This window comes from Trachypithecus francoisi, unplaced genomic scaffold (assembly GCF_009764315.1).
Source record: "Trachypithecus francoisi isolate TF-2019V2 unplaced genomic scaffold, Tfra_2.0 Lachesis_group12, whole genome shotgun sequence".
Classification (NCBI taxonomy): Eukaryota; Metazoa; Chordata; class Mammalia; order Primates; family Cercopithecidae; genus Trachypithecus; species Trachypithecus francoisi.
Genome location: NW_022681457.1, coordinates 117,805,189 through 117,876,690, shown reverse-complemented (window position 1 = coordinate 117,876,690; position 71,502 = coordinate 117,805,189). Strand labels below are relative to the sequence as shown.

General features: G+C 46.2%; 1 long non-coding RNA gene and 1 pseudogene across 2 annotated transcripts; both read left to right on the top strand.

The window, feature by feature from the left end:
• Positions 1-10,867: 10,867 nt before the first annotated feature.
• LOC117093961 lies at positions 10,868-15,947 on the top strand. Of its 2 annotated transcripts, none has more exons than XR_004441309.1 (2): positions 10,868-11,013; positions 15,645-15,947. It is a non-coding gene; the product is annotated as an uncharacterized LOC117093961 (long non-coding RNA). The 2 variants fall into 2 exon arrangements; XR_004441310.1 differs by lacking the exon at positions 10,868-11,013 and adding an exon at positions 13,597-13,754.
• Positions 15,948-38,017: 22,070 nt separating this feature from the next.
• Positions 38,018-38,137, top strand: LOC117094113 (annotated as a pseudogene).
• The last annotated feature ends 33,365 nt before the right edge of the window (positions 38,138-71,502 follow it).

Here is a 71,502-nt window from a genome sequence, read left to right as displayed (position 1 = left end):
GTGGAGATGGTGTTGTTGCTTGGCTGGGTGGGCTGGGAAAGGAAATCTGGGGTTCTTACCTATTCTTTCTAAAGACTATCATCAACACTGCTGCTCAGCCTCCGATTCCTGACCACTCCTGGGTCCTGCAGCACAAACCAGCTCACTTTCCAGGCGGCACGGGCCCCTCCATTTTACATCTTCCACAATTTCACTGATGTCTTTTGTCTGATATCATCTTTTCTTCCATTCCTTTTGTCCATAGCATTTATAAATGTTTCTTTTTTTAAAATTTTATTGAGATTTCTGGAGGGAACCAATGTAAGCTTCGGCATGTGTTTTCATCAGGAATAATGAAAGTCCCTTTGTACAACATAATATTATGCCACTTGTCCATTTGTACAACTTATATTTCATTTCCAAATTTCCACCATTTAGAAATTTATTTCTGGGCCAGGCGTGGTGGCTCACACCTGTAATCCCAGCACTTTGGGAGGCCAAGGTGGGTGGATCACCTGAGGTCAGGAGTTTGTGACCAGTCTGGCCAACATGGCGGAACCCCATCTCTAATAAAAATACAAAAATTATTCAGGCATGTTGGCAGGTGCCTGTAATTCCAGCTACTTGAGAGGCTGAGGCAGGAGAATTGCTTGAACCTGGGAGGCAGAGGCTGCAGCGAGCCGAGATTGCGCCACTGCACTCCAGCCAGAGACAAAGTGAGAACTTGTCTCAAAAAAACAAAAACAAAAACAAACGAAAAACTAAATTTATTTTCTCATTAGACTGTAAACACCTTGAGAAAAGTGGTTGAAATATTTCTATTTCTAGCAGCATTGTGTGCCTAGCATACAATCAGTTCTTTGGGCATGTTCCTGAAGGAATGTATTTAATGTACATGGATACCCCTCATCCACCGTTTCACCCTCTGAGGTTTCAGTTATCCATGATCAACTGCAGTTCGAAAACATTAAATGGGCTAAGCATGGTGGCTCATGTCTGTAATTCCAGCACTTTGGAAAGTTGAAGTAAATGGATCCCTTGAGTCCAAGAGTTCAAGACTAACATGGCAAAACCTTGTCTCTGCAAAAAATACAAAAATTAGCCAGGTGTGGTGGCATGCACTTGTAGTCTCAGCTGCTTGGGAAGCTTAGGTGGGAGGATGGCTTATGCCCAGGAGGTGGAGGCTGCAGTGATCTCTGATGGTACCACTGCACTCCAGCCTGGGTAATGGAGTGAGACCTTGTCTTAAAAAACACAAAAGAAAAGAAATATGTATTAAATGGGAAATTCTAGAAATAATCCATGAGTTTTAAGCTGTGCACCATTCTGGGCAGCGCGATGAGATCTCTTGCTGTAAGCTTGATCCTGTCTGCAACGTGAATCCTCCCTTTGTCCGGCGCATCCAGGCTCTTCCTGCTGGTTAGTCACTTAGCCATCTTGGTTGTCAGAGCTACTGTCATGGTGTCACCGTGCCTGTGTTCAAGAAACCCTTATAGTACTTAACATTGGCCCCAACTTGCAAGAGTAGTGATGCTGGCACATTGTTATAATTGTCCTATTCATTATTATAGATTGTTAATTTCTTACTGTGCCTAATATATAAATTAAGCTTTATCATAGGCATGTAGTCTGTAGGAAAAAACACTATACATAGGGATGGGCACTATCTGAGGTTTCAGGCATCCTCTGGGGATCTTGGAACATATCCCCGTGGATAAGAGGGGACTACTTTATGCTAAAACTGGGAGGAGAGAAAGAACTGGAAACAAAAAAAAATGATGGAACTGGAGAAGCCAGGAGATGTTTTCATTCACTGATAGGCAGAGGAACAGAGTTCAGCTTTGAGTACCAAGGACCCCCCAGGAGCAGAACATTGCCAAGGAAAGCCCTAAGTCCCTCTTCCTGAACTGGAGTAGATCAGCCTTCTCCTCAGCATCACTGATCTCGGGAAGCACATGGCTCTGCCATTTGGTAAGCTTCCTGTCTTAGTCCATTTGGGCTACCATAACCAAAGACTATAGATTGGGTGCCTTCAACAACAAACATTTACTTCTCACAGTTCTGGAGGCTGGACAACTCCAAGACCATGGCGCCGGCAGATGTGGTGTCTGGTGAGGGCTGGCTGCTTGGTTTACGCCTATCTTTTCACTGTTTCCTCATATGGCAGAAGGGCTGAGGGGCCTCTTCAGGGCCCCTTTTATTTATTTATTTTTTAATTTGTATTTTTAGTGACTGGGTCTTGCTCTGTCACACAGGCTGGAGTGCAGTGGCATGATCATAGCTAACTGCAGCCTCCAAATCCTGGGCTCAAGCAATCCTCCCACCTCAGCCTCCCAAGTAGCTGGGACTACAGGCATGCACTACCATGCCCAGATAATTTTTAGAAATATTTTGTGGCTGGGCATGGTGGTTCATGCCTGTAATCTCAGCACTTTGGGAAGCCGAGGTGGATGGAATACCTGAGGTTAGGAGTTCGAGACCAGCCTGGCCAACATAGTGAAACCTCGCCTCTACTAAAAATATAAAAATTAGCTGGGCATGGTAGTGGGCACCTGTAATCTCAGCTACTCGGGAAGCTTGAGCCCAGGAGTTTGAGACCAGCCTGAGTAACACAGTGAGACCCCATCTCTACAAAAAATGTTTAAAAATTAGCTGGGTGTGGTGGCATGTGCCTGTAGTCCCAGCTACTTGGGATGCTGAGATGAGAGGATCGCTTGAGTCCAGGCGGTTGAGGCTACAGTGGGCTATGATGGCACCATTGCACTCCAGCCTGGGTGACGAAGCAACACTCTGTCTCAAAAAAACCTAAAAACAAACAAAGAAACTTCTGGGTTTTTGTTGGTCGGTTTGTGTTTTGTTTTGTTTCCATTTGTTTTTCTGTGAGTATTTTATCTTATGAAAATATTAAGAGTCCCTGGGGGTGGAAAATGGAGGTGTTTTTGTCTAGTGGGTATAGGGTTTCAGTTTTGCAAGATGAGAGTTCTGGATATTGATTTCACGACAATGTGAATGTACTTAGTGTTACTGAACTGTACATTTAAGAATGGTCAAGATGGTAAGTTTTATGTGAATTTTATTATGACTTTAAAAAAATGTATATATATGGAGTCTTGACCCCTTGACTTTGGGTGGCTTTTGAATCCAGAGACTTTGCTTCTATTTTTATTGTCATTTGGAAAGCCAAGCTGTAAGCAGAAATGCTACTGGTTAGCAAGAGATAGAAAGTTCTGGAACTCAGCAGTCACCATTGCTTAGTGCCATACCTGTTCACAGTGGTCATAGCTGGCATTACTAAATGAGTTTTCATCTTTAGAGAAGCACAGCTTTGATTGTATACAGTGGCTGGCCAAAGACTCAAGTCTTCAATGTTAAAGCTGAAGACACTTTTTGTGAGGCTGGAGAGGGTTCCCAGTCTCAGGACTATTGACATTTTGGGCTGGATAAGTCCTTGTTGTACGAACCGATCTATGCATTGAAGGATATTTAGCAGCATACCTGGCTTCTACTCATTAGATTCTAGTAGCACCAGTACCCGGTTATAGCAGCCAAAAAATGTCTCCAGACATTGCCAAAACCCCCTGGGCACACAAAATTGCCCCTAGTTGAGAACCATTGGTGACGAAGCTGTCGGTCTCAATACACACTTCTCTTCTCCAACACTGGCTTTTCCTACTGTGCCACCCTGAGCAAAGATTTCTAGCTTCTAGAATAAAATGAATTGAAAAAGAAAAATATTTAAGCTAACATTTAAAGCAAGCTTGTCCAACCCGTGGCCCGTGGGCTGCCCAGGATGGCTTTGAATGTGGTCCAACACACATTCGTAAACTTTCTTAAAACATTATGAGATTTCTTTACTGTTTTTTTTTTTTTTTTGAGATGGAGTCTCACTCTGTTGCCCAGGCTGGAGTGCAGTGGTATGACCTTGGCTCACTGCAATCCCTGCCTCCTGGGTTCAAGCGATGTTCCTGCCTCAGCCTCCTGAATAGCTGGGACTACAGGCATGTGCCACCATGCCCAGCTAATTTTTGTATTTTTAGTAGAGATGGCGTTTCACCATCTTGGCCAGGCTGGTCTCAAACTCCTGACCTCAGGTGATCTGCCTGCATTGGCCTCCCAAAGTGCTGGGATTACAGCCGTAAGCCACCGTGCCCGGCCCTTTTTTTTTTTTTTTTTTTTGCTGAAGCTCATCAGCTATTGTTAGTGTTTAGTGTATTTTATATGTGGCCCAAGACAGTTCTTCCAGTGTGGCCCAGGGAAGCCAAAAGACTGGACACCCCTCATTTAAAGAATGTTTACAACGTTCCAGATACTGCACTGTGCTACCTGATTAATGATCTGATTTAATCTTTTCAACAATTATCTGATGTAATTATGAACAGCCTCATTTTACAGTTAAGGAAACTGGGGTTTAGAGAAGTTGAATAACAGAGTGAAGTGGCTTATGCCTGTAATCCCAGCACTTTGGGAGGCTGAGGTGGACAGATTGCTCAAGCCCAGGAGTTCAAGACCAGTCTGGGAAACATGGCAAAACCCCGTCTCTACAAAAAATACAAACTTAGCCAGGCGTGGTGGCGCTTGCGTGTAGTCCCAGCTACTTGGGAGGCTGAGGTGGGAGGATCCCTTGAGCTCAGGAGGCGGAGGTTGCAGTGAGCTGAGATCGCCCCACTGCACTCCAGCCTAGGCAGCAGAGTCAGACCGTATCTAAAATAAACAAAACAAAACAAAACAAAACAAAGCAAAGCAAAAAACAGAAATTGGGTACTCGTTTGCTCATGGAGCTAGTAAATAGAAAGACCAGGATTCAGGTTTGTATCTTTCAATGACTGTTTTTATGTTTCCTTGGTTTATTTATGCTTTCTCTTTTAGATTAACTTATATGATGATGTTTCAGAGGACTTTTAGCCGTAGGCGTGATAACAACAGCTTTAGAATTCCCTGGGATATGCGGCATGTAGATGTTATCTGTGACCCATGAAGGTAGAGAATGTTTTATCGGCCACTCAACAGCTCTGACTCTAAGATAAAGTCTCTATGAGTTAGGAGGTAAGGACATTACTGCCTACATCACTGCCCCTCTGGGAAAAATGTCGGTTAAGGGGCCACAACACTGGTCCCCTTCCGAGTTGTAATAATGCTTGCATGTCCCTTAACCAGCAGAGGGCAGACTTGTGGTCCCAATGAACAGAAGTGTACAAAGAAACTACACTTGAAGGTTTAGAACAGGAACGGGGAAGGTTTCAGGAAAATGGCGCCCCCATCACCTGCTTGTGCAGAGGCAGGGCTGTTTTGTGGACAATGTGTTTGATTCTCTGGTTCTTTTCTTTTCTTTTCTTTTCTTTTTTTGAGACAGAATTTCACTTTTGTTGCCCAAGCTAGAGTGCAATGGCACCATCTCGGCTCACTGCAACCTCTGCCTCCTGGATTCAAGCAATTCTCCAGCCTCAGCCTCCCTAGTAGCTGGGATTACAGGCGCACACCACTGTGTCTGGCTGTTTTTTTTTTTTTTTTTGAGACTGAGTCTCATACTGTCGTCTGGGCTGGAGTGCAATGGTGTGATCTCGGCTCGCTGCAACCTCTGCCTCCTGGGTTAAAGCAATTCTCCTGCCTCAGCCTTTCGAGTAGGTGGGATTACAGGTGCCTGCCACCGTGCCTGGCTAATTTTTTTTTTTTTTTTTGAGACGGAGTCTCGCTCTGTCGCCCGGGCTGGAGTGCAGTGGCTGGATCTCAGCTCACTGCAAGCTCCGCCTCCCGGGTTCACGCCATTCTCCTGCCTCAGCCTCCCGAGTAGCTGGGACTACAGGCGCCCGCCACCTCGCCCGGCTAGATTTTTGTATTTTTTTAGTAGAGACGGGGTTTCACCGTGTTAGCCAGGAGGGTCTCGATCTCCTGACCTCGTGATCCGCCCGTCTCGGCCTCCCAAAGTGCTGGGATTACAGGCTTGAGCCACCGCGCCCGGCCAAATTTTTTGTATTTTCAGTAGAGACGGGGTTTCACCATGTTGGCCGGGCTGGTCTCGAACTCCTGACCTTGTGATCCACCCGCCTCGGCCTCCCAAAGTGCTGGGATTACAGGTGTGAGCCACCGCGCCCGTTCCCGGCTATGTTTTTTGTATTTTTTAAAAGTAGAAACAGGGTTTCACCATGTTAGCCAGGCTGGTCTTGAACTCCTGACCTCAGGTGATCCGCCCTCCTCGGCCTCCCAAAGTGCTGGGATTACAGGCGTGAGCCACGGTGCCTGGCTTCTCTGGTTCTTTTCAAAAGTGCACAGCCTTCCAGAAGGCTCACAAGTGGACATACCACCTTAGCTCTGTTTTCCCAGTCCTGGTTTATCTTTTTGTATTTTTTTATTTTGAGACAGCGTGTCTGTCACTCTGTCAGGCTGGAGTGCAATGGTGAGATCTTGGCTCACTGCAGCCTCCACCTCCTGGGCTCAAGCAATCCTCCCATCTCAGCCTCCTGAGTAGCTGGGACTACAGGCACATGCCTCCACGCCTGGCTAATTTTTATATTTTGTGTAGAGACAGGGTCTTGCTATGTTGGCCAGGCTGGTCTCAAACTCCTGGGCTCAAGCCGTCTGCCTGCCTTGGCCACCCAAAGTGTTGGGGTTACAGGCTTGAGCCACTGTGCATGGGCCTAGTCTTGGTTTTTCATTGTGAAGCTGATCCTGGGCCTGAAAGTATTCTAGGAGCAACGCCTGTTTCTGCCATGTGGGACACCATCAAGGAGAGGGTTTTCCTCCACATCCTCCTTTTCAGTAGGTTTTCAGGAGCTCAGTGCCATGACTGCAAAGTCAGACCATGTGTTCAGGCCTCAGCATGTTACAAGAGGCCCCAGCACGCTACTGGAAGTGGGATGCTGGATCGAGAAAGTGATGGATGTATTAACATGAGGAAAGTCGCTCAGGGTTTTACTTCATGTAAAAGGAAATTACCAAGAGAATCTGCAGCCAAAATCCTGTCCAGACTGAACTTACTCAAATCTTCCCTTTCCCAGGCTTTCTTGCATGACAGTTCAGGAAGATTCCACAAAAGCCCTGCCTTCTCGAAGTTTGTTGCTTCCTGGAAAAACAAGCTTTCACCTGCCGCCTGGCCCTCTGCAGCTCCTTGTAACCAGAGATGTGCATGACAGAGTCATGCCAGTCATGACAAGCTGTTCATACAGAGGCTTTTCACTCACTGTCCGTGTTACCAACAGTATCTTTGTAGAGTCAAGAGTTTTGTTGTTAAAATTTTTATTTAATTTTTAAATAAAGATGAAGTCTCACTAGGTTGCTGCAGTTGGTCTTGAACTCCTGGCCTCAAGTGATCCTCTTTCACCTAGGGCCTCCCATGTTACTGGGATTACAGGTGTGAGCCACTACACCCAGCCTCAAGCATTTTCTTTTTTTAAATTTATTTATTTTTATTATTTATTTTTTATTTTTTGAGATGGAGTTTCGCTCCGTGGCCCAGGCTGGAGTGCAGTGGCACGATCTTGGCTCACTGAAACCTCTGCCTCCCGGGTTCAAGCAATTCTCCTGCCTCAGTCTCCTGTGTAGCTGGGATTACAGGCACACACTACACCACCAGCTGAATTTTGTATTTTTTTTTTTTTTTTTGAGACAGAGTCTTGCTCTTTCGCCCGGGCTGGAGTGCAGTGGCCAGATCTCAGCTCACTGCAAGCTCCGCCTCCCGGGTTCACGCCATTCTCCTGCCTCAGCCTCCCGAGTAGCTGGGACTACAGGCGCCGCCACCTCGCCCAGCTAGTTTTTTGTATTTTTAGTAGAGATGGGGTTTCACCGGGTTAGCCAGGATGGTCTCGATCTCCTGACCTCGTGATCCGCCCGTCTCGGCCTCCCAAAGTGCTGGGATTACAGGCTTGAGCCACCGCGCCCAGCTGAATTTTGTATTTTTAATAGAGATAGGGCTTTGCCATGTTGGCCAGGCTGGTTTTGAACCCCTGACCTCAGGTGATCCACTTACTTTGGCCTCCTGAGGTGCTGGGATTACAGGCTTGAGCCACTGTGCCAGGCCTCTTTTTTTTTTTTTTCCTTTTTTTAATTATAGAGACGGGTTCTCACCATGTTGCCCAGGCTGATCTCGAACTTCTGAGCTCAAGTAATCCACCTGCCTCAGCCTCTATAAATGCTGGGATTATAGGCGTGAGCCATTGTGTCTGGCCTCCTTCAAGCGTTTTCAAAATTTCTGCTGAATAGGAGTGGTGGAGGGTGGTATTGGAGCATTTCTCTTCTATCTCGTCTGTCCTCCTCCCTCTCAAATAGTCTGATTATAGTGAAAGTTTCAGGTTGTTGCTAAGCCTAGTATGGTGGTCATTTGGGAGAACCCCAAGAACGTCACAGGTGCTGTTTCTTCAATGAAGGCAGAGGGGAGTTCTCACTCCAAGCAATCAGCTTACTCTAGAAACTGCCTATCTGTTGGATTCCTGCATTTCTTATGAGGTTTGAATAACTAGTTCCTTGCAAACAATATGAAAAGACAAAAGTTTCAAGGTTTAGAATTACCATGGCAACGCCCCAGATTCCCTGCCATGCCCAGGTCTTGGAGTGGTAGGAATGGCTCATGCATTTTTCTGAAATTGGCCAAAGCTTCAAGACCTATGGGGTTTCCCATTTGGTGCTCAGAATGTGAAATTTTTTTCTTTTCTTTCTTTTTTTTTTTTTGAGATGGAGTCTCGCTTGTTGCCCAGGCTGGAGTGTGGTGGCACAATCTTGGCTCACTGCAACCTCCACCTCCTGGGTCCAAGCAATTCTCCTGCCTCAGCCTCCACTGGGACTACAGGCGTGTGCCACCACGCCTGGCTAATTTATTTTGTATTTTTAGTAGAGACGGGGTTTCACCGTGTTAGCCAGGATGGTCTCGATCTCCTGACCTCGTGATCCGCCCACCTTGGCCTCCCAAAATGGAATGTGAATTTTTATAGTTGCCAGGGGAAAGTCTCCTGTTATATGGGTATAGTGGGTTAAATCGTGACTCCCAAAAGTGATGTCCAAGTCCTAACCCCCAGAACATGAGAAAGGGACCTTATTTGGAGAATGGGTCTTTGCAGATGTAATCAACGATCTTGAGACCATCCTGGGTTGAGGATGGACTGTAGCTCCACTGACAGGTGTCCTTATGAGAAAAAGGTAGAGGGAAATTTGAGACACAGACACAGGGGAGATGGCCATGAGAAGACAGAGGCAGAGATTGGAGTGAAGCAACCACAGGCTAGCAAGTCACCAGTACCAGAAGAAGCAAGGAAGGAGTCTGTCCTAGAGTCTTCAAAGGGAGCATGGATCTGCTGACACCCAGATTTTGGACTTTGGACCTCCAGAGCTGTAAGAAAATAAACTTCTGTTGTTTTAAGCTACCAAGTTTATTACAGCAGGCTCAGGAAACTAATACTCTGGATGACTTCTGCTCCTCCACCCCATGCCTCTGCATGCTTGGGTTACAGCAGAGGGTGCTTTCCCTTGGTTGAACAACACTTCTTTTGTTGAGAAAAGAAAAGAAAACAAAACATAAGGGTAAAGCAGTTTTTGGAAGGGTTACTCAGCCAGCCAGATCATCAGAATCAATTCTGGGAGGAGTGGGCTGTGCCCGGGCCACACACATCCATCTTAGGGCATCCTGAGAGAGTCATTCTCCCTAACAATAGTGCTGGGCAGGGCTCTGTGTTTGTCTGTTCTTTTTTTTTTTTGAGGCGGAGTCTCGCTCTGTCGCCCGGGCTGGAGTGCAGTGGCCGGATCTCAGCTCATTGCAAGCTCTGCCTCCCGGGTTTTACGCCATTCTCCTGCCTCAGCCTCCCGAGTAGCTGGGACTACAGGCGCCCGCCACCTCGCCCAGCTAGTTTTTTGTATTTTTTAGTAGAGACGGGGTTTCACCATGTTAGCCAGGAGGGTCTCGATCTCCTGACCTCGTGAGCCGCCCGTCTCGGCCTCCCAAAGTGCTGGGATTACAGGCTTGAGCCACCGCGCCCGGCCCTTGTCTGTTCTTTTATGGAATCTCGCTCTGTCGCCCAGGCTGGAGTGCAATGATGTAATCTTGCCTCATTGCAACCTCCACTTCCCAAGTTCAAGCAATTCTCCTGCCTTGGCCTCCCAAGTAGCTGGGAGTACAGACATGTGCCACCATACCTGGCTAATTTTTGTATTTTTAGTAGAGACCGGGTTTTACCATGTTGGTCAGGCTGGTCTCGAACTCCTTACCTTGTGATCTGCCCGCCTTGGCCTCCCAAAGTGCTGCGATTACAGGCATGAGCCACTGCGCCCATCCTCGTCTGTTCTTGCATTCCTGTAAAGAACTACCTGAGACTGGGTCATTTATAAAGAAAGAGGTAAATTGGCTCACGGTTCCACAGGCTGTACAGGCAGCATGGTTGGGAGACCTCAGGAAACTTACAATCATGGCGGAAGGCGGAGGTGAAGCAGACACATCCCACATGGCTGGAGCAGGAGGAAGAGAGAGGGAAGGGGGAGGTGCTGCACACTTTCAAACAACCAGATCTCATGAGAACTCACTCACTATCATGAGAAGAGCAAGGGGAAGTTTGCCCCCATGATTCAATCACCTCCCGCCAGGCCCCTCTTCCAACATTGGGGATTATAATTTGACATGAGATTTCGGCAGGGCCACAAATCCAAACCATATCCATCTCCTTGTTGTTGTTTTTTTTCATGTCTGTCCCTCTACCTGAAGCTCATTCGAAAGCTGGTTTCCATTGCTGCTATTCCTTCCTTACTTTGGTCAGAATCCTCTTTTTGTGGTATCATAAATGGTTTCCATGGAAACAAAAGGTTGGGATAGAACAGTGCCAATGTGCATGTAAACTTCAGAATTAAACAAGGGCTGTTGTTTTTGCCTGTCATGGAGTCCGTTCATTCTGAACATGTCACTGGGGACTTTGGAATGTGTATCCATAACTCCCTGATTTTCAGCCACATTCTAGCCTGCCTGACTCACGAAGCGTGGAGTGACCCAGGGACATCCCAGCTCCTCATGTCCCACATTCTTCAGGCTTTCTCTTAGTTTTGGCATGTGCATGTAAATGTCAACAGGTGAGGTGAGATTTGCTGTAAAGAAGCAGATGGTCCCACAGGGTAGGCTGTGGGAGAGATGGAAATTCTAGCAGGAGGTATCACAGCCAAAGACTAGCAATCTAGGCTTATCATTTGTTTAGTGCGTCAGAACCAGTGAGTTGAGGAGGAAAGGAGACCCAAGGCTATGCGGTTGCCCTCACGACCAGGAGTTCACATTTGCTTCCTGCCAGAACCAAGGACATAGCAACTGATGTGCAGACTTCTCCAAGGTTGCTTAGTCATTGGCAAAAACAGGCCTTCACCCACCCTTGAACTGGGTCCGAAGAACAGATGTGCCCCTGGTGGAGGAACCCAGGTGGAGGTCCTGAATCCCTGAAACTCTGCATCTTTACGAGAGATGCTGCCTGGGAGTTCTTAGTTCAAAGTAAGTGGGGTGGTCATTATCACCCAGACTGGAACACTTTTCAGACTGAGAAGAGCTACTATCAATTATAGGGCAGTGGCTAGGATCTGGTCTGTCCCTGGAGAAGAAGGATAGCTGACAAACCTATCTTTATTTCATTTTATTTTGTTTTTTAGATGGAGTCTTGGGAGCACAGTGGCGCGATCTTGGCTCACTGCAACCTCCCTCTCTTGGGTTGAACTGATTCTTCCACCTCAGCCTCTCAAGTAGCTGGGACTACAGGCGCCCGACACCAGGCCGGCTAATATTTGTATTTTTGTAGAGACGGGGTTTCACCATGTTGGCCAGGCTGGTCTTGAACTCCTGACCTCAGGTGATCCACCCGCCTCGGCCCCCCAAAGTGCTAGGATTACAGGCATGAGCCACCGTGCCCAGCCAGCTGTAACCCTGTCTTTAGGCCAACTTGAACCCAGCTCCACTATGGAACTCAGTGTCGAAGTGCCCTGGCTTCATGCCCTGGTTCTGGAGATGGGTGGTGATGATGGCTGCACAACAATGTGAATGTACTAATGGCCACAGAACTGCGCCCTTCACAGTGGCTAAACTAGTACATTTTATGTTATGTCTGTTTTACCCCAATGAAAACAAACAGCAAACGTTCTGATATTCCTTCCAAACCTGCTGCTTCTGCTGACTCCTCGTCTCAGTTAATCGCGGCTCTGTCTTCCGTTTGCTGAAGCCAAAGACCTTCCCGCTCTCTCAGAGCCCATGTTTGGCACATCAGCGAATCTCGTTGGCACTGCCATCAAACACATCCATCTAGGATCTCCCCGCACCACACGCCACCCACTGCGCTAGTCCGTGGGTCCCTGTTTCTCTCTTGGATGTGGCAATCGTCACATAGCTGGACTTCCGCCCTGCCACTTCTTCAGCCCCTTGTTAGAGGAATCCTGCTAAATGTTGGATGATTTACCCCCCACCTCCCGCACCCCCACCCACACACACATAGGAGCTCCACTGGCTCCTCATAACCCTCGGGGTCCCAGCCTGTCTCTGCCATGACCCGAAAGCCCTCCATCATCTGTCTCCCGCCCCTCCCTCACTGACTCTATCAGCCACCCTCTCCCTGTGGTCGAAGATGCCTCAGCCCCACAGGCCTCCTTCCGTTCCTCAGACTCCCCAGGGATGCCCCTGCCTCAGGGCCTTTGCTCAGGCTATTCCCTCCCACCATGATGCTCATCCTGAATCCGCGTTATTCAATGACCACTCCCCCATTCTCAGCCTGTCCCCATATCTCAGTGAGCCCTGCCCAGGCCACCCTGGAAAATCTCAGCATTCCAGGCTGGGCGTGGTGGCTCATGCCTGTAATCCCAACACTTTGGGAGGCCAAGGCAGGCAGATTGCTTGAGCTCAGAAGTTTGAGACCAGCCTGGCCAACATGGCGAAACCCCATCGCTCCTAAAAATACAAAAATTAGCTGGGCATGGTGGCGCATGCCTGTAATCACAGCGACTTGGAGGCTGAGGCAGGAGAATCGCTTGAACCTGGGAGGCAGAGGTTGCAGTGAACCAAGATTATGTCACTACACTCCAACCTGGGCAACAGAGCAAGACTCCATCTAACACACAGACAAAAATCTCAGTATTATCCTCCCAGCACTTCTTATCCTCCTGGCTTCCTTTGCTTTTGTTTTTGTTTTTTTTTCACATTCACACATATGACGATTCAGCATTCTACATATTTTATTTATCTTATTTATTTTCAGTCTTCTCCACTCAAATGTATGATATTTAAGGTAGGGGTTTTAAAATGTCTTGTTCTCAGCCAGGCATGGTGGCTCACACCTGTAATCCTAGCACTTTGGGAGGCCGACGCAGGTGGATCACCTGAGGTCAGGAGTTCAAGACCAGCCTGGTCAACATGGCGAAATCCCATCTCTACTAAAAATACGACATTAGCCGGGCGTGGTGGTGGGCGCCTGTAATCCCAGCTACTCAGGTGGCTGAAGCAGGAGAATCACTTGAACCTGGGAGACAGAGTTTTCAGTGAGCCGAGATCGTGTCACTGCACTCCAGCCTGGGTGACAGAGTGAGACTCCGTCTCAAAATAAATAAATAAATAAATATACAAAAATAAAAATAAAAATAAAATGTCTTGTTCTCTTTTTTGCTCCAGTGCCCAGATCAGCGCCTGATGTACACTTGGCACACAATAACTACTCTTGAAATTCATGAAGGAATCTGGACATTTAGGGGGTTCCTCAGGATCCGCCGCTTTTAGGGAAGATTCTCTGCCTGCTGTGTGAGCGCTCGAACCTCTTCATCTGTGCTCAGTCCCCTTGCAATGCTTCTCTAAGGTCGGCCTACATTTCACTTAATTCAGTGGCTCTCCACTGGGGGCGCTCTTCCCCTTGCAGGGGACATTTGGCAATAAATGAATAAATGGGGACATTTTTCATTCTTACAAGGGAGTGGAGAGGTGCGACTGGCATCTAGCGGGTAGAGGCCTGAGATCCTGCTATTAATAAATACCCTATGTCATGTTCTGGAAAGCTTCCTATAACAGAAAATTATCTGGACAGATGTCAACTGTGCCGAGGCTGAGAACCCCGATCTACGCTGATGGTGTTAGGAATAATCTAGTCTGCATTTAAAAGAGGGAAGTCTTTTGAGGGCTGTTTTGGGTTGAATTGGGTCCCCCCCCAGTTCATATATTGAAGGCAAGTCCTATGCCCAGGACCTCAGAATGTGTCTGTATTTGGAGATAGAGCCTTTGAAGTAATTTAATTGAAATCGTTAGGCTGGGCACAGTGGCTCATGCCTGTAGTCCCAGCTCCTCGGGAGGCTGAGGCAGGAGAATCAGTTAAACCTGGGAGGTAGAGGTTGCAGTGAGCCAAGATCACACCACTGCACTCCAGCCTGGGCGGCAAGAGTGAAACTTGGTCTCAAAAAAAAAAAAAAAGAAAAAAAAAAGAAAGAAATCATTAGGGTGGGTCCTAATCCAATATGACTGGTGTCTTTTTTTTTTTTTTTTGAGGTGGAGTCTTGCTCTGTGGCGAGGCTACAGTGCAGTGGCGTGATCTCGGCTCACTGCAACCTCTGCCTCCCAGGTTCAAGCGATTCTCCTGCCTCCGCCTCCCGAGTGACTGGGACTACAGGCACCCGTCACCACACCCAGCTAATTTTTGTATTTTTAGTAGAGATGTGGTTTCTCCATGTTGGCCAGAATGGTCTCAATCTCTTGACCTCGTGACGCGCCCGCCTCAGCCTCCCAAAGTGCTGGGATTACAGGCGTGAGCCATCGCGCCCGGCCTTGGTGTCCTTTTAAAGAGGGGGAAATTCAGACACGGGTTCACACACAGAGGGAAGATGATGTGAAGACACGGGGAGGAGACGGCCACCTTTTGGGCGTGATGATGTGTCTTCAAGTTGAGGGATGTCAAGGCAACCTCTACAAGCTGCAAAGACAAGGAAGGATCCTCCCTTACAGCCACCAGGGAAAGCATGGCCTTGGGGATGCCTGGGTTTAGATTTCAAGCCTCCAGAACTATGAGAGAAGATATATATATATATATGTATATATATGTATATTTATTAGAGACAGTCTCTGTCACCCAGGCTGGATAGAGTGGCATGATCCTGGCTCACTGCAGCCTCGACCTCCTGGGCTCAAGCAATGCTCTCACCTCAGCCTCCCAAGTAGCAGGGACTACAGGCACATACCACTATACCTGTAATTTTTGTGTGTGTGTTTTTGTTTTGTATTTTTCTTGGAGATGGGGGTTTCACTATGTTGCCCAGACTCAAACGATCCTGGCCTCAAGTGATCCTCCCACCTTGGCCTCCCAAAGTGCTGGGATTACAGGCATGAACCACTTTGCCCCACTGAGATTTCTGTTGTTTTGAGCCACCCAGACTTTGATACTTGGTTAGGGCAGCCAGAGCAAACTAATGCCAGGGCAGAGCCAGTGCTAAATCCAAACTTGATACGAATGGGCTCTATACCCTGTGATGATTAAGGTTTCTTGGAAAAAGAAAGGGCCTTACCAGGGCAGTGGTTAGACACTCCCGAGGGAGGAGAGGCCAGAATATGTAGCCTGTTGGCCATCATTAGACTCATGACCTGGAGCTGGCCAAGAACACTTGTATAATAAATGCTCAAAGCCACCAGTCATCAAAGCCTTTCATGGGTAAATGACCCCAGCACAAAGTGTTTTTTGCTAATATTAACTTTGGTTCTATTTCAGATCAATAAAGGCAAAAACCAGGAGATCCCATAAATCCCACTGAGCCTGTCATAGCTATCAAATTATACCCAGATAAAGCTTCTGGTGGCTAATGACACGGCCATCACCCAGCGTGGACGTGGGCAGGAGGGGCTCTCCAGGAGCATCTGGTCTGCCGTGGAGCCACTTGTCACGGAGTGTCATCTGGAGGCTCTGTGGCTCTAATGGAGGGTGACGCTTTGAACGTGATTATCTCCCCCATAAAAAAATAAATAAATAATAAGGATAATTTAAAAATAAACAAAGATCTGGATTTGCAGGCTACTTACTGTCCCAGGACCAAGATTAATGGCCAGTGGCAAGTTTTCGTGAAGATCTTCTGTAGCCTGATTAGCCATGCTGGGAGTCCAGAGAGATAATGTCTTTTCACATATAAAAGATCCTATTGATTTCCTGTTAGTATTATCCTGAAAATGTGCAGTGTATATCTATGAAGCAGAGACAATCTTCCATCACTTGTTTTATGGGAAGAGAATGGTTATTGTATCTCTTCTCATAAAATATAATCTCTTTTCCTCTTCCAAAAATCTACTCGTCCCTCTGGGAATTTCCACTTGTAATCTGTGGAAGTGAATTGATTTTTTTATTTTGTTTTATTTTCTGCATGTGCAATATGCACATATTTTTATATTTCGCTTCTCTACATTTTCTCATTGTTCTCTGGAGTCTGACTTTTCTAGATTGTTATTTGAGGTTGTTTAAAAATAAGTAAAAAAAAAAAAGTCCCATTGAAACACGCACAGCCATGTACCCGACAGCAGGTGGCAGGTTCCTGTGACTGCTCCCACTGCGGGGCCCCACCTTTCTCCCCTGTCTGGGGCTGGTGTTTTTAAGTTCCTAGGAGGGCTTTGGAGGCAGTAAGAGGTTGCCCGGTGGGTTCCAATAGGATGCAGATGCAAAACACCAAGTCACTGAATGAAGGAAGTGCTCTTCCTGCTGACTGGGGTTCTCAGCGTTATGTCTGGGCATTTCTTCAGGATCAATTAAGACGCAAGGGCAGAGTCCTGCATATTTAAATACTGTGCCCTGAGTAGTGGCTTCCTAAGCTAATGAGTTTGGCTGAGAAGACCCCAGCAATGCAGTCCTGTCCAGATCTTAAATAGAAAGCTTTGCAAACTGGAGCTCCAGCTATGAAGCTAGTCCTTGTGGTTCTGCCTGCACCTCTTTATTAAGGTAGCTCCCCCTCAATTCTCCTACCTACAACCGCCCCATGCTTTGAGGTCCAACCCCTCTACAAGCCTCTTCCACACTTTCCGCCTGCCGCTGGTTTCTCTCCCTTCCCTGAGCTCCTGCGGTAGTTAGGGATTGTACCATCCCGGTCAGCATTTAATTACAACCACCTTTTTTGGCTCTCCACTTATTGCACCTGTGCTATTTTACAGCGCTATGTGCCGGGTCTTCCAGATTCACCCTGTTCTCACTCCTTCCGCTTCCACACTATGCCTGGGGCCTATCAAATTTATTTTGCATGATTGACAGATGATTTTTAAATATATATATAATGGTTATATTATATAGCATAAATGTATAGTATAAATTATAATATAAGTATGTTATATTAACATATACAGTATATATTATAACATGAATATATAAGGTAAATATAAATCTTGATGCCATGGTTCCCCAAATTCATATGATTCATATGACTTGTAACCCCTAGTACCTCAGATTGTGACTCTATTTGGAGACAGGGTCTTTCAAGAGGTAACTGAGTTAAAATGAGGCCATTAGGGTGGGCTCTAATCCCACACGACTGCTGTCTTCATAAGAAGAGATCAGGGCTGGGCAAGGTGGTTCACGCTTGTAATCCCAGCATTTGGGAGGCCAAGGTGGGAGGATTGCCTGAGGCCAGGAGTTTGAGAACAGCCCGGCCAACATGAAGAAATCCCGTCTCTACTGAAAGTACAAACATTAGCTGGGTGTGGTGGTGTGCACCTGTAGTCCCAGCTGCTCGGGAGGCTGAGGCAGGGGAATCACTGGAACCCGGAGGCAGAGGTTGAAGTGAGCTGAGATCACGCCACTGCACTCCAGCCTGGAGGACAGGGTAAGATACTGTCTCAAAATAACAACAACAAAAAACAAAAACCAAAACAATAAAAAGGGATCCTGTGGGGTGGCAAAGAGGCCGGAGAACACTGACGTTCTATCCCAGATGTAATGACAACAAAAAGTCCAAAAAAGTCACACAAAGCTAATGGTCCTTGCTCAGGAAACACTTAAGCCAGCAGAACCCATAACGCTTTTATCTAGACTTCCTAGAACTGTACTCATTGCTAGGGATAAACTCAATTATCAAAACTCATTGACTCTGAAATGTAACTTGCATATACTGCTGCCTGTTCCAATTCATCAGATAGGCAGCTGTTCCACGGTTAATGTAATCACTCCTTGCCACATTATTAATCTGTTTTCTAAGTATGAAAAGATGACAGCGTGGGTTCTCTGATGCAGATGTGGACATCTGCCAGGTCACATCTGGCCAGGGGTTTGTCACACCATGACTTCATGAGGAAATCAATTCCCGTTTCCTTCAGCTGACCAGATGGCCATCTTCACAGTCTTGATTTTCTAGATTGTAATATAAATATTAAATTTCAGCCCATATGATTTATACAGTGCTGTTTCTTTTCTTTCTTTTTTTTTTTCTTGAGACAGAGTCTCGCTCTGTCGCCCAGGCTGGAGTGCAGTGGCGCGATCTCTGCTCACTGCAAGCTCCGCCTCCCGGGTTCACGCCATTCTCCTGCCTCAGTCTCCTGAGTAACTGGGACTATAGGTGCCCACCACCATGCCTGGCTAATTTTTTGTATTTTTTCAGTAGAGACGGGGTTTCACCGTATTAGCCAGGATGGTCTCGATCTCCTGACCTCGTGATTCGCCCGCCTTGGCCTCCCAAAGTGCTGGGATTACAGGCGTGAGCCACTGTGCCCGGCCACCTATGTGCTATTTCTTTCAGAAGTTAACAGCACATAGTGCGTGTTCACAAGGTCCCCACAAACAACGAGGGGAAGGTCTATAACTCTGTCCAGCTTTTGGGTATAGAGACATTCATAGAAAGAGGAAGAGCTGGGCATAAAGTCCTATCTATCCACACCTAGGGTTGCAGGTTACTCTCCAAGCCACATTAGCGGAAATGCCACTGGGCCAGGGCTAATTGCCAAGCAATCACACCCCAGGCCTTCGCTGGGGTCTTGTGCATGGTACATGTCTCTTCTAAGTCTGTGAGAATTAAGCTAAAGTCCAGGTGGGCATGGTGGCATGTCTGCAGTCCCAGCTACTAGGGAGGCTGAAGTGGAAGGATTGCTTGAGTTCGGGAGATGGAGGCTGTGGTGAACTATGATTGCACCCCTGCACTACAGCCTGGGCGACAGAGTGAAATACACACACACACACACACACACACACACACACACACACACGCACACACAGCTAAAGCCCTGCAAAGTTTAGCACAAATTTCCTTGGACCTTTTTTGCTTCAGAGGCCTGGGCAGAGGTTTCCCCAAACACGGGACTTTACTGCTTTCTTAAATGTGCCTTTCAATATTCAACATCAATCTGTGAATCCACAGTGGATTTAAAAAGAAAAATAATTTTGGCCGGGCGCAGTGGCTCATGCCTGTAATCTCAGCACTTTGGGAGGCTGAGGTGGGCAGATTATGAGGTCAGAAGTTCGAGACCAGTCTGACCAACATGGTGAAACCTCGTCTCTGCTAAAAATACAAAAATTTGCTGCGCGTGGTGGCATGCACCTATAATCCCAGCTACTCAGGAGGCTAAAACAGGAAAACTGCTTGAATCTGTTTTTGTTTGTTTGTTTGTTTGTTTTTGGCGAGGGAGTCTTGCTTCGTCCCCCAGGCTGCAGTGGAGTGGTGCTATCTTGGCTCGCTACAACCTCCACCTCCCGGGTTCAAGCGATTCTCCTGCCTCAGCCTCTGAGTAGCTGGGATTACAGGCACACGCCACCACGCTAATTTTTTTGTATTTTTAGTAGAGATGGGGTTTCACCATGTTGGGCAGGCTGGTCTCGAACTCCTGATCTCAGACAATCCGCCTGCCTCGGCCTCCCAAAGTGCTGGGATTATAGGAATGAGCCACTATGCCTGGCCTTAAAAATTTTGTTTTTTGAAACAAGGTCTCACTCTGTCACCCAGATTGGAGAGCTGCGGTGTGATCATAGCTCACTGCAGCCTTGAACTCCCAACCTCAAACAATCCTATCACCTCAGTATCCCAAGTAGCTGTTACTACAGGTGCATTACCATACCTGTACATTTTTTTTTTTTTTTTTTTTGAGATGGAGTCTTGCTCTGTCACCCAGGCTGGAGTGCGGTGGCACGATCTCTGCTCACTGCAAGCTCCGCCTCCCAGGTTCATGCCATTCTCCTGCCTCAGCCTCCCGACTAGCTGGGACCACAGGCACCCGCCACCACGCCTGGCTAAGTTTTTGTATTTTTAGTAGAGATGGGGTTTCACCGTGTTAGCCAGGATGGTCTCCATCTCCTGACCTCATAATCCACCCGCCTCGGCCTCCCAAAGTGTAAAAATTTTTTTGTAGGCCAGTTGTGGTGGCTCATGTCTGTAATCCCAGCACTTTGGGAGGCCGAGGCAGACAAATCACCTGAGGTCAGGAGTTCAAGTCCAGCCTGGCCAACATGGTGACACCTCGTCTCTACTAAAAATATGAAAATTAGCTGGGAGTCATGGTGCATGCCTGTAGTCCCAGCTGCTCAGGAGGCTGAGGCAGGAAAATCGCTTGAACCTGGGAGGGGAAGGTTGGGTGACAGAGTGAGACCCTGTCTCAGAAAAAAAAAATTTTTTTTTTGAGACTCCTGGTCTCAAGCAATCTTCCCACTTTGGCCTCCCAAAGTGTTGAGATTACACACATGGGCCAGTGGATATACTAAATGCTCTTGAGACAAATTTATCAAGAAAGTGAAGCTAAATTTTCCCCATCAAAATATGCATGCTCTTCCTCATTACATGCCTCCTGCCCATCCCCCAACCTGCCAACACACACTAAGATTTTGGGACTCAGATCCCTATCTATTTTCGGAGAAAAAGGTGATTCCCTTGGAATCCTGAAACAGATGGATGTTGTACTGAGATGTGGGTCTTCTGCTTCTCTGAAGGTACAATTCTTTTTCTTGGAAGGTTCTATAACTAGATTAATGAGTTAGTATCATCTAGTCTGATTATCTGTTTCATCAGAGGTTCGTCATAGATTTCCTATGTTTCTGATCAGTTACCATGGATATTGCTTTTGTTATCACAGTTCTCAGTAACCAAAGGCCTCAGTTTTGTGGGCTTCACCCACTGTAAAAATTAATCTGTGCAAAGCTCTCAGGATACACCTTGTTTGTTTGTTTTTAATTCTTTGTAACATAGATGGAAGGATTGCAGGTCCGGGATAGTCGTAAGGAGGGGAGCTGAAATAAATTTCCATATGCTTGTTCATTATCAAACATTTGCATCTCATCTTCAACTCCAAGCATACATTTCCAGTGTGGTTTATGCTTTGGAGACATTTGGCTCTGAGGGTGCTGGGGTTTGGAGACAATCATTTCCTTCCTCCTCCTCTCATGCTCATCTCATCGCAGTAGAATTACTTGCTTTGCTGTCTTCTTTCTTTCCTCAGTAATACTGGGGATTCAAGTTATCATTGTCTCCCCATAGTGACTCAGGGCACAGAGAGTTCTCAACATGTGTTCAGCGAATGAATGGCTCTTTTCTTGTATTTCTGTCCTCTTACTCAGCTGAAAAGTGCAATTACATCTAAGATCCCTGTTTAAGACAGAACTCTTCTGGTCGTAAGAAAAACCGAAAGACACTCAAGGAACGGGAGACTGGTGGGTGAAGAAGGAGATACCCAGGCACAGGAGCCCAGGAAAAGCCGGACAGGCGAATTGAAGTCTTACAGCCGCAAAAGGACACTTCTGGACCCAGGGCTGCCCCAGGGGCCGCAGGAGCAGGAGTGTGTGGGTTTCCCTCGGGTGTTCTGCCCTTGACACAGTCAGGGGCTCCTTCAGGCCTCCTGTTCCCTGCTCTCTCCTGCTGTGTCTTGCCTGTCAGTCTACATCTACTTTATACACTCATCCAATCCATGTTTTTTCTCCCTCATAGCTTCAGTTGCACAGGGCCCTCTGTGGCCTCTCTGGCTTCTTTCTATGTTATAATGTTTAAAGGTCAACTTTTTCCCCCCAAGTTTTATTTTAGATTTGGAGGTACCTGTGCAGGTTTGTTACACTGGAATATTGTGTGATGCTGAGGTTTGGGGTACAATGGATCCCATCACCCAGGGGGTGAGCATAGTACCCAGTAGTTAGTTTTTCAAGCCTGTCCCCCTCCTTCTCCTCTCTACTCCTCTCTAGGAGTCCCCAGTGTCTTTTTTCTTTTCTTTTCTTTTTTTAGACAGGCTCACTCTGTTGCCAGGCTGGAGTGCAGTGGCACTCTGGCTAACTTCCCAGGCTCAAGTGATCTTCCCACCTCAGCCTCCCTAGTAGCTGGGACCACAGGCGTGCACCATCATGCCTGGCTCATTTTTTTTGTTTTTTAATTTTTAGTAGAGACAAGGTCTTGCTATGTTGCCTAGGCTGGTCTTGGTCTCCTCAGGTCAAGTAATCCTCCCACCTCCACTCCTCAAAGGTCTGGGACTACAGATGTGAGCCGACATGCCCGGCGCCCCAGAGTGCATTGCTGGTATCTTTATGTCCCTGAGTACCCAAATTTTAGCTCTCACTTATAAGTAAGAACATGTGATATTTGGTTTTCTGTTCCTTTGTTAATTTGCTTAGGATGATGGCCTCCAGCTGCATCCCTGTTGCTGCAAAAGATATGATTTTAGAAGACGGAACACTTGAAGTCAGGAGTTCGAGACCAGCCTGGTCAACATGGTGACACCCCATCTCTAGCAACAATGCAAAAAATTAGCCGGGCATGGTGGTGCACGCCTGTAATCCCAGCTACTCGGGAGGCTGAGGCAGGAGGATCACTTGAACCAGGGAGGTGGAGGCTGCAGTGAGCCAAGATCGTGCCACCACACTCCAGCTGGGTGACAGAGTGAGACTCCATTAAAAAAAAAAAAAAAAGATATGATTTTGTTCTTTTTCATGGCTGCGAATGTCAACTTTTAACATTAACTGCCCCATTCTCTCAAGCTTATGGTTTCTTCTTTCAAATGCCCCAGGCAAGAAGCTGTTTGGTCCAGCTCTTTTTTTTTTTTGAGACGGAGTCTCACTCTATTGCCCAGGTTGGAGGGCAGTGGCACAATCTCCGCTCACTGCAACCTCCTCCACCTCCTGGGTTCAAGTGATTCTCCTGCCTCAGCCTCCAGAGTAGTTGGGACCACAGGTGTGCACCACCACATCCGGCTAATTTTTGTATTTTTAGTAGAGACGGATTTCACCATGTTGGCCGGGCTGGTTTTGAACTCCTCACCTCAAGTGATCCGCCCTCCTCAGCCTCCCAAAGTGCTGGGATTATAGGCATGAGCCACTGGGCCGGGCTACCTCATCTTTCTAAACCAGGATGATGCACAGTCCCTGGATTGGCTGTTCTAGGTCAGGTAGACAATGTCATATGCTATGAAATACAGCTGCCCATAGGCAGTTTTCACCAAATGATAGGCGGGGCATGGGGACTGTCATTGAGAGTGGTCGGCAGCACTCTGCATTGAGCAGCAGCAATGTGGTGCAGTGGTTTGACCCCAGCTGGGTGGGGACGGGCTGCTGAAGCCAATCAAGCTAATTCCACTCCTTCCCCTTGCTTGTTCTTGGTCAAAGAATCTGAGGTCGGGCCAGCAAGTAGCATTCCTGTGTGACAGGGAGTGGTTCAGGGTTGGCTCTGCAGATCAGTTTGATGTCTTCTCAAGGACACTGCTGGGAAGGAAATGTCCTTGTTTGTAAGGAACGGCCTTAGGGAGAAGTGGTCTCTCTTCCTTCAGACATTGCTGTGCACAAATAAATGGGACAGCCCCAAGCTGCGGCAGCCATTCTCGCTTCTGCCCCAAGGATGACATCACTAGCTCAAGAGGGCAGGACTCAGAGCATGGCAGGGAAACTGAGGCAGAGCCGGTGGATTAGCTAGGTCCGAAAGCCCACCCTTTCTCTCGGCCTCCAGTCATTTGATCCAACAAATGTCCTTATTGTTTAAGCCAGTTTTGGGCTTTTGTGATTTGCAGCTGAAAGCATGACTGGGAGTAGGGGGCGGGCTGGGTAAGGGGTGCCTGTGGGCCTGGTGGAGAATGTATAGGGTATGATTTCAACTGTTGAATTCTGAATATTATGCAGGGGGCGGGCCAGCTTCACAAGCAGCCAGCCAGGAAGTCACAGAGGGCCCAGTACTTGGCTTAATGATTTGCTGTCTTAAAATTCCTATTAAAATTTTTTTTTTTTTTTCAGAGATGGGCTCCAGCTCTGTTGTCCTGGCTGGAGAGCAGTGGTGCAATCGTAGCTCACTACAGCCTCAAACTCCTGGGTTCAAGCAATCCTCTTGCCTCAGCCTCCCAAGTAGCTGGGACTACAGGCGCGCACCATCATAGATGGCTAATTTATTTACTTTGCAGAGATCGGGTCTCAGTATGTTGCGCTGGCTTCTCTTGAACTCCTAGGCTCCAGTGATCCTCTGACCTGGGCCTCCCAAAGTGCTGGGATTATAGGTGTGAGCCACTATATCCAGTTATACATTTTTAACAAGGGGCCTGCATTTTCATTTTGCACCAGGCCCTACAAATTCTGTAGACAGTTCCAGGCAGATGACAAAGCATTTAGAAAAGGAGTGTGTAAACTGTAAAGCACTATACAAAAGCATCCTGTCCTTCTCTCCAGGGACAAAATATACTATGTGAGCCTCCCATGCCTAGTTTCGTGGGTCTTCCTTCCAGCAAACCTCCCATCCACATGCTCCAACTGTCTGCTGCCTGACCTCCGAAGGCCTGCACAGACAGCAGGTCAGCTCCGACCCACTGTGTTCCCATAGGAACGTGGAGAGATAGGTAGATAACTCATTATCCATTGAAGTTTGTTTTCTGTTTTTGGAAGTTTTGGGAAGTATAAGACCAAAGTTAAACTATTTAATTAACAGCTAAACAAATGAGTAAAGCAAATACACACACACACACACACACACACACACACACACACACACGAACTACTATGTTTGTCGGGCCTGAATTAAAATCTATTGGTCTGGGCCAGCCATGGTGGCTCACGCCTGTGATCCTAGCACTGTGGGAGGCCGAGGCAGGCGAATCACCTGAGGTTAGGAGTTCAAGACCAGCCTAGCCAACTTGGCGAAATACCATCTCTACTAAAAATACAAAAATTAGCTGGGTGTGGTGGCTCATGCCTGTAGTTCCAGCTACTCGGGAGGCTGAGGCATGAGAATCACTTGAACCTGAGAGGCAGAGGTGGCAGTGAGCCGAGATCATGCCACTGCACTCCAGCCTGGCGACAGAGCGGGACTCTGTCTCGAAAATCTACTGCTCTGTTCAGAATCTTCCTCTGCCTTTTAGGGACCTACTTTAGACTCATGGGCCCGACTATCCTACCTTTATCCTTGTGTGCATGTGTTTTTCCCCGCTGAACAAGGGCTTCTGTGTCACAGGTGAAAAGAATGGCTGTCTGATTCAGCCTGTCCCTTCATCCTGCAAATGTGGTTCCTATGAGTGAGTGTTACTTTGGAGATAAATGCATCCCATTTAGTGCAAAAATATACCTTGTCACCGGTCACATGGCAAATGTAACCATAAAAAGTTTAAAATGCTATTATTTAAAATTTATTTTATCATAAAAATTGGTTCCTGAAATGATCATAATTTGAAGAACTGACTTCATAGTTATAATACATTGTGCCTGGGCCCATGTCTAAGGCTGGTAATCCCGGCGCCAAGGAGGAGATCTCAGTCCTGGTTAGGACTGAGTAGCCTCGGTCCCTACCACCCGCTCCTTTACGGAGCCTCAACTCTATGTCTGTTTCAATTGTATCAACCCAAAATTGTGACTGCAGATGAGCCCATTTTACACTATTGCCTCCCCATTTCCAAAATGGCTTTTTTTTGTTTTTTTTTTTGAGACAGGGTCTTGCTGTTGCCCAGGCTGAAGTGCAGTGCTGCGATCTCAGCTCACTGCAACTTCTGCCTCCCAGGCTCAAGTGATCCTCCCACCTCAGCCTCCTAAGTAGCTGGGACTACAAATAGGCATGCACCATTATGCCTGGCTAATTTTTTTGTTTTTTTTTTTTTTTTAGAGAAGAGGTTTCGTTAAGTCGGCCAGACTGACCTCAAACTCCTGGGCTCAAGAAATTCTCTTGTCTTAGTGTCCTGAGTAGCTGAGACTACAGGTGCACACCACCATGCCTGGCTAATTTTATTTTATCTAATTTTTTCGTAGAGACGAGGTCTTGCCACATCATTGCCCAGGCTGGTCTTGAACTCCGAGGCTCAAGTGATTTTCCTGCCTTGGCCTCCTAAAGTGCTGGGATTGCAGGTGTGAGCCATGATGTCTGGCCTCAAATGGCATTGTGTGTGTGTGTGTGTGTGTGTGTGTGTGTGTGAAGTTTGCAGGTTTAGAGACTTTTCTCTCAGTGGACTTTAGTTCTCTTAGGTAAAGGAAAGGGCATGATGCTGGCTGGAATCCTCAGGATGAATGTCCCCTTTGTGCTTCATCAGTGGTTCCTGATCTTACTTTGGGGACCCCTCCTTCCCCTACTCCAGTGATTGTCTGACCTGAGAGTCATCGAAGTGTGTGGATTCAGGAGGTCTGTGGTCACCATTTAGCGATCAGCCATGGTATGAGAAATCTCCATTGCTCTGGTGCAGGGGAGGGTGGGGGCGCCCCGATAGAGCGGCACCTATATTCCTGACAGTAATAAACATGCTTGTCCCTGCTATGCATGACACGGCGCAAGCCTGCTAACAACTGCAGCTTAAGGAGAGCAGGGTTCTGTGCTGGGAACCCTACAGATGCATAATTTCTTTTCTCTTTTTGACTCTGTGCTCCAAGATGCATAATTTCATTATTATTATTATTATTTTTTGAGACAGAGCCCAGGCTGGAGTGCAGTGGCACCATCTCAGCTCACTGCCACCTTCCCCTCCTGGGTTCAAGTGATTCTCCTGCCTCAGCCTTCTGAGTAGCTGGGATTATAGGTGCCCACCACCAAGTCTGGCTAATTTTTTGTATTTTTAGTAGAGATGGGGTTTCACCATGTTGGCCCAGGCTGGTCTTGAACTCCTGACCTCAAATGATCCACCCACCTCGACCTCCCAAAGTGGTGGGATTACAGGTGTGAGCCACTGCCCGCTGCCAATTTCATTAATCTTTGTAAATATCCTGTGGGAAAGTATATGCATTTCCTACTCCTGTTGTAACCAGTCATCACAAACATAGTGCCCTAAAACAACACATCCATTTATTATCTTACAGTTATGGAGGAAATGGGTCTTACTGGACCAAAATGAAGGCATTGGCAGAGCTGCGTTCCTGCTCTAGGCTCTGCAGGAGAATCCCTTTCCTTGCCTTTTCCAGCTCCTCCAGGCTGCCCACATCCCTTGGTTTGTGGTCCCCTCCTCCTCCTCTTCAAAGCCAGCAGTGCTGCCTCTTCACATATCGCTCTGACCTTGGTGGTTGTGATCCCATCTCCTTCTCAGACTCTGACTCTCATGCCTCCACCTTCTAAGGACTCTTGTGATCCCACTGGGTCCACCTGGATGATACAGGAGAGTCCCCATAATTCAACATCTTTCCATTTCATCACATCTGTAAAGATCTTTTGTGAACTGGGTGAGGTGGCTTTCGCCTGTAATCCCAGTGCTTTGGGAGGCCAAGGCAGATGGATCACCTGAAGTCAGGAGTTTGAGACAAGCCTGGCCAACATGGTGAAACCCCGTCTCTACTAAAAATACAAAAATTAGCCGGGTGTGGTGGTGCATGTCTGTAATCCCAGTTACTTGGGAGGCTGAGGCAGGAGAATCACTTGAACCCGGAGGTGGAGGCTGCAGTGAGCCAAGATCATACCACTGCACCTCAGCCTGGGTGACAGAGTGAGACTCAGTCTCACCAAAGAAAAAAATAAAAAGACCTTTGTGATATGAAGTCATATATTCACAGGCTCTGGGGGTTAGGACATGTATTCATACATGGTTGTGGGCCATTATTCTATCAGTCACAGAAAGGTGATAGACACATAAACAAACTGAGGCTCAGAATGACCTGCCCAAGGGCACATGGTTGATGTGGAACACCTGGGATTTGAATCTAGGTGTGTCAGACACTGAGGCTTCCTCATTTGGGTCAGTGTGTACCCTTTCTGCAATGACACTCTTTCCCCCAGTGGTTATTGGGTACCTGTACTCCCCAAACCCACTTGGCAGCACCCAAACTGAGTAACATTCTTTCACACCTGTATTAGGGTTCTCTAGAGGGACAGAACTAATGGAATATATATATATAAAATATATATAATGGAATATATATATTATATAATGGAATATATGATATATAATGGAATATATATGATATATAATGGAATATATAACTAATGGAATATATTATATATACGATATATATAAAATGTATATATATAAAGGGGAGTTTATTAAGTATTAACTCACACCATCACGAGGTCCCACAACAGGCCATCTGCAGGCTGAGGAGCAAGAAGAGCCAGTCCGAGTTCCAAAATTGAGGAACCTGGAGTCTGATGTTCAAGGGCAGGAAGCATCCAGCATGGGAGAAAGACGTAGGCTGGGAGGCTGGGCCAGTGTCTCTTTCCACATTTTTCTGCCTGCTTACATTCTAGCCGAGCTGGCAGCTGATTAGATGGTGCCCACCCAGATTGAGAGTGGGTCTGCCTTTCCCAGCCCATGACTCAAATGTGAATCTCCTTTGGAGCACCCTCACAGACACACCCAGGATCCATACTCTGTATCCTTCAATCCAATCAAGTTGACACTCAGTCTTAACCATCACAACACCTGATACAAAGCCACAGGCCGTTGGCTCTCAAGCCCACCTGTACGGTAAGGCAGGATTCAGAAAATGTTCCTCAGTCCCCAAACCAGGATCTCACCACACCCGAGTCACTACTGCCAACCCTGAACTCCCATCTCTATTTGCCCTCTGTGCCTGGCGGAGGGGTGGGGGGGTTTGTTTTGTTGCTCAAAGTGTGGTCCATGGGCCAGCTGCGTCGGCATACCTGGGCACTTGTTAGAAAGGCAGGATATCGGCCCCACCCAAGATCGGCTGAATCAGAATCTGCTTTGTAACCGGAGCCCGCAGGGAGTCCCGTGCACAGTGGAGTTTAAGAAGCTCCTCCCTCCAGGACCATGCTCCACCTGGGCTGTCCTTCTCACACCTATTTCTCCCCTTCTTCTGCCCCCTCTGCAGGTGTCTCGGCTTGGATTCCTGCAGCTCGGGAGGACGCATTAGGGAAATGTCTATGCTGCTCTTTCTGCCTTAGCTTCTTGGAGTTGGCAGCAGAAGAGGCCCCTCCTGGCAGTGCTCAACTGGGCCTTGCAGCTGGCCGGGGGAGGCCTCTCTGTGACCACACGCGCGGGGTCTGGGCTGGTTCCCCTTGCCGCTGCCTCTCTCCTGGGTGGACAGTGGTCTAGAGCTGTGATGGCGGCCCCGTCCTTCCTCCTTCCTCTCGCCTCAGCAAGAGGCAAAGGCGAAGGTGTGAACTGACTTTGACCTTGGTGTTTAGGCAGATCCCTCTCACTCTGAAAGTGCTTCAACATGTTGGCCTGGTACGTTCCGAGCACTGTGCAGTTTTGGCAGAGTGGCCGAGAAGTATTTTTAGTTCCTTCCTTCTTAATGTTTGCCAGAAAACCACAGTCATTACTCATGAGGAGGAGAAGTTTCCTCCTCCCAGGCTCCAGAAGAGTCCGGGCTTGCCCTCAGATGCCCACTGAGCTGCCCCTGCCTGGGCTTCTAAGCTGTCTTTGAAATCAACATAATGCTAACACCTACAATAAAGCAGGATGCCGTATATGTTTTAATAGACTAAGACCTGAGCTTTTTTTGTTAATTAATTTTTTTTTTTTTTCTTGAAATGGAGTCTTGCTTTGTTATTAGGCTGGAGTGCAGTGGCACGATCTCAGCTCACTGCAACCTCCACCTCCTGGGTTCAAGCAATTCTCCTGCCTTAGCCTCCCGAGTAGCCGGAACTACAGACGCGCACCAGCACGACCAGCTAATTTTTGGTATTTTTAGTAGAGACGGGGTTTCACCGTGTTGGCCAAGCTGGTCTCGAACTCCTGACCTCAGGTGATCTGCCCACCTCGGCCTCTCAAAGTGCTAGGATTACAGGCATGAGCCACCACACCTGGCCTTTTTTTTGAGATAGGGTCTCGCTCTGTCTCCCAGGCTGGAATGCAGTGGCAGCATCTTAGCTCACTACAACCTCTACTTCCCAGGCTCAAATGATCCTCCCACTTCAGCCTCCTAAGTGGCTGGGACCACAGTCATGTGCCACCACGCCTGGCTAATTTTTGCATGTTTTGTAGAGATAGGGTTTCATTATGTTGCTCAGGCTGATCTTGGACTCTTGAGCTCAAGTGATCCTCCCTCCATAGCCTCCCAAAGTGTTGGGATTACGGTGTGAGCCAGCTTGCCTGGCCCAATTTATTTGTTAAAATTCTAGTAAAATATACATATAATAAAATGTACTATTTTAACCACTTTTTTTTTTGAGACGGAGTCTCGTTCTGTCACCTAGGCTAGAATGCAGTGGCACGATCTTGGCTCACCTCCACCTCCACCTCTCGGGTTCAAGTGATTCTCCTGCCTCAGCCTCTCGAGTAGTTGGGATTACCGGCATGTGACACCACGCGTGGCTAATTTTGTATTTTTAGTAGAGACGGGGTTTCTCTGTGTTAGTCAGGCTGGTGTCCAACTCCCAACCTCAGGTAATCCGCCCACCTCGGCCTCCCAAAGTGTTGGGATTACAAGTGTGAGCCACTGCGCCAGGCCTATTTTAACCATGTTAAGTATACCATTCAGTGGCATAAGTATATTCACAGTTGTGCAGCTATCACCACCATCCGTTTCCAGAGCTCTTCATCTTGTGAAACTGAAACTTTGTACCCATTAAACAAGAGCTCCCCATTCCCCCGCCACCCCCTTATCCTCTGGAAACCACCATTCTACTTTCTATGAATTCCATGACTCTACTTCTCTCATATGAGTGGAATCATACAAATTTTGTCCTCTTGTGACTGACTGGTTTATTTCCCTTAGCATAACATTTTCAAGGTTCACCCATGATGTAGTGGCCTAAGCTTCTAAAAAAAAAAAAAAAAAAAGACCAGGCACGGTGGCTCACGCTAGTCATCCCAGCACTTTGGACTTTGGGAGGCTGAGGCGGGTGGATCACCTGAGATCAGAGTTCGAGGCCAGCCTGGCCAACGTGGTGAAACCCCGTCTCTACTAAAAATAACAAAAATTAGCCAGGTGTGGCAGTGGGAGTTGGTAATCCCAGCTACTTGGGAGGCTGAGACAGGAGAATCACTTGAACCTGGGAGGTGGAGGTTGCAGTGAGTCGAGATCTTGCCACTGTACTCCAGCCTGTGTTACAGAGTGAGACTCTGTCTCAAAAAAAAAAAAAAAAAAAAGTCACTCATTTAATTGATAGGCTGGGCACAGTGACTCACGCCTGTAATCTCAACGCTTTAGGAGGCAGAGGCGGGAGGATCACTTGAGCCCAGGAGTTTGAGATCAGCTTGGGTAATATAGCTTTCCAAAAAATAAATAGATGAGACAGGCTTGATAGCGTGTGTCTATAGTCTCAGCTACTCGGTGGGAGGCTGAGGTGGGAGGATCACTTGAGCCCAGTAAGTCGAGGCTGCAGTGAACTATGATCACACCGATTCACTCCAGCCTGGGTGACAAAGCGAGATCTGGTCTCAAAATCAAAAACAAAAGCAAAAAACCATGATTGCATTTTTAAATTTTAGGGCAACCAGTTTCTGGTTAGTTCTAGCACATCTGCTAAGGTAGGACAGCATTTGCTTTCAAAAAAGGGATGGCAAACCAGAAGCACGCCAAAGGCAGCTCCCTACCACTTCTGCTTCTTGGGAATGGTCTGGGGAAAGCCAGCTGGGCACCCCTCCCCTCCACCCAAGAGAGTGAAGAAATCCACAGGGTTAGGGCTTAGACAACTTTGCACAAACTCAGGGGCCCCCAATTCCCTCCGCCAAGGGCAAAGTTCCTGCACCTTCAGCATCTTCAATCCTAGTTCCCTGGGTGGATCTTAGTTTTAACGGCCGTACCGCAGACCACAAGGGACGCGGCTCCCTCAGAAAAATCTCACCATTGGTGGAGGGATAATAGCCTTAAGGATCTAGTTCAGTAAACACAGGATTCTTTTGTGATGTGCTTTCCAAACGAGGCACACACTTTGGGATTAATTAAACTCTTTTCTAGCTGCTTGCCAGGGTAACCTTTCTTTTATGCTTCTTAGGGGGGCACACAACGTAAAAAGTCAACTCTATTATGTTCATGACTCGGAGGGAAAGATCCGGGACAAAATTACCTGACACACCATTTTTTTTTTTTTTGGTTGTTTTTTCTTTTCTTAAATTTCCTGAGTACTGGATCAAATGGAGAACTGTCTGAGCTGTATGCTAGCTAAGCAACAGAGTCAACCCAGGAGGGGAGTGGTTTGGAATTAAAGTGATAGAAGCTGAGGGGTGGTGACACTGATGACAGCATGAACCCCCAATTTCTTGGCACGCTCTTGGGGGGACAGTAAAGAGGTACATGGGAGCTGAGTGCTGACTGTTTAAGCCTTGGCCTGTGTGCTTATTCCAGGCTTGCTGCATTTTTGAATGGATGACATTTAATTAATTTTACAGTTCATTCTTTTCACCATTCCGTTTTTGACACTGTCACTCTCTGATCTCTCAGCTGGTTGGGAAAAATCTGTATCAGTCATTACCCTTGCTCAAGCCCAGACTGGGTCATCTGGCCACAGCAGGACATGCAGTGGGGGAACAGCAGCAGGCATGGAGCTGAGACAAGATTTCACTGTGCAGACAGTTTCCAGGAAGAGGCTGGGTCCGAAGCTGCATCTCCGTGTCCCAGGAGTACTTTTCAAAGCTTCCCCTGTCCTGGCCTGAAGCTCTAGGAGCATTTGAAAAAATGTTTGCATTTTGGGCCGGGCGGGGTGGCTCACACCTATAATTCGGAAGCACTTTGGGAGGCTAAGGCGGATGGATCACTTGAGGTCAGAAGTTTGAGACCAGCCTAGCCAACATAGTGAAACCCCATCTCTACTAAAAATACAAAAATTAGCCGGGTGGTGGTGGCTCAGCACCTGTAATCCCAGCTACTTGGGAGGCTGAGGCAGGAGAATCGCTTGAGCCTGGAAGGCAGAGGTTGCAGTGAGCTGAGATCACGCTGCTGGACTCCAGCCTGGGTGACAGACGGATACACTGTCTCAAAAAATAAATAAATAAATAAATAAATAAAAAAGCCTCGAAAATATGCTTGCATTTTGAATATCTATCTATCTATATATATTTTTTATATCTGTAAAAGAAAAAATATGCAGGACTCTAAATTTATTATGCCATGTGGGGAGTTAAGCCCTGGAGACTGTCACATGGCATATTTGCAACTTCTGCTTCTTAGGTTATAGTTGAACTCTCTTCCTCATTGCTCTTGTTCTGTAAATGACTGGGAGAGACCAGAGACCAAACCTCCTCCCCTTCCAATCACTAATCTTTGTTGTAGATGAACTGCCTCCTTTATTGTCCTGTGCCTGACTTAGACCAGGGGCTCTTCCCGCTTCACTTTCTCTCTCTCTCCTGCTGCCATGTAAGACATGCCTGCTTCCCCTTCCGCCATGATGGTAAGTTTCCTGAGGCCTTCCCAGTCACGCAGAACTGTGAGCCAATTAAACCTCTTTAAGATCCCATGACTGTTACATCGTTAGTGTGGAAGGTAAACTATACCTTTCCCAAAAGGAAAAAGACTACCTCAGCTAACCAGATGTTGTAATTATGCATTAAACCTTATATAGAAGGATGTTGAGATTCTGTTATGCTTCCCCAAACTTTGTTTATATAAACAATCACAAGCTTCTACACTTTGGAGCACTGACTTCCTTTCTTTGGAATCCGTGCTTCCCAGGTAGCTCATCTTCAAACTTTGTGCCTGAATAAACTCCCTTTAAACTAGATTTTGATCATTTTGATGATTTTAAGTTGGCATATCAAAATAATATACACACAATAACAAGTAAAAAAAAGTAGAAAGATAATAATGTTGAAAAGTGGCATTCTTACCCCAGTCCCCAAAGCAATTTTAACTGTTTCTTTAATTCTTCTGGAATTTCCTCTGCTGCTCTATGATCATACCTCCTGATATGGTTTGGTTCTGTGTCCCCACCCAAATTTCATCTTGAATTGTAATTCCCGCATGTGGAGGGAGGGACCTGTGATCCCCATGTGTCAGGGAAGGGAGGTGATAGGATCATGGGGACAGTTTCCCCCATGCTTCTTTTGAGATAGGGTCTCACCCTGTTGCTCAGGCTGAAGTGATAATGAGTGAGTTCTCACAAGATCTGATGGTTTTATAAGGGGCTCTTCCCGCTTCACTTTCTCTCTCTCTCCTGCTGGCATGTAAGACATGCCTGCTTCCCCTTCCGCCATGATGGTAAGTTTCCTGAGGCCTTCCCAGTCACGCAGAACTGTGAGCCAATTAAACCTCTTTCATTTATAAATTACACACTCTCGGTAGTATCTTTACAGCAGTGTGAAAACAGACTAATTCACCTCTCTAATTTGATTTATCAATTTTGGACAATACCTTCTGACTCCTAAATAGGAAGATGAAGATTTAGCTCAAACATTCTACCTCTTCCCTCTCTGCCCTTTTCTCTCTTTTTATTTTTCATCGCTGCTTTAATGACATATAATTCACAGGTCATAAAATTCACTCTGTTAAAGTGTACCATTCATTGGTTTTTAGTACACCTATTCACAAAGCTGTGCAACCATCTCTAAATCCACTGTGCACCATTCTCTAAAACCAGAACATTTTTGTCCCTGCAAAAAAGAAACCTCTATCTTCATTAACAAGGACTCTTACTATTCCTTCTTGTCAACCCCCGACATCCTCACCAATACTTGTTATTTGTCTGTCTGTTCTTCTTCTCCTCCTCTTCTTCTCCTTCTTCCCCTCCTCCTCCTTATTCTCCTTCTTTCTTTTTTCTTTTTCTTCTTCTTTTGAGATAGGGTCTCACTCTGTTGCCCAGGCTAAAGTGCAGTGGCATGATCACAGCTCACTGTCCTCAACCTCTTGGGCCTCTTCTTCTTTTGAGATAGGGAAGAAGTGCAATGGCATGATCATGGCTCACTGCCCTCAACATCTTGGGCCCAAGCAATCCTCTCACCTCAACCTCCTTCCTGAGTGGCTGGGACCACAGATGCACACCACCATGCCTGATTATTTAAAAAAAAAAAATTGTAGAGACGAGGTTTAGCTATGTTGCCTAGGCTTGTCTTAAACTCTTGGCCTCAAGTGATCCTCCTGCCTTGGCCTTCCAGAGTGCTGAGATTACAGGCATGAGTTTCCTCACCTGGCTGTCTTTCTTCTTATAGCCATCATGATGGATGTAAAGTGGTGTCTAATTGTGGTTTTGATTTGTATATATCCCTAATTATTTTGAGCTTATTTTTTCACAAGCTTATTGGCCATTTATATATTTTCTTTGGAGAAATGTCTCTACAAACCTTTCAGTCCTTTTTAAATTGGATTCCCTGTTTATTGTTGAGTTGCAAGAATTGTTTACATATTCTGGATACTAGACACTTACAGATATATGATTGCATATATTTTCTCTCATTCTATGGGTTATCTTTTTATTTTCTTGAATGGTGTCCTTTACATGACCAAAGTTTAAATTTTTAAGGAAGTTCAATTTATTTTTTCTTTTGTCACTTGCACTTTTTGAGATGTTTCTAAGAAATTATTGGCTAATCCAAGGTCATGAAGATTTTTGACTCCTGTGTTTTCTTCTACGATGTGTATAGTCTTTGCTCTTATGTTTAGATCTTTGATAGGGACTCTGCTTAATTTGTGGACCAATATGGAGAGTTGGCATCTTAACAGTATTGTCTTCCAATCCGTGAACATAGATTCCATTTATTTAGAATGCTAATTGCTTTCTTTCTTGGTTTCCTTTTTTTTTTTTTTGAGACAGAGTCTCGCTCTGTCGCCTGGGCTGGAATGCAGTGGTCGGATCTCAGATCACTGCAAGCTCCGCCTCCCGGGCTTACGCCATTCTCCTGCCTCAGCCTCCCGAGTAGCTGGGACTACAGGCGCCTGCCACCTCGCCCGGCTAGTTTTTTGTATTTTTTAGTAGAGACGGGGTTTCACCATGTTAGCCAGGATGCTCTCGGTCTCCTGACCTCGTGATCCACCCGTCTTGGCCTCCCAAAGTGCTGGGATTACAGGCTTGAGCCACCGTTTTTTTTTTTTTTTTTTTTCATAGAAGGGCTTGCTCTCTCCTCCAGGCTGGAGTGCAGTGGCACAATCATAGCTCACTGCAGTCTCCAATTCCTGTGCTCAAGCAATCCTCCCACCTCACCCTTCTGAGTAGCTGGGACCACAGGCATGTGCCACCACATTCCAGTAATTAAATTTTTTTTTTTTCAGAGACAGGGTCTTGCTATGTTGCCCAGGCTGGTCTTGAACTCCTGGCCTCAAGCGATCCTTCTATGTCAGCTTCCCAAAGTGTTGAGATTACAGGCATGAGCCACCATGCCCCACTATAATCTTTTTTATTTTTATTTATTTATTTTTTTATTTTTTGAGATGGAGGAGTCTTGTTCTGTCACCCAGGCTAGAGTGTGTGGCGTAGTCTCGGCTCACTGCAGCCTCTGCCTCCCGGGTTCCAGCCATTCTCTTGCCTCAGCCTCCCAAGAAGCTGGGATTATAGGCGCCCACCATCCTGCCCAGCTAATTTTTGTATTTTCAGTAGAGACGGGGTTTCATCATGTTGGCCAGGCTGGTCTCAAACTCCTGACCTCACGTGACCCGCCTGCCTCAGCCTCCCAAAGTGCTGGGATTACGGGCATGAGCCACCGTGCCCAGCCTATAATCTTTTTCATATGGATTCAATTTGCTAGTATTTGATTTGCTAGTATTTGCTGGATTCAATTTGCTAGTTTGTAGAGTTTTTTGTGTATCTTCATAAGGTCTATTGGTATGTAATTTTCTAGTGATGCCTTTGTGTGGTTTTGGTACTAGGGAATACTGGTCTCACAGAATAGGCTGAGAAGTATTCCCTCCTGCTTTATTTTTTGGGAGAGCTTGTGAAGGATTGTTGTTAATTCTTCTTTAAACATTTGGTAGAATTCACCAGTGAATTCTAGGCCTGGGCTTCTCTCTCTCTCTGTGTGTGTGTGTGTGTGTGGAGGAAGGGTTTTGATTACTAATTCAATTTGCTTACTTGTTATAGGTATCCCCTTCCCCTTCCACTTTCCCTCCCCTCCCCCTCCCCCTCCTCCTCCTCCTTCTTTCTTCTTCTTTTTTTGAAACAGAGTCTTGCTCTGTCACCCAGGCTGGAGTGCAGTGGTGCAGTCTCAGCTCACTGCAACCTCCACCTCCTGGGTTCAAGAGATTTTCTTGGCCTGGCACGGTGGCTCACACCTGTAATCCCAGCACTTTGGGAGGCCGAGGAGGGTAGATCACCTAAGGTAGGGAGTTCGAGACCAGCCTGACCAACATGGTGAAACCCCGTCTCTACTAAAAATACAAAAAATTAGCTCGTTGTGGTGGCAGGCACCTGTAATCCCAGCTACTTGGGAGGCTTGGGCAGGAGAATCGCTTGAACCCAGGAGGCAGAGGTTGCAGTGAGTCAAGATTCTGCCATTGTACTCCAGCCTGGGCAACAAGAAGGAAACTCCATCTCAAAAATAAATACACAAATAGTCCATTTTCAAGGTATGATAAATCTGAGTACTGGCAGCCAGCCTGCAGATGTAACAAACCTGATGGCTCATGCACCTAGAAGGTCACGATAAATGAACAGAATGTAGAGAAGGGGTCAGCCCATAAAAGGGAAGAAAGTTTCATGATTGGGAAATTGAAACTTTAGCAGGGAAGGGGACCTGGGTCTGACCTTAAAGGCGGATAATGAAACTTAGGTGACATCCAGGAAGATTGTAACGCCATAGTACTAGACCAATGAGCAACTTGGGGAGGGACCGCGTGCTAGAAGATCAATTACCTGCTGTAGCTGCCCTGGCCATGCCTGCCTACCAGACACCCCATCTTGCAAGACTGCCATTAAACATCTCACTTCCGCCGTTCTTCGTGTCTCCAAGTCCATTCTTTGGGTTTGAAGGAGTGAATATGTGTTTCCTCACACATGATTAGGTTTTCACTAGCATGTGTGAGAGTGCCTCCCTCAAAATGTGTTACAACATCAGGATGTTACCCATCTGACATGAAATACAGAAAAATAAAATAAAATAAGAAATCAAAATATAAGCCTATTAAAAGCTAGAAAGGTGATGGATAGAATAATTTAAGTACTGTAATAATATAAATATCAACCATTAAGAGAGGGGGAAAACTCAAGAAAGGATTCAAGAAGAAATAGAAAATCTGGCTGGGCACGGAGGCTCAAGCCTGTAATCCCAGCACTTTGGGAGGCCGAGGTAGGCAGATTGCTGGAGGCCTCCCAAAGTGCTGAGATTACAGGCATTAGCCACCATACCTGACCAAAAATGGACCATTTAAAATGTTTTCTCACATCATGCTAATGAACTTCAAAAGGATCTATTTTGATTTCTTATATATACACTTTCCACAATTTCACTTGATCCTCCACTTTGTCAAAGATATTTACACCCCATTTTTCCTCCTCTCCTCATCATAACATCTATCAGTTTCACTTTTTAACTTTTTCACGTGGTAGTACTTGTTGACATTTGCATTCTGTCTTGCCAACACAACCAAGTCTTGGGTGCGATGTCTGCAGCTTGACTTTAAAAGTCAGAAACCCATGAACGGCTTCCCATTATGATGCCATTCTCAGGAGTGTTTGTTGCCTGGCCTGGTAGTGAGCTCTACACTATTTTTCCAAACGTGAAAAAAAAATCTGTCATATTCCACCAATTGCTTAACATTATGATACATTTCATTTGCTTCATTTGCAGGCCATTATTTCTTGTATATGCTTGTTTTTCCTAGAGTGTCTAATTGCCTTTCTTTTCCGTTTTTTCTTGCACGACTCGTGTTAATCCTTTTCTTAATTATTTTTTAAGCTCTCAATTATTCCGTCTATTCTATTAAATCTCCTTTTTTCACCAGAGATCTTTCTCTGAGCACGCTCTGCCTTCCTGATCTAAACTGGATGGATGGTTGCTCACTAGCTTTTTTTTTTTTTTTTTGAGACGGAGTTTCGCTCTGTCACCCAGGCTAGAGTGCAGTGGCCTGATCTCAGCTTACTGCAAGCTCCACCTTCCGGGTTCACGCCATTCTCCTGCCTCAGCTTCCTGAGTAGCTGGGACCACAGGCGCCCGCCACCACACCTGGCTACTTTTTTATATTTTTAGTAGAGATGGGGTTTCACCGTGTTAGCCAGGATGGTCTTGATCTCCAGACCTCGTGATCCGCCCACCTCAGCCTCCAAGTGCTGGGATTACAGGCGTGAGCCACCATGCCTGGCCCTTTTTTTTTTCCTTTCTTGAGACGGGGTCTGGCTCTGTCTCCCAGGCTGGAATGCAATGGTATGGTCACTGCTTACCACAGCCTCGACCTCCTTGGACTCAAGCAATCCTCCTGACTCAGCCTCCTGTGTAACTGGGACTACAGGCTCACGCCACTGCACATGGCTAATTTTCGCATTTTAATTTTTAGTAGAGACAAGGTCTGGCTATGTTGCCCAAGCTGGTCTCAAATTCCTGAGCTCAAGCAATCCTCCCGCCTTAGCTTCCAAAAGTTCTGGAATTACAGGCGTGAGCCACCACACCTGGCTGCCAGCAGCTTTTTGAAAGCAATTTTCCCTCTGTCTTCTCTTATCCCCAGTCCTTACTCTCTCCTCAGGCAGGTCATCTCAGCTCCCCTCAACTCCAGTTTTTCCCTCTTTCCTGGTTAGTCTCTTTCTGAATCATTTCTTCTTCTGATTTTTACTCCTGTCGTTATGGAATTTTGCTTTACCTCAGTTTTCCCATCTCTGAAAGTAGCCTAGATGTTTCCAGAATATAACTTCAGCAGAATTTGGAAGAAGGTGATGGGCTCATATTGAAAATGTGCCTCAGAATGCCCGGAATGTGACATAAAATGAAGGGATTGATTTCCTTGTTAATTTCTTCTGACTTTTCCCTGGTTTTGAGTAATTATCCATCCTGCAGACAAGGTTAATTTTTGAATTTGATATCATTGTATGGGATTCAATCAGAAAAAAAGATAATCAAGGTTAAATTGCAATACAATTAAGTCGTAGTTTTCTTTCCCTAAAGTGGAATCATTAAGGATTTACTTCTTTAACATTAAAATTAATCCAAATATTGATAAGTCTATCAACAAGTTTTCAAGGGAGATAATTTCATGCATAATCCCTGCTGGGTGATTACGAAACATGAGGCTGCATATTCCAGGGGACAGAATTTGTGTTTGAATCAGTGCTTCATTGGAAATATTTTGGCTTAATTCAACACATTTTTTAAACAGGAAAAACAAATTGGATGTGCAAATCTTCTTTGTAAAAAGAGGGAAAAAATCATTTTATTATGAGCAGTAAATCAAGAAATCAAGTTCTTACATCTATGAGTCCTTAGGGGCAGACTGAAAAATCTCATGGTATCTCACTTCATGTCATGAAGCAAATGGTGGTGGGTTAAGTTTTTAATTTGCATGAAAAATTCAGGCAGGAAATAAATTAGGGTAAATTGAGGGATGTCAAAATCATATAAAAATTAAAATGAGGCCAGGCGCGGTGGCTCACGCCTGTAATCCCAGCACTTTGGGAGGCTGAGGTGGGTGGAGTCATGAGGTCAGGAGTTCGAGACCAGCCTGGACAACACGGTGAAACCCTGTCTCCACTAAAAATACAAAAAATTAGCTGGGCAAGGTGGTGTGCTCCTGTAATCCCAGCTACTTGGGAGGCTGAGGCAGGAGAATTGCTTGAACCTGGGAGGCGGAGGGTACAGTGGGCCAAGATTGCGCCACTGCACTCCAGCAGCCTGAGCAATAAGAGCAAAACCCAGTAACAACCAAAAAAAAAAAAAAAAGAAAAAAATTAAGATGTTTGGCAACTTTTAAGTTTTTTTTTTTTTTCTTTTTGAGACAAAGTCTCACTCTGTTGCCCAGATTCGATCTTGGCTCACTACAACCTCTGCCTCCCGGGTTCAAGCCATTCTCCTGCCTCAGCCTCTGAGATAGCAGGGATTACAGCGCAGCCACACCGGCTCAGTTTTGTATTTTTAGCAGAGACGAGGGTTTTACTATGTTGGCCAGGATGGTATTAACTCCTGACCTCAGGGGATCCACCCACCTCAGCCTCCCAAAGTGCTGGGATTACAGGTGTGAGCCACTGCACCCAGCCTCTACTTTTAAGATTTTTAAGAAGTATTTTTGCCTGCATCAACACAAACCTTTGGACGTCTGTGCAAGTAACTACAAGAAAAATTACCAGTTCATCAAATGTTTGACTTGCCTGCCATTCTGTCACGTGGTAAATAAGGAAGCAAAGCTCTCTCTTACCGCCTTCCCAGATGAAATAGTTCATAGTTTCAGGCAAGTCGGCTAGGGGCTGTTTGTGAAGCAGAGCTAGGTACAGACAGATGCCATCCCAACGATAATGCCTATCATTTAGAACTTGAAATTGACAGCCGGGCACAGTGGCTCATGTCTGTAATCCCAGCACTTTGGGAGGACGAGGTGGGTGGATCACCTGAAGTCAGGAGTTTGAGACCAGCGTGACCAATACAGTGAAACCACGTCTCTACTAAATATACAAAAATTAGCCAGACGTGGTGGTGTGGGCCTGTAGTGCCAGCTATTCAGGAGGCTGAGACAGGAGAATTGCTTGAACCTGGGAGGTGGAGGTTGCAGTGAGCTGAGATTGCACCATTGCACTCCAACCTGGGTGACAGAGCGAGACTCCATCTCAAAAAAAAAAAAAAAAAGGAACTTGAAATTGACACATCATGGGCTTCCCCCCTTAATTTATAGTGCAATAAAAGCAGTAATAAACGTAGGTGCACTTCACCCTTGCAAAGAGTTACCGTTTTTACGATTTTGACAAGTTCACGCTCCTGGTTTTACCCTTGCACTATCCCAGGCTCAAGTATTTAATATTTAACAATCTGTATTCTATAAATAATAGATGTGCCTGTCCTCACAGCTGAAGATCAGGAGCAGATTTTATTGTTGACAAGAGTGATAATGTTCTCTCACCTGCTTAACTTTTTATGTTACTGTTGATTTCCCCTTTGTGGCCAAGCATCCAGGGAGGGGTTTGGGTCATTCTGGAGAGAAATGGGTTATAATAAGGCACCTGGAACCAAGCATTTGGAGAAGCATGGATAACTCTATGATCATTTCAGCAGTCTGAGGTCACAGACTCATGCAAATGCTGGAGCTGGATGGAGTCATCCTCCAACTTCCTATGACAGTGAGGCAGCTGCAGGTCTCTATCCAACAAACACTGGGCTAATGCCTACTAAGTGCAAAGAAGACCCTGTGGGGCAGTTGTCTGTGAAGGGATTTGGCCAAGGTCAGATGGCTAATTCTTGGTAGAGTGAGTGAAATTCAATTCAGTTCAATAAATGGTTGGAAAACATTAAGAAACAGAGTCCTGCCTGGGCACGGTGGCTCACACCTACAATCCCAGCACTTTGGGCAGCTGAGACAGGAAGGCTGCTTGAGCCCAGGAGTTCAAGACCACCCTGGGCAATATAGATAGACCTCATATCTACACAGATCTTTTTAAAAATTAGCTGAGCGTGTGGCACACACCTGTAATCACAGCTTCTCAGAAGACTGAGATAGGAGGATTGTTTGAGCCGGGGAGGTCGAGACTGCAGTGAACCAGATCATGCCACTGTACTCCAGCCTGGGCAACAGAGGAAGAGCCTATCAAAAAAAAAAAAAGGCCGGGCGCGGTGGCTCAAGCCTGTAATCCCAGCACTTTGGGAGGCTGAGGCGGGTGGATCACGAGGTCAGGAGATTGAGACCATCCTGGCTAACACGGTGAAACCCCGTCTCCACTAAAAAATACAAAAAACTAGCTGGGCGAGGTGGCGGGCGCCTGTAGTCCCAGCTACTCGGGAGGCTGAGGCAGGAGAATGGCGTAAACCCTGGAGGTGGAGCTTGCAGTGAGCTGAGATTCGGCCACTGCACTCCAACCTGGGTGACAGAGCGAGACTCCGTCTCAAAAAAAAAAAAAAAAAAAAAAAAAAAGAAAAATAAACAGAGTCCTGGCTCTCAAAAACTTTAGATCATATGAGTTCTCTGCAGAAAATTTCTACAAATGGATTTCTGCCACATTTATAATAAAATCCGAACTCCCCATCAGGGCCAAGTCCCTTGAGTTCTGACTTCTTCTTCTTTTTCTTCTTCTTCTCCTTCTTCTTCTTCTCCTCCTCCTCCCCCTCCTCCTCCTTCTTCTTCTTCTTTTTCTTCTTCTTCTTCTTCTTTTTTTTTTTTGAGATGGAGTTTTGCTCTGTTGCCCAGGCTGGAGTGCAGTGGCGCGATCTCAGCTCATTGCAACCTCCACCTCCCAGGTCCCAAGTTCAAGCAATTCTCCTGCCTCAGCCTCCTGAGTAGCTGGGACTACAGGCACACGCCACTATGTCCAGCTATTTTTTTCTTTTTTTTTTCTTTTTTTTTGTATTTTTTGTAGAGACGGGGTTTCACCACGTTGGTCAGGCTGGTCTCGAACTCCTGACCTCATGATCTGCCTGCCTTGGCCTCCCAAAGTGCTAGGATTACAGGTGTGAGTCTGAGTTCTGACTTCTTTCATTCCCATGTGTGGTCCTATCAGTCCCTCAAACTAAGCTAACTGCCTCCTCAGGGCCATTGTGCAGGCTGTTCCCTGTGACCAGTATGCTCTTCCCCACAATATACCCACAGCTCCAGATAAAACAACATCCCACCCACCATTCCACTCACTCAGCAAGGTATTCCCTATCCCATTTCCTGGCTTTGTTCACTTCAGAGTGTCTATCACATAGGAAACCATTCTACTTATTTGTTTTTTATTTTACTGTCTGTCTGCTCTACCAAAATGTAAGCTCTCATAACTGTATGAACTTGTCTCTGTCGTTCACTTACCCAGTGGCAAGAACAGTGCCTGAGCCTGTATAGAAATGCAGACATTTGTGAGAGTCAACAAATGACTAAACAGGGGACAACTGGCCTGAGACAGCTGCAATACTGTGGGATGTTTCTGCCCCATCTGGCTTTTTTTTTTTTTTTTTGAGACAGGGTCTCACTCTGCCACCCAGGCTGGAGTGCAGTGGCATGATCTTGGCTCACTGCAAACTCCGCTTCCCAGGTTCAAGTGATCTTCCTGCCTCAGCCTCCCAAGTAGCTGGAACTACAGGCATGCACCATCACACCCAGCTAATTTTTGTATTTTTTGTAGAGACGGGTTTTTGCCATGGTTTCCCAGGCTCCCATCCAGTCCTTGAGGCCCATCGTGACCAACTCTCCCAATGTCCTTCCATGGAGGTGGTGTCTCCTCTGTCTTCCTCAGCACTTAGTACACACAGTCCTTGGAATACTCATAGTGGAACTGCATGGTTGTCCTTTGGTCTCCCTTGCTGGAGGGTAGCTTGCAGTTCCTTCTCTAAGCCTAGTATCCAGCAAAATCCTTAGAGGATTTTGAGAAGTCAGTGAATGAATGAAGATAGCTGAGTAATGAGATGAGTGTTTGGATATTGGAAAGCATTTCTTCTTACAATTCCTGAGCCTGTCATGGGTGACTCTAGTCTCAGGCCAGCCCAGGTGTTATTTATAAGTTGGATCTACCCTTTACTCATAAGGAAGCCTGCATTTCCTCCTTGCTTGCAGAAGCCAGTGTGGAGGCGGTCTAGTTGCATTAGTTTGGTATAGTGGGTTAGTGGGTTAAATAGGCTTTGTAAGTACAAATAGGAAATAACATAGAAAAAAATTAAATACTATATGTTTTGTAAGTCTCCATTTACGTCACCAGGGCTTGCTTTCTTAGTTCCTACAACTTCAAACAAGGGTACTGCAATTTAAAATGAAAATAGGGTAGGCCGGGCACGGTGGCTCAAGCCTGTAATCCCAGCACTTTGGGAGGCCGAGGCAAGAAGGTTGCTTGAGACCAGATGTTCAAGACCAGCCTAGGCAATTTAGCAAAAACCTGTCTCTACAAAAAACAAAAATTTAGCCAGGTATCGTGGCATGTACTTGTAGTCCCAGCTACTCAGGAGGCTGAGGCAGGAGGATTGTTTGAGACTGGGAGATTGAGGCTGCAGTGAGCCATGTTTGCACCACTGCACTCCAGCCTGGGTTACAGAGCGAGACCCTGTCTCAAAACAACAACAACAACAACAAAAAAAAAAACAGAAGAATAAAGTAAGCCCGGCATTGGTGGCTCACACATGTAATCCCAGAAATTTGGGAGGCTGAGGTGGGCAGGATTGCTTGAGCTCAGGAGTTTGAGACCAGCCTGGGGAACATGGTGAACCCCCACATCTGGGCTGAGCTGAGGTAGGGGGATCACTTGAGCCCGAGATGTCAAGGCTGCAGTGAACTATGTGTGTGCCACTGTATTCCATCCTAGGTGATAAAGTGAGACCCTGTCTCAAATAAATAAATAAATGAAATGAAAATGACTGGCTAGACACTGCTAGAAAGAGCTAGACACAGCTCTTTGGAGAACTATTTAAGAACAAACAGCAACTGTTATGCCTCCCAGTTCTGGAGTATCTTACATTTTCAACAGAACTTGTACAAGTTTTCTCTGACCTTCATGACAACTCGTGATCTGCCACAGTAGGTATTATGTACATTTTTTTTTTTTTTTTTTTTTTTGAGATGGAGTCTGGCTCTGTGGCCCAGGCTGGAGTGCAGTGGCGCCATCTTGGCTCACTGCAAGCTCCGCCTCTGGGGTTCAAGCAATTCCCTGCCTCAGCCTCCTGAGTAGCTGGGATTACAGGCACCCGCCACCACGCCCGGCTAACTTTTTTTTGTAGTTTTAGTAGAGATGGGGTTTCACCATTTTGGCCAGGCTGGTTTTGAACTCCTGACCTTGTGATCCGCCTGCCTTGGCCTCCCAAAGTGCTGGGATTACAGGCGTGAGCCACCGTGCCCGGCCTTATGTACATTTTTAAATAAGGAAAACAGAGCTCGTAGAAACCACACGACTTGCCCGATGCCACCGTGTGCCATTGGCAGAGGCAGGACCAGAGAGAACCTAGGCCCAGCCATTCGTCCAGCGCCTTCCTTAGGATGTTCCCAACTTGGAAAGTAAGGCTGGAAACAAGAACGAAGGAGACCAAGGAGTTTCTGCTGACACCACGATACTGATGGCCAAATGGGAATTTGGAAACAAACTCCAATTCCCTCGCCTATTTGCTTTTCCCTCTTGCATAGTTTACTGCTGACTATGCAATGGTTGGAAGAATTAGGCTCGATACTGGCTTCAGCCCGTCATCATCCTTAGGGCTCTGAGGATCCCAGATCTTGTTAAATAATCCTCTGTGGTGTTTAATTGTGTCTTTGGGGAGGCTTGGATGAGGGAAGGCAAGCGAGGTGCCTCCAGTGCAGACTGTAAGGGGGTGCTCACTCTCCGGCTGCGCACACGCAGGGTGGGCACCCTCCAGTGGAAACCTCTGGAGACGCTGTGCCTGGCTTCCTGGCTTGCCTCCCCCAGTCCTGGCTCTGGCCTTGGGTGCCCACCAAGCCTGCTGCTGGGGATATGCTAGGTGCAGGGAGAGTGGTGTAGAGCTGAGCATTTCCACCGTAGGCTTGCCATCATTGCGCCTCCGTGTGGGCACAGTCTCGTTTATTATTTTTTTCCTTTTTTTGAGACTCGCTCTGTCGCCCAGGCTGGAGTGCAGTGGCGCGAACTCGGCTCACTGCAAGCTCCGCCTGCCGGGTTCACGCCATTCTCCTGCCTCAGCCTCCCCAGTACCTGGTACTACAGGCACACGCCGCCACTTCTGGCTAATTTTTTGTAGTTTTAGTAGAGACGGGGTTTCACCGTGTTGCCCAGGCTGGTAGCGGACTCCTGAGCTCAGGCAATACGCCCACTTCGGCCTCCCAAAGTGCTGGGATTACAGGCGTGAACCACCGTGCCCGGCCTACAGTCTCTTTTTCCTTTACATTCAAGCCTCCCCTCCCTGCCCTGTGTCCAGCAGCAGACTGGGTTTATCCCCAGAAGACACAGCGTTCCCATAGAGGAATTCTCTTCCCCTTCCCAGAGCCTGTCATTGCAACTCAGGGGCATTTTCACCCAGAGAAAGTGGCCTCAGGGGAGTGATACAGAAAATGAGGGAATTCTCTCCCTGTCCTTGCCAAAGTCTCTGCATGTTCCTGGGGCAAGTGGCTTCTCTTTCCTATCCAGGGTTTCTGGCGTTAGAAAGTGGAAAGCAATCAGGTGACGTGTCTCATCAGGCCTGTAAGAAAATATTATCTGCTGCCAGGCATGGTGGCTCACACCTATCTCAGTACTTTGGGAGGCCAATGCAGGAGGATTGCTTATGGTCAGGAGTTCCAGACCAGTCTGGACAATTCAGGGAGACCTGGAGTCTCTAGAAATAATTTAAAAATTAGCTGGGCATGGTGGTGCGTGCCTGTGTCTCAGCTATTTGGGAGGCTCAGGTGGGAGGATCACCTGAGCCCAGGAGATCGAGGCTACAGTGAGCTGTGATTGTTCTATTGCATTCCAGCCTGGACTACAGAGTGAGACCTTGTATCTAAAACATAAATAAATGAAATATTATATACTAAGTCAATGCTAACTCAGTACCCACTGCTCGTAGGAAATTCCTGGCCATTGCCATTTTCCTTCAAATTGCAAGAACAGGCTGGGCGCGGTGACTCATGCCTGTAATCCCAGCACTTTGGGAGGCTGAGGCAGGCGGATCACCTGAGGTCAGAAGTTCGAGACCAGCCTGGCCAACATGGTGAAACACTGTCTCTACTAAAAACACAAAAATTAGCCAGGCGTGGTGGCAGGCGCCTGTAATCCTAACTACTTGGGAGGTTGAAGCAGGAGAATTGCTTGAACCTGGGAGGCAGAGGTTGCAGTGAGCTGACATGGTTCCACTGCACTCCAGCCTGGGCGACAGAGCAAGACTCCATCTCAAAAATAAATAAAATAAAATAAAATAAAATAAAATAAATTGCAAGAACATATCAACGAATGGCAAGACAACCATGTTAAATGGATGGGCCACCAAACTGTGGGAGTGTAAGAAGGGGCTCCTCCATGTGGTTCTGAACACACATTTGGTAAACTTGGCAATGTCTCACGAAGCATACAGCTGGATGGCTGTACAGACTCAAACTATTATTACAAAAAAGGAAAAAAGACTGGACACAGTGGCTCATGCCTATAATACCAACGCTTTGGGAGGCTGAGGCAGCAGGATTGCTTGAGCCCAGGAGTTTGGGACCAGCCTGAGCAACATGGAAAAACTCTGTTGCTAGAAAAAATACAAAAATTAGGCCAGTCACGCTGGCTCACGCCTGTAATCCCAGCACTTTGGGAGGCCAAGGCAGCCAGATCACTTGAGGTCAGGAGTTGGAAACCAGCCTGGCCAACACAGTGAAACTCCATCTCTACCAAAAAATTAAAAAATTAGCCAGGTGTGGTGATGCGTGCCTGTAGTCCCAGCTACTCAGGAGGCTGAGGTGAGAGAATTGCTTGAACCCGGGAGGCAGAGGTTGCAGTGAGCTGAGATCGCCCCACTGAACTCTAGTCTGGGCAACAGAGTGAGACCTTGTATCAAAAAAGAAAAGAAAAGAAAAGAAATACAAACATTAGCTGAGCATGATGGTGCATGCCTGTAGTCCTAACTACTCAGGAGGCTGAGATGGGAGGAACACTTGTGCCCAGGAGGTCGAGGCTGCAGTGAGCCATGATGGTGCCACTGCACTCCAGCCTGGGCAACAGAGCGAGACTGTCTCAAGAAAAGGAAAAGGGGGCCAGGTGTGGTGGCTCATGCCTATAATCCCATCACTTTGGGAGGCCGAGGTGGGCGGATCACCGGAGGTTGGGAGTTCGAGACCAGCCTGACCAACATGGAGAAACCCTGTCTCTACTAAAAATACAAAATTAGCTGGGTGTGGTGGTGCATACCTGTAATCCCAGCTACTTGGGAGGCTGAGACAGGAGAATCGCTTGAACCTGGGAGGTTCAAAAAAAAAAAAAAAGAAAGAAAGAAAAGGAAGAGGATGAAGTTTTTATGCATTTGAAGCTTTAAGGTAGGCTACCTTTTAGACGGGTTTTCCCTACCGCATAGTTAGAAAGAATCATCACTGATACATTAAAAGATGCCAAAAGGACAGTTGGTTTGATGTCAGTCATGCAAGCTTTGGAAAAGCAAGCCTCGTGTTTGACGAGTGTTTAAAAAACAACAACACTTGGCATCTTTGCCACTATTTTCCTCTGCAGAGAAACTTTGTACAAGAGGAGAAAGGTTTCAATATTGATGTTCTAACCATTAGAAATTGTGTAAATCAGCTGGTTGTGTTATGCTTGCCAGGGCAACTGCACATGTGTGCATGGAACTGGTGGAATGCCTGTGATGAAACGCTTGGATGTGATCCTCGCTGTTTATGTGTGTGCATAGTAAATAAACACAGACAGTTTTTTTTTCTTTTTGTAGAGGTGGGGTTTCGCTATATTACCCAGGCAGGTCTTAACCTCCTAGGCTCAAATGATCTTTCACCTCAGCCTCCCAAAGTGCTGGGATTTACAGGTATGAGCCACCGTGCCCACCTTACAGCCAATTTTTTTTTTTTTTTTTGAGACAGAGTCTTGCTCTGTTGCCCAGGCTAGAGTGCAGTGGTGCGATCTTGGCTCACTGCAACCTCCACTTCCTGGGTTCAAGCAGTTCTCCCTGCCTCAGTCTTCCTAGTAGCTGGGACTACAGGCGCCTGCCACCATACCTGGCTAATTTTTGTATTTTTAATAGAGACAGGGTTTCACCACATTGGCCAGGCTGGTCTTGAACTCCTGATCTCACCTCAGCCTCCCAAAGTGCTGGGAAGACAGGTGTGAGCCACCGCATCCAGCCAGGAGTTGCATTTTTAACAAGTTCCCAGATAACGCCAATACAGCTAATCCAGGGACCTCCACTTTGAGAACCACTGACCTAGAGGCGTATCCCACCAGAAAGGGGTGTGCATTACTCACTTAGGGACACCCCCCACTCCTGACACATCTGATTTCTCAATGTTCTGGAGGTTGACAGGTATTTATGAAACTGTCCACACTTAGCAACAACAAAAACCTTGAAATCACCCGTTCACTCTCTCCTTCTGGCACTTAAGCCACGTTGCCATTGATCCTGAAAGTGTCAGGGCATGTTTCGGCTGCCTTCTAGCTCTTTAACAGAAGTCACTGGCTACCAAATTATCGATAGGTCTATTCTTGATCTTCCAATGGTGGAGAAAATGGAAAGTACGCTCTTGATTAGCAGCCTTCTGACACGTTGAAGCAGCTCCAAGTTCACGTTTCCTTCTGAGTGAAGAGGGAAGAACCATGCTGGGTAGGGGTCAGGTCACCAGGGAGAGAGCTGGCCCTAGGGAACATGTGATGCCTGCCTTCAACGGCAAGTTTAATCTTCCCCCACAAACATGCTTCCTGTTCTCGCAATCATTTTTTCTTTTTTTAAATAGAGATGGGGGTTCTCAGTGTGTTGCCTAGGTTGGTCTCGAACTCCTGGGCTCAAGCAATCTTCCCACCTCAGCCTTAAGTGTTAAGTCAGAACACTTAATTGCATTATAATGAGAGACAAAAACTTTCATTCCAAAACATAAAGCAAATACCCAATTAAAACCTTCTTCCCATCAACGTGTAAACAGAACGAAATGCCTGCCATCTTTGAAAACAAAAAAAAACCCTTGATTCTCTCCCCTCCAACCCTATCTTTCTCATCCCACCTTGCATTGCCCCCCACCTCGGGGGCTTCGCTTTCTTACTCTTTGGTCATTCCTTGATCCCCTGTAGCTGGGCTTCTGTCCTTTTCACTTTTTACTTTTTTTCTTTTTTTAGACAGGGTCTCACTCTGTTGTCCAGGCTGAGTGCAGTGGCACAATCACAGCTCACTGCAGCCTCAACCTCCCAGGCTCAAGTGATCCTCCCACCCCAGCCTCCCGAGTAGCTTGGACTACAGGCACATGCTACCATGCCCAGCTAAGTTTTTCCTTTTTTGTAGAGATGGGACCTCTACAAATGTTGCCCAGGCTGGTCTCGAACTCCTGCACAGAAGTGGTCCTTCCTTCTTGGTCTCCCAAAGCGCTGGGATTACAGGCATGAGCTATCACGCCTGGCCTTCTGTACTTTTTTCTCCACAGCAACTGTGCTCATCAAAATTCCCAGTAACACCCAGGTTGGATACACATGTGTCCTCTAACTTGATTTTTAAACATACTGTGGTAATATACTTAACATAAAATTTATCACTTAAACCACCTTTAAGTGTACAGCGTGGTGACATTAAGCACATTCACACTGATGTGCAACCATTGCCATCATCCTTCTCTAGAACTTTTTCATCTTCCCAGATGGAAATCCACATCTTTCAAATAATTGCTCCCCATTCTTCCCTCCCACCGGGCCTTGGCAACCACCATTCTATTCTCTGCTTCTGTGAATTCTACCACTCTTTAGGTACTTCATGTAAGTGGAATCATACAATATTTATCCTTATCCTTTTTTTTTTTTGAGTCAGAGTTTTGCTCTTGTTGCCCAGGCTGGAGTGCAATGGCGCCATCTTGGCTCACTGCAACTTCTGCCTCTCAGGTTCAAGCGATTCTCTTCTCTCAGCCTCCCAAGTAGGTGGGATTACAAGCATGCACTACCATGCTTGCCTAATTTCTTATTTTTAGTAGAGATAGGGTTTCACAGTATTGGCCAGGCTGGTCTCGAACTCCGGACCTCAGATGATCCACCCACCTCGGCCTCCCAAAGTGTTGGGATTACAGATGTGAGCCACGGCACTCAGCAGTATTTATCCTTACGTATCTAGCTTATTTCACTTAATGTCAAGATTCACCCATGTGGTAGCATATGTCAGAATTTCGTTCCTTTTTACATCTGAATAATACTACATTCTGTGGATGGGTTGCATTTTATTTACCATTCATCCTTTGGTGGACAAGAGTTGCTTCTACCTTTTGGTTTTTGGGAATAATGCTGCCATGAACATGAGTATACAAACATCTGTTTGAGTTCCTGCTTCTAGTTTTTTAGGGTGTATACCCAGAAGTGGAATTGCTGGATTATATGGTAATTCTACTTTTATTTCCTTGAAGAACCGCCATACTGTTTTTCTCAGCAGTGGTACCATTTTACATCCCCACCAGTGATGCACGAAGCTTCCAATTTCTCCATATCCTTGCCCAGACTTGCTGGTCTCTCGCTCTCTCTTTTTTTTTTTTTTTTTGAGAAGGAGTCTCGCTCTGTCACCCAGTCGATCTTGGCTCACTGCAACCTTCGCCTCCTAGGTTCAAGCAATCCTCCCACCTCAGCCTCCCGAGTAGCTGGGATTACAGGCACATGTCACCATGCCTGGCTAATTTTTTTGTATTTTTAGTAGAGATGGGGTTTCACCATGTTGGCCAGGCTGGTCTCAAACTTCTGATCTCAAGTGATCCACCTGCCTCGGCCTCCCAAAGTGCTGGGATTACAGGTGTGAGCTACTGCTCCTGGCTGTTTTTTTCTTTTTTGATTAATAATCATCCGAGTGGGAATGAAGGTGGCTCTAACTGGAATTTTCTGTGGCCTTTAACTCTATGGCGACTTCCTCCTGAAAACTCCCCTTCACTTCCTTTCTCCACATTCCCTGGTTTTCTTTTCAACTTTTCTGTTTTTTTTTTTTTTGTTTCTTCTCGGTCTCCAACCACCTCATTGACATCAGCATCACCCAGGGCTGCATCTGAGGCCCCTAGCTGCGTAATCTCATACACTATAGAGCCACCTACTTTGTTACTAAAACTTCATTGATATTCTCACTTCACCCCACTTGAATGGTGGAGATCCTGAAATCTGTAACCCCCATCCAGACCCGTACGTCCAACCATCCACTAAACACAGAAATTAAAAAATATTTGGAAAGCTAATATTTCTGTCAGGGACTGGGGTGAGTGGTTTACAAGCACTTTGTCATTTACACTTTGTTTTTAATCATTGAATGCTCTCAACAACCCTATGAGGTAGGTTCTAGTATTAATCCCATATAGTCATTGAGGAAACTGAGGCTTCAGGAAACACCTTGTTGATATGGTTTGGATTTGTGTCCTCATCCAAATCTCGCGTTAAATTGTGATCCCCAGTGTTGGAAGAGGGGCCTGGTGGGAGGTGATTGGATCAAGGGGGTGGTTTCTCTTTTGCTGTTCTCGTGACAGTGAGTGAGTTCTCGTGAGATCTGGTTGTTCAAATGTGTGTAGCACCTCCCTCTTCCCTCGCTTTTCCTCCCGCTCCAGCCATGTAGGACGTGTCTACTTCCTTTTCACCTTCCACCATGATTGTAAGTTTCCTGAGGCCTCTCCAGCTATGCTTCCTGTACAGCCTAGGAACCGTAAGCCAATTTAACCTCTTTTCTTTATAAATGACCCAGTCTCAGGTAGTTCTTTATAGCAATGCAAGAATGGATGAATATGCTTGCTCAGGGTCATACAAGTGGTAAGTTTGGAACCAGACTCAAACCAAGCCCACCCTACTCCAAAGCTCACGTGTTTCATCACACCCCACCCCTAACGCCTTTATAACCATCTACTGACTATTCCAGACTTTGCATTTCTCATTCTGAGTTGTAGTTATGTGTTTTCTTCCCTATCTCTACCACTGGAACAGAATGTTTGAGGATAGGGGTAATCCTTTTTATTTTTATTTACTTTTATATTAACAGGTCTAAGCATAGTGCTTGGTGTCAGATAACATATCTAACTAGTGTTTGTTTAATATATGAATGAATGAGTGAACTGCAAGTATTTCATACTATTATTCATGATCCCGTAATACCATTGTCAATGTTAGACATGCATGTCACATAAGCTTCTATTAAAGAAATTAATATGATTCATCTTTTTGTCTTAGAGATAAACTTTTATGGTGAAATGTTATTTATGGGGAGAATCTCACAGGATGAGAACTGATGTGTTTTTCCTCTCTGGACGTGGGTAGAAATGATAGAGAAATCATTCTCAGATGCTAAGGAGAGTAGAAATTTAAACTCTTAATTTCACTATTACTCAATTACTATGCACTGTTACTCAAAATATTTAATAATTATTGTCCAATATTTTGTGTTTTTCTTCAGCAGATAACTATCATTTAAATGTTTTTTTTTTTTTTTTTAGATACAGTCTCGCTCTGTTGTCCAGGCTGGAGTGCCGTGGCATGATCTTGGCTCACTGCAACCTCTGCCTCTGGGTTCAAGTGATTCTCATGCCTCAGCCTCCTGAGTAGCGGGATTACAGGTGTGCAACACCACACCTGGCTAATTTTTGTATTTTTAGTAGAGATGGGGTTTTGCCATGTTGTCCAGCCTGGTCTCGAACTCTTGAGCTCAGGCAATTTGCCCACATTGGCCTCCCAAAATGCTAGAATTTCAGGCGTGAGCCACCGCATCCAGCCTGAATGATAAAGATTTTTTTTTTTTTTTTTTTTTTTTGAGATGGAGTCCTGCTCTGTCGCCCAGCCTGGAGTGCAATGGTGTGATCTTGGCTCATTGCAACCTCCAGTTCCTGGGTTCAGGCACTTCTCTTGCCTCAGCCTCCTGAGTAGCTGGGATTGCAGGCGACCGCCACCACGCCTGGCTAATTGTTTTGTGTTTTTAGTGGACAAGGGGTTTCACTATGTTGGCCAGGCTGGTCTCAAACTCAGGTGATCTGCCTGCCTTGGCCTCCCAAAGTGCTGGGATTACAGATGTGAGCCACTGCACCCAGCCAATGATAACTAATTTTAAAAGCAGAACTACTGCTTTTAAAAATGATAGATTTAACAAATATGCAGTGCATGCATGTTAAAATAAATAGTACAGGAGGGTTGGTGGTGAGATGCCTCCTTCCCATCCCGGTGTCTTGTCTCCTTGTCCCCCAGGTCTTTAATTCAGACACAACTCCTTTAACGTGCATTTCATACTATTATTCGTACTATATATTCATACTATTTCTTTAACAATTTCTTTTCTCTTTTTTTGAGAAAGGGTCTTGCTCTGTCGCCTATGTTAGAGGGCAGTGGCATGATCATGGCTCTCTGTAGCCTCAAACTCCTGGGCTCAAGGGATCCTCCTGTCTCAGCCTCCTGAGTAGTTAGGATTACAGGTGCAAACCATCACACCTGGCTAATAATTATTTTCTTTTGGAGAGATGGGGTCTTGCTATGCTGTCCAGGCTGGTCTCAAACTCCTGGTCTCAGGTAATCCTCCTGCCTTGGCCTCCAGAAGTGCTAGAACTACTTGTGTGAGCTATAGCACTTGGCCTATGATTTCTTATGTATCAGCCCAAGGTATGCTCTGCACTCACAAGCATTTAAAAATATCTCCCCTCCCCTGCTTTTTTCTTTTTTTTGTTTTTGTTTTTTTTTGAGGCGGAGTCTTGCTCTATCGCCCAGGCTGGAGTGCAGTGGCGCAATCTCGGCTCACTGCAAGCTCCGCCTCCCGGGTTCACGCCATGCTCCTGCCTCAGCCTCCCGAGTAGCTGGGACTACAGGCGCCTGCCACCTCGCCCGGCTAGTTTTTTGTATTTTTAGTAGAGACGGGGTTTCACCATGTTAGCCAGGATGGTCTCGATCTCCTGACCTCGTGATCCGCCCGTCTCGGCCTCCCAAAGTGCTGGGATTACAGGCTTGAGCCACGGTGCCCGGCCTCCCCTGCTTTTTTCTAAAACAAATGATAACACTTGGTTTTGTGCTTGGATTTTTTTTTTTTTTTTTTTCACTTTGTGCTAGATCCTGGCAATTGTTACATGAGCACATGGAGGGGAGCCTCAAGCATCTTCATAGATAACCAGCACTGCTCAAACTTTCCTATCAAAGCAACTGGAATGGGAGAAGCACACAGATTGCAGCAAGGACACCATTTATTTGAAATCTTCAATTTTATTTGCATTTCATGCCAACTTTCCATTCCGCTTCCTAATGCATGTGTGCTTATTTTAATATAAAAATCAGAGTTTAAAACAGATGCTCTAGGCAGGTGCACCTTGTTTATCCTGAGGCTTACACCCCTCTGCACCCTGGTTTAAGAAGGACAGACACGTGAAGTGATGAGGTTATTCCAGTGATACCGTGGGGAAGGCAGGATAGGAATCATCAACACCTTCTAAAGATGAAGAGCTTGGAGATCATCGACGCTGAGTGCCCTGCCCCAGGTGCCACAGCTCGTGAAGATGCAGCCAGGAGGACACCTAGCACTGCTGCTCTGTCCTGATAATTGGACACACTGCCTCTCAGAATGCAGACTCATAAATGCCGTGCCCATGCATGCAAACTAAAGAAGACAGAAACGCAGGAGCTTGAAGGACCAACTGCATCAGGGTTTACATGGAAGAGATACTTGCATTAAATATTTCACCAATGGTCAGATGAAAGGCCTGGAAAATGTAACCTTCATGGGTGTGGCAGGAAATGCAATTGGTACTCATTTGTTTTAAAAACCAAACTTGCGGCCAGGTGCCGTGGCTCACACCTGTCATCCCAGCACTTTGGGAGGCCGAGGTGGGTGGGTCACTCGAGGTCAGGAGTTCGACACCAACCTAGCCAACATGGTGAAACTCCATCTCTACTAAAAATACAAAATTAGCTGGGCACGATGGCACGTGCCTGTAATCTGAGCTACTTGGGAGGCTGAGGCACGAGAATCGCTTGAGCCTGGGAGGCGGAGGCTGCAGCGAGCCTATATCACGCCACCGCACACCAGCCTGGGTGACAAGAGCAAAGCTCCATCTCAAAAAAAACAAGAGCAAAACTCCATCTCAAAATAAATAAATTAAAAAAAACAACAAATAAGAACTAAACTTGCCAGCACCTTGATCTTAGACTATCAGCCTCCAGGGCTGTGAGAAAGTAAATTTACGTTGTTGAAGCTCCCTAGTCTGTGATATTTTGTCGTGGCAGCCAGTGCAAACTGATAAAATACCCATCCAAGGGCTACCTTTAATTCTTTATTTTAAATTTTAAATTAAAAAAAATTTTTTTTGAGATGGAGTCTTGCTTTGTTGCCCAGGCTGGAGTGCAATGATGTGATCTCGGCTCACCACAACCTCTGCTTCCCGGGTTCAAGTGATTCTCCTGCCTCAGCCTCCCGAGTAGCTGGGACTACAGGCATGAGCCACCATGCCTGGCTAATTTTTGTATTATTAGTAGAGACGGGGTTTCACCATGCTGGCCAAGCTGGTTTTGAACTCCTGACCTCATGATCCGCCCACCTCGGCTTCCCAAAGTGCTGGGATTACAGGCGTGGGCCACCGTGACTGGCCCTCTTTATTTATTTTTATAGAGATGGACTCTTACTCGGTCATCCAGGCTGGACTGCAGTGGTGTGATCATAGCTCACTGCAGTCTTGAATTCCTGGGCTCAAGCCATCCTCCTGCTTTGACCTCCCAAAGTGCTGGAATTACATGTATAAGCCACTGCTCCTGGTCCCTTTAATTATCTTCTGTGTGAATGTCCTACTCCCACAGCACTCTGGTTTCTTTGGATAGGGCTGGACTCAGCATTCATTCATTCATTCAGTATTTATTTATTTATTCTTTTTTTTTTTCATTTTTATTTTTTTGAGACAGAGTCTCGCTCTGTCACCCAGGCTGGAGTACAATGGCACGATCTCGGCTCACTGCAAGCTCCGCCTCCCGGGTTCATGCCATTCTCCTGCCTCAGCCTCCTGAGTAGCTGGGACTACAGGCACCTGCCACTGCGCCCAGCTAATTTTTTGTATTTTTAGTAGAGATGGGGTTTCACCATGGTCTCGATCTCCTGACCTTGTGATCCGCCCGCCTCGGCCTCCCAAAGTGTTGGGATTACAGGCGTGAGCCACCGCGCCCAGCCATTCAGTATTTATTGCACACTGTTGTGTGCCTGTCCTATCTAAGCATTAGGCACACAACTTTGACTGTGACAAAGTCACATCGTGGAGCTACTGTCTAATATCCCACCTCCAAAGTGACTGGCTCCCCAGTGTCCTCCCCAAGAGACTATAAACATTTATCAGGCAAAAAAGAGAAAAAAGGTACATTAAAAATTAATTAATGGGGTGTGGGCACTATGGCTCATGCCTGTAATTCCAGCACTTTGGGAGGCTGAGGCAGGTGGATCACCTGTCAGGAGTTTGAGACCAGCCTGGCCAACATGGTGAAACCCCATCTCTATTAAAAATACAGAAATTAGCCAGATGTAGTGGTGCGCCCGTAATCACAGCTACTCAGGAGGCTGAGGCAAGAGAATCGCTTGAACCTGGGAGGCAGAGGTTGCAGTGAGCTGAAATCCCACCACTGCAGTCCAGCCTGGGTGACAGAGCAAGACTCTGTCTCAAAAAAAAAAAAAAAAAATTAATTAATGGGCTGGCTGGGCGCAGTGGCTCACGCCTGTAGTCCCAGCTACTTGGGAGGCTGAGGCAGGAGGATCACTTGTGCCCAGAGGTTGAGGCTGCAGTGAGCTGTGATTGCAGCACTGCACTCCAGCCTGGGTGACAGAGTGAGACCCCGTCTCTAAAAATAAATAAATAAAATAAGATAAAATAAATTAATGACCCAAATCATGATTTACAGATAGTTCCAAATGGTTTTTTGCTTTTGTGTTCTTGCTTTTAAACACAAGCTTCTCTTGCAGATTGCCTTGCTTAATAAGATATTCAAGAAAAAGTGGCCGGGGTGGGTTCATATCAGGCTTCCCTCGGTATGCAAGTGGTTCCAAGTGCCTGGCATAGCCAGTTTGGAGGCTTAGGGCTCTGACAGCGCTCAGAACTATTGCTTTCCTAGGATGTGTACTGCTGGAGAACACCCAGATTCGGAGAAGAGCTCAGATTCTCCTAGAGCTGTTGGCATTGTTTCCCCTCTTGCCAGGGAGGATGAGGGGTAAGGCTGAGTGGTCAATGCCTGGGGGTTTGGGGGAGTGGCTTCCCGGGCCCTCTAGGCTACTGGGTTGCAGAGAGTGCTGGAACCGCTGTGGATTCCAGCTGTGACTCATCTGCATCCCTAAGTTTGCCCTCAGAATGTGCTCTCTGGACTTTGTCAGGCAAGTCTGAGTGGCTCATTGCAGATACCCATCATTAGCGTGCCTTTCACGCTTCTTAATTCCCTCCAGAACTTTAACAATCATCGCAAACACGGAAAGGGTCTTCTTCCCTGAGAAAGACATTCATCATGACTGTACCCAACCGCTGTCTCCAGTGCAAGAATTGCTTCAATTGCCAACGGGGAGACCGAGCCAACAGGTATTTTTAAAGAGGCTCTAGGCACTGGAGGCTGGAAAAGAAAATATCCCCTTTGAGCATTTAGTCACACACATCAAAGGAAACAACAGTTTCCATCTTCATTTGCATCGTACAGGCATTAGATGTGGTCCAGTTACACCAAGCTCTGCTTGAAAAGGCAGAAGTGCCAGTACTTTTCAAGCCTTGACTGAGACAGAGAGAAAATGCAGCCAGGCAAATAATATATCACCCTGCCAAGGCATTTTCCATTTTTAAAAGGACAGAACAATTTTACATTATTTCTGGAGCCTCTTTGCAGCAAATATCCCTTGACATCTGTTCTAGCACCCAGGCTGGCCCGTCTAAAAGTGCTGGCTGGTCCTAGCCTGCTGCTCCTGGGTGTGTGCCGGGACCACATTCTGCCTTGTGATCTCGAAGCTCCAGACGTAAAGGGGCAAGTGACCTGTTTTTTTTTTGGAGCACAGGCAGACCGACCTCGGCTCTGCAAAAGTAGCCAATTAAGGCACCACCCTGGTGGAAAGAACATGGCGTTTCAGGTCACTTGAAGAGGCTGGATGGAGAATCAACAGTGAGCTTTGAGCCGCTGCAATGAAAATATGCTTGGGAGGGCTTGAGGATTTTCAGTGAAGCTCCCAGGAGGCCCAAGAGGGTTCAGAAATAAGACAATGAATTGTGCTCAGCCTTGATGGTGAGACCTTGTGGGGAAGAGAGAAACACACACACCACTTCTAGAATAAATTAGCACAAGACGCCTAGTGAAGGTGACAAATGAACAAGATTTGCCACATCTGGAGAATCAAGATTGGGCTATTTGGTAAAATTTCCCATACTGTTGCTTCCAAGGAGGCCTATGATCCACTTCTGGCCAAGTGTGAGATCCTTTTGTTAGAGGGCGAACTGTGAATTTTATTGTTTCTAATCCTCAGCCCTGGTTGGCCTGAAAAATCTCAGGGTGCTGAATGATTAATTCCAACCTGCCCTAGAAAACGTTAGTCAGCTGGCAAAAGGAAATAGCCCAACTCGAAGGCAAAAGAGCAAATTGACTTTATCTGGGAGTGATTGTGTTTGACAAGAGGAATAAGAAAGACATCTTTTGTCACTGAAGAAAACTGTGCTTTCAGAAATCCTTGCACAAGTCTTGAGGCTGTGCTTTACACAGCTGCTTGAATTAACATGGAAATAATCCCAGCATCCCCTTTGCCCTCCCAAATAGCAGGGAAACAAAACTACATTTTCATACATTTACTACAGCAGAGTTTTAGAAATCAGGAGTTCCAGGTCTACTCAAGAGCAGCACTTTCATCAACTAGGAAATTCTCTTTCAAGAAACCTATTTTTGAATTGCTATTTACTACTAAAATTTTAATTTTTCCTTTAAGTATTGTCACACAGGCAGACTGATTCTTTGTGGGTGGAAAAGCGAGGCAGATGGGCGTCTCCTCCCATCAAAAAGGAGTCAATTTACATTCTGAAAGGGTAAAAAGATCAGTATTGTTAAAATCATTCTTCTGGTTTAACATTAATCTCATGCCCACAGCATCCCAGTATGCTTAGAACTTGAAAGAACACGTCACAGGCAGGAAAACAGATGGTTTTGACTCAATCTATGATACAGATTTTTCTGCTTACATGTTTTCCCTTTATCAATTACAAAAAATTAACCCTCTTTAAAAAATTCTAAAATCTTGCTGGGTGCAGTGGCTCACACCTGTAATCCCAGCACTTTGGGAGGCTGAGTTGGGCGGCTCACCTGAGGTCAGGAGTTTGAGACCAGCCTGGCCAACACGGTGAAACCCCGTCTCCACTAAAATACAAAAAGTAGCCAGTGTGGTGGCCTGTGCCTGTAATCCCGGCTATTTGGGAGGCTAAGGCACTAGGATCGCTTGAAACTGGGAGGCAGAGGTTACAGTGAGCCGAGATCACGCCATATACATGGCTAACTCCTTCGCCTTCTTCCAGTCTGCTCAAATGTCAATTTCTTTCTTCTTCTCCTTCTCCTTCTCCTTCTCCTTCTTCTCCTTCTCCTTCTCCTTCTCCTTCTCCTTCTCCTTCTTCTCCTTCTTTTTTCTGAGACAGGGTCTTGCTTTGTCACCCAGGCTAAAGTGCAGTGGCGTGATCATAGCTCATTGCACCCTGGAACTCCTGGCTTCAAGTGATCCTTCTGCCTTTGCTTCCTGAGTAGCTGGGACTATAGGTGTGCACCACCACACCTTGCTAATCTTTTATATTTTTTTGTAGCGACGTCTTGCTGTGTTGCCTAGACTGATCTAGAACTCTTGGCCTCAAGTGATTCTTCTGCCTTGGCCCCAAAGTCCTAGGATTACAGGCATGAACTACTGAACCTAGTCCCGCCCCTCACTTTTTTTTTTTTTTTGAAACAGGGTCCCACTCTGTTACCAGGCTAGAGTGCAGTGGTGTAATCATAGCTCACTATACCCTTGAACTCCTGGGCTCAAACGGTCTTCCCTGCTCAGCCTCGCAAAGTGTTTGGGTTACAGGCATGAACCACCACGCCTGGCCTCAAATGTCAGTTTCTCGATGACGTTTACACTGACTATTCCTATTTAAAATTGCACATCTGAGGCTTGGTGAGGGGCTCACACCTGTAATCCTAGCACTTTGGGAGCCCAAGGTGGGTGGATGGCTTGAGGCCAGGAGTTTGAGATCAGCCTGAGCAACATGGCAAAGCCCTGTCTTTACATAAAATACAAAAGTATGCTGAGTGTGGTGGTGCACACCTCTAGTCCCAGCTGCTCGGGAGGCTGAGGTGGGAGGATCATCTGAGTCCAGGGATGCAGAGGCTGCAGTGAGCTGTGGTTGTGCCACCGCACTCCAGCCTGTGTGACAGAGCAACACCCTGTCTCAAAAAATAAAATAAAATCGCACCTCCTTAACTCTGGCATTCCTGGTCCTTTTAACCTGCTAATAATCTACTTTTATTTTTTCCATTCTACCTATGGCCTTCATACTACAGAACTTGTTTATTATATGTATTTCTCCCCACTAGAATGTAAGCACCAGGAGGGAAGGCAACTGTGTTTTGTTCATACTTTAATAGCACAGAGTGGTGCCTGTCACTGCGTAGGTGCTCAATAATGTTGAATGACAATGTCAGAAAAAGTTGTCCAAGGGTTAGGAATGAACAAGATTACTGGTTGACTTTTCAGCAAAGTGCCTAGAGGATCCTCCGGGGAGGATCTGATTCTGCAAGGGTGAGCACCTTAAATTGTCTTTCTATACACTAGGTGGAAACGGAAGACAGAGAGCAGTGCAGACAATTCTCACCCATAGATGCAACTATTTTTGCCCTGTAGAAAAAGATACCCCCAGAATGAAACTTTATTGCACTACAGGATATGAACCAATTTTGCATCTTATAGCACGCTTTCTTGTTTATCTTTAATATACCTTTGTTCTTCAAATTCTCATTTGACCCAGCTTTAACATCTTACTGGTTTCCTCTTAAATAGCTGAAGAGAGTTTTTTTCTTTTTCTTTTTTTTTTTTGAGACAGTTCCTGAGATGTACTCACTTTATGTTTGTATGAGACTCACGATTTTTATCTCCTTAAAAATTATGATGACGTAGGCCGGGCATGGTGGCTCATGCCTGTAATCCCAGCACTTTGGGAGGCCGAGGCAGGCGGATCACAAGGTCAGGAGTTCGAGACCAGCCTGACCAACATGGTGAAACCCCCATCTCTACTAAAAATACAAAAATTAGCCAGGCATAGTGACACGCGCCTGTAGTCCCAGCTGCTTGGGAGGCTGAGGCCAAAGAATCGCTTGAGTCTGGGAGGTGGAGGTTGTAGTGAACTGAGATTGGGCCACTGCAGTCCAGCCCGGGTGACAGAGCGAGACTCCATCTCAAAAAAAAAAAAAAAACTTATGATGAGGTAAAATTGAATTATACTCCCTCCTCTAGGAAATCTTGTCTAGTCTCATGGTTTTATTTATTTATTTTTGAGATGGAGTCTTGCTGTGTCACCCAGGCTAGAGTACAGTGGTGTGATCTCAGTTCACTGCAACCTCCACCTCCCGGGTTCAAGTGATTTTCATCCCTCAGTCTCCCAAGTAGCTGGGATTACAGGCACGTGCCACCATGCCTGGCTAATTTTTGTATTTTTAGTAGAGAAGGAGTTTCACCATGTTGGCCAGGTGGGTCTTGAACTCCTGACCTGAAGTGATCCACTGGCCTCAACCTCCCAAATTGCTGGAATTACAGGCATGAGTCACTGTGCCCAGCCTAGTCTCATGGTTTTAGATTCCACTGAATGATTACTCCCAAATCTGTATGTCTAGCCACAATGTCTCTCAGGTGAATATGTACGTCAGATGCACATATTCAGATGCCTTCTTGATTTCTCCACTTGGATATCTAATAGGCATTTCAGCATTAGAATGTCCCAAGTGGAATTGTGGATTCCCACCCACTCCTAACTCTGTTCCTCCCCCAATCTTTAAATGCAACACCATTAACTCAATTGTTCAGGCCCAAATCCCAAGAGTCAAATCTCAGCCCAGTGCGTTTCTTTCTATATCTCACATTCAATCCTTGAGCAAAACCTGAGCAATCATTTCTACTTTCAATATATAGCCAAATCCACCTACCTCTTAACACCACCACCCCACCATCCTAGTCTAAGACCTGGACTCTGTTTTTGTGAATAAAGTTTTATTGGAACATAGGCATGTCCCCTCTCTGCCCGTTTGTTTTTGTGTTTTTTTCTCTTGAGACGGAGTCTCGCTCTGTCACTGAGGCTGGAGTGCAGTGGCATGATCTCGGCTCACTGCACGCTCCGCCTCCCAGGTTCACACCATTCTCCTGCCTCAGCCTCCCAGTAGCTGGGACTACAGGTGCCTGCCACCATGTCTGGCTAATTTTTTTGTATTTTCAGTGGAGATGGGGTTTCACCGTGTTAGCCAGGATGGTCTCGATCTCCTGACCTCATGATCCGGCCGCCTCAGCCTCCCAAAGTGCTGGGATTACAGGTGTGAGCCACCGTGCCCAGCTTTTTTTTTTTTTTATACATGTTGTCATGGTTGCTTTTGTGCCACAATGGCAGAGTTGAGAAGTTGTGACAGAAGCCATAGGGCCTGCAAAACTTAAAATGTTTACTATCTGGTCCTTTACCATCCTTGATGTGGTGGGCTGAAAAATGGCATATAAGATACCAAGTCCTAATCCCTGGAACCTGTAAATATTCCCTTTCTAGGAAATAGTCTCTGCAGATGTGATTAAGAATCTTGAGATGGGGCCGGGCATGGTAGTTCATGCCTGTAATCCCAGCACTTTGGGAGGCCAAGTTGGGCAGATGGCTTGAGGTCAGGAGTTCCAGACCAGCCTGCCCAACATGGCAAAACCCCATCTCTACTAAAATTACAAAAATTAGCTGGGTGTGATGGCACACACCTGTAATCTCAGCTATTCGGGAGGCTGAGGCACGAGAAGCGCTTGAACCCAGGAGGTGGAGGTTTCAGTGAGCTGAGATCACACCACTGCATTCCAGCCTGGACATCAGAGTGAGACTTGAGATGGGAAGATTATCCTGGATTATCTCGGTAGGCCCTAAATGCCATTACATGTCCACTTGAGAGAGAGGCAGAGGGAGATCTGACACATACACATGGGAGAGAGGGCAATGTGAAGATGGAGCACAGAGAGATTTGAAGATGCTAGCCTTGAAAATTGGAGTGATGTGGTTACAAGCCAAGGAATGCCAGCAGCCACTAGCAGTTGGAAGAGGCAAGGAATGAATTCCCCCTTGAGCCTCTGGAAGGAGTGTGGCCCTGCCAACATCTTCATTTGGCCCAATGAAACTGACTTCAAACTTCTGGCCTCCAGAACTGTAAGGGAACCACTAAGGTAATTTGTTACAGCAGCCACAAGGAACTAAGACCCCTCATCTAAGCCACTATCAAGTCTTGATGTCTAACAATGCCCCAACTAGCCTCTCTGTTTCTCCGGCCTCCTTAATGTCTGTCCTCCACATTATGGCATAGCCATCCTTTTAAAACACCATGGAGATAACATTCCCAGCTAAATACCTTACATTGTTTTCCTAGCACCCTCAGAATTAAATCCAAATATTTCACCATGGAATTGGAGGTCCTGTGTGGCCTGCCGATTCCTCCCTGGATTCACATGTCAGCAGTCCTTCCACAGGGCCGCCCTGCAGTTCCTACAGGACACTGACTGTGCACCTGCCACCCCACCCATAACTGCGTGGCTTGCTCCCACTTCCTTCAGGTCTCAGAAAGAACTTCCCGACCCACTCTTCTAAAATAGCCTTCTTGGCTGGGCATGGTGGCTTATGCCTGTAATTCCAACACTTTGAGAGTCAAGGCGTGCGGATCACCTGAGGTCAGGAGTTTGAGACCATCCTGGCCAACACAGTGAAACCCTGTCTCTACTAAAAAGACAAAAAATTAGCCAGGTGTGGTGGCAAGCACCTGTAATCCCAGTGACTCAGGAAGCTGAAGCAGGAGAATCGCTTGAACCCAGCAGGTAGAGGTTGCAGTGAGCTGATATCGTGTTGCTGCACTCCAGCCTGGGTGACAGAGCGAGACTCCGTCTCAAAAAAAAAAAAAAAAAACAACAAATTTCTCATCATCCTACCCTTTCACATTATTTTTCTTCAAGCATTTATCATTATATAAAGTTCATATGTATATTTGTTTCTCTCTCCCACCTCCATGTGAGCTCCACAAAGGCAGAGATTTTTGTCTGTTTTGTTCACTGCTGTATCCCCCGCACCTAGAATCAGTATCTGGTATGTCATAGGCACCCAATAGTTATTTGTTGGATAGATGCGTACGTAAAAACATTTAAACCTTATCAAATGAAGAGTAAGGCTTATTTTTTTCTGCCCCATCCTCAGAGGTAATAGATTTCCTACTACCCTTCCAGAAATCTTTTCTGCATATAGAAGAATATATGTACAATAAACCTTGTATCCATGTTTTACATCCAGAGGAGAATAATATACATTATGTTGTGTGGCTTACCTTTAAGCTGGAGATCTTTTCATAGCAGCACACACTGATTTACCTTTACCTCTTTTTTTTTTTTTTTTTTTTTTTTTTTAATTTAAGACAAGTTTCGCTCTGTTGCCCAGGCTGGAGTACAGTGGTGTGATCTCGGTTCACTGCAACCTCCGCCCTCCGGTTCAAGCAGTTCTCGTGCCTCAGCCTCCTGAGTAGCTGGGATAACAGGTGTGTCACCATGCTGAATAATTTTTGTATTTTTAGTACCAACGGGGTTTTGCTGTGTTGGCCAGGCTGATCTCAAACTCCTGACCTCAAGTGATCTGCTCGACTTGACGTCCCAAAATGTTGGGATTACAGGCGTGAGCCACTTGCACCTGGCCATACCTCCATTTTTTAAATGGCTGTATAATATCCCACAGCTTAATACTTAAAGAAAAAATAAATTGCTTGCCCAGTCTGAAAAATGGAAAGCCTAATGACAGTGAAATGCCTCTGTGCCCACGCCCTTTTCATTTACGCCCGTACTCGGGTGCTCCTCAGTGGTTTCCAAAGACTATGATAAGACAACTCAGCAGCGTTTCCCTTCAGGCGCTTTGATAAGTCATTTTACTTTCAACAACTAAACGAAGTTTCCTGGGAAGACTTTGAAAGTGTGGCGTAAATAAGAAAATGAACAAAACAAAACTTGACTTGAGCAATCTTACAATCTCCCTAAGCTGCGTGGAGCCGCCCAACTGAATAGACAAGGGAAGTGCAGGTGGGTTTGCTGTGCAGATGCTGGAGTCCCCTGGGCCCCTCCCTCCAATCAGATTACTGCCCCGAGCTTTTTCTATACAGAGATTTGGGGGTTTCCACTACTGAGGTCTCTCTGGGTCTCAGGGAGTAGAGGGGTGACCCCGGTCTACGAAATGCATTAATGTCTGTGGTCATGAAGTTCTCCGTATTTGTGTCCACCTGAATCAGCAAAGCTCCATCTCTCCAACCTTTTCCTCTTTAGAGAATAACCATTTCGGCCCGATGCAGTGGCTCACGCCTGTGAGGAGTGAGCACTTTGGGAGGCCGAGGTGGGAGGATCATGAGGTCAAGAGATTGAGACCACCCTGGCCAACATGGTGAAACCTCGTCTCTACTAAAAACACAAAAATAGCTGGGCATGGTGGCACGCGCCTGTAGTCCCAGCTACTCAATAGGCTGAGGCAGGAGAATGTCTTGAACCCACGAGGCAGAGGTTACAGTGAGCCGAGATCGTGCCACTGCACTTCAGCCTGGGTGACACAGTGAAAACTCCGTCCCCTTCCACCAAAGAAAAACCAAAACCAAAACAAAAGAAAACAACTATTTCTTCGATCATGGGTCCAAATGTAATAAAAACTATCAGGCTATAATACCAGAAGGCTCAAGGGGGAGTGGAAAGCCTCCAGTTTCAAAGGGAAACTTTGAAAGTCCAGAAAAAACTGGATTGATTCTTAAAGTAGTGTGTGAAGGTGAGATACATTCCACCAAAGGCATTTAGGTGTCACTCCTAGGAGGGTCTCTGGAGAGCAAGTGCGCTCGGGCATGTTTTATGTAATATCTGGATGATGAGGGAAAGTTTTATGATTATAACTATTGCTTAAATAGTATCTCCTGAAACCACAATGAAAAAAGACAACGCTCTGTTCTAGGTTTTAATTGCTAAAAGGAAGACAAAACTGTCATTCTTGGTGTGGTTGGTTCTTAGACCTATTGCTGTCAGTAAATACTGAACAAATGAAACTACAGATTCATTTCAAAATTTCAAAAGATTCCTGGGCCACAAATGAAGCCTTTCCCTTTCGTGTTCAAATGATATTTATTTATTTTTATTTTTTGAGACAGAAGTCGGCTCTGTCACCCAGGCTGGAGTGCAGTGGCTGGATCTTGGCTCCCTGCAACCTCTGCCTCCTGGGTTCAAGCGATTCTTGTGCTTGAGCCTTCCGAGTAGCTGGGACTACAGGCATGTGCCACCACGCCTTGCTAACTGTTATATTTTTAGTAGAGATAGGGTTTTGCCATGTTACCTGGGCTGGCCTCAAACTCCTGGCCTCAAGTGATCTGCCCAACTTGACCTCCCAAGTGCTGGGATTATAGGCATGAGCCATCTCACCTGGCCAACATTTCAAGTAAGTTGAAATTCAGGCCTACTAGGCCCAAATATCTCATTATATTTGGGGTATCTAACAAATCTTTACTCTTGCATATTAACAGTAGACATTCTGAGATTATAATGCCTGACATAATTGGGATGCAGAGAAGAGGAAAGGTGACCATTTGCAGGAGAGGAAAACAGGGACCATCTGGTGAAGGGTTGGTTCCAACAAAGTCCACAAGTTTTCATTATGTTTCATCTTGAAAAGGCAAGGGGACACAGGAGCTCTCTGTAGGATTTCTTATCACTGCATGTGAATCTAATTATCTCAAAATTAAAAACATAGTTAAAGACAGGGGAGAAACTTTTTGGAAACGGAACTTTTGAATATTATTACTTTTAACCATGCAGCCCCTTGGGGGCTAAAGAAGGCACAGGTTGTTTTTTTGTTGTCCTGTGCAGGGGGAAAATGAGCTTGGGATGATGAGCTTCTCTTTTATTTATTTTTTTGAGACAGAGTCTTGCTCTTGTTTTCTAGGCTAGAGTTCAGTGGCGCAATCTTGGCTCACTGCAACTTCCTCCTCCCAGGCTTAAGCAATTCTCCTGCCTCAGCCTCCCCAGTAGCTGGGATTATAGGCACGTGCCACCACACCTGGTTAATTTTTGTATTTTTAGTTCGAGATGGGGTTTCACCATCTTGGCCAGGCTGGTCTTGAACTCCTAACCTCGTGATCCATCTGCCTCGGCCTCCCAAAGTGCTGGGATTACAGGTGTGAGTCACTGCGCCTGGCCTGAGCCTCTCTTTTAAGTGTTTAAGCTTCTGAAATGGGTTCAGTCCATGCTTTCCTCTCCCAATCCAGTAATATGGAAGCTTCAGTAACTTCCAATTTAAGGAGGCAAGTCCAAGCACTTTTATTCTTATCACCACCAGTAATATAAACAGCCATTTTACTTTGGAAAGCTGACCAGGAAGAAGGCTCCTTAGAAAATGGTTTTGGAGTCAAAAAGTAACAATTTAAGATTCCCACTACTTCCCTTGTAAGTTCTGTTTCTGGACGGTAACATTCTTTCCTTGAAGGACATTAGGGCCAAAATGGGCAAGGATTCCGAAATTGTTGAGATTGCTTCATCGAGTGTATCTTCCAACTCTCTTTTCTAAATGGGCTCATTTAGTAACACAGGCTGCTTCCTTTACTTGAAATGCCCATCTCTTGGTTACCCTCCCAAGCAAACAGAAACACCAACCAGCCAGCCCGGAAACATCTCATTCTCTAGCCCAGTGGCTCCCAAATTCTTGAGTCTCAAGATCTTTTTCTACACTTAAAAATTAAGGATTCAAGATGGGCACGGTGGCTCACGCCTGTAAGCCCAGCACTTTGGGAGGCCGACGCTGGCGGATCACGAGGTCAGGAGTTTGAGACCAGCATGGTGAAACCCTGTCTCTACTAAAAATACAAAAATTAGCCAGGTGTGGCGACGGGTGCCTGTAATCCCAGCTACTCAAGAGTCTGAGGCAGGAGAATTGCTTGAACCTGGGAGGCAGAGGTTTCAGTGAGCCGAGATCGCACCACTGCATTCCAGCCTGGGCGACAGAGTGAGACTCCGTCTCAAAAATAACATAACATAACATAACATAACATAACAACATAACAATAAAGGATTCAAATCCCAGCACTTTGGGAGGCCAAGGTGGGCAGATCAGTTGAGCCCAGGAGTTTGAGACTAGCCTGGGCAATGTAGTGAAACCTCGTCTTCACTAAAAACACAAAAAGTAGCTGGACATGGTGTTGCATGCCTGTAGTCCAGCTACTGGGGAAGCTGAGGTGGGAGGATCACTTAACCCCAGAAGGTCGAGGCTGCAGTGAGCTGAAATTGTACCACTGCACTCCAGCTAGGCTGACAGAGCGAGACTATCTTTAAAAAAAAAAGAAATTAAAGACTTCAAAGTACTTTTGTTTACATCTGTTAGTTTATCTAGTTATGTACCGTATGTGAAAATAAAATTGAGAAACTGGCCGGGCACACTGGCTCATGCTTGTAATCCCAGCACTTTGTGAGGCTGAGGCAGGTGGATCACAGTCTGGCCAAGATGGTGAAACCCCATCTCTACTAAAAATACAAAAAATTGGCCGGGCGTGGTGGCATGTGCCTGTAATCCCAGCTAATCGGGAGGCTGAGGCAGAGAACTCCTTGAACCTGGGAGGTGGAGACTGCAGTGAGCTGAGATCGCACCACTGCACTCCAGCCTGGGCGACCGAGTGAGACTCTGTCTCAAAAAACAAACAAACCAACTTTAAAAATTGAGAAATTTTAAAAATATTCATCAGCTCATTTAAAAGGAATAAAACAATGTGGCACGGTGGCTCACACCTGTAACGCCAGCACTTTGGGAGGCCAAGGCAGGAGGATCACTTGAGCTCAGGAGTTGGAGACCAGCATGGGCAACATGGCAAAACCCCATGCCTACAAAAAATACAGGTGGACATGGTGGCGCCCACCTGTATTCCTAGCTACTTAGGAGGCTGAGGCAGGAGGATTGCTTAAGCCCAGGAGGTTAAAGCTGTAGTAAGCCGTGATTGTACTGCACTCCAGCCTGGGCAACAGAGTGAGACTCTATCTCAAAAGAACAACAATAAAAGAGAATAAACCCATTACATGTTAACGTAAATCCTATTTTTATGAGAAATACCTATATTTTCTAAAACAAAATTAGTGGTAAGTGTGGGATTGTTTTAGTTTTGCAAATCACTTTAACATCTGACTAGATGATTGCTGGATTCTTCTCTGCTTCTGAATCTTCTGCATTCAGCCTGTTGTGAGATCACATATCATGCAGCCTCTGGAAAACACTGCACACAGAGTGCACTGTTGGGAGAAATTGACATTTAATTGCTATAAAAGTAGTTCTGAGGTCAGGTGTGGTGGCTCATGCCTGTAATCTGAGCACTTTGAGAGGCTGAGGTGGGAGGATCACTCAAGCTCAGGAGTTTGAGATCAGCCTGGGCATCAAGGTGAGACCCTGTCTCTACAAAACTTAAAAAACTAGCTGGGCGTGGTGGTGCACGCCTGTGGTTCCAGCTACCGAGGAGGTTGAGGTGGGAGGATCGCTGCAGCCCAGGAGTTCGAGG